We start from the raw sequence: 72,089 nt of genomic DNA on the forward strand, positions 1-72,089 counted from the left end.
GCTGATTCCTGGGACCAGATGTAATTTAGATCTCCTACTCCTCTGTCATGTTGCTCCTCCCCCCCTTTTTGACTTTTTGATTATGGTCCATAAGAAATATCTGGTCCATAAAAATATCTCAAAAATACTCTTCTACAGTGCACACTGTGTGTGTGTGTGTGTGTGTGAATGTAAAAGTTTCACAAATACTTATTAACACATGAGCTGCTCTCTCTGATCTTTATTCTCTTCTGTTTCATTAAAAAAAATTCTAATACACTAAATTGATTTCATGATCCATCAGTGGGTTGGGATCATAGTTTGAAAATTTGAATAGGATTGAAAATTGTTCACCCTAAGTATTGGCAACCAGCTATTCTGAAGCAGTTGGGTATTTGGAAAGCTTTATTATTGCACTTTAATAGCTGGCTTGAAATAAAAAAATCTTGCTTTCTTGAGTCCTCTCTGCTGTGTAATCACAAACATTCTTTCTTTTTTTTTTTTTTTTTTTGGAAGCTTAAGACTTCTTTTGTTTTTTTTTTTTAATTTTATTTTATTATATGTGTTAGTCACCATACAGTACATCATTAGTTTTTGATGTGGTGATCCATGATTCGTTGTTTTCGTATAACACCCAGTGCTCCATACAGTATGTGCTCTCCTTAATACCCATCACCAGGCTAGCCCATCCCCCCATCCCCCTCTCCTCTAAAACCCTAGGTTTGTTTGTCCATAGTCTCTCATGGTTCATCTCTCCCTCTGATTTACCCACTTCATTTTTTCCTTCCTTCTCCTAATGTCCTCCATGCTATTCCTTACGTTCCACAAATAAGTGAAACCATAGGATAATTGACTTTCTCTGCTTGACTTATTTCACTTAGCATAATCTCCTCCAGTCCCATCCATGTTGATGTAAACGTTGGGTATTCGTCCTTTCTGATGGCTGAGTAATATTCCATTGTATATATGGACCACATCTTCTTTATCCATTCATCTGTTGAAGGGCATCTTGGCTCTTTCCACACACAAACATTATTTCACTTTGTCTTTTGGACTTGAGTATTTAACTGAATAATTAGAAGGTGTTAAACCAAGAACCATTTGAGATACCAAGCCCACAAATGAAATTTTAATATTGATTGAGATACGTTGGTTATTTGTTCACCTTTATAATTAAAACATTTTAGTTAATACAAAGAAAGTTCCAAGTTAATTGTTTAAAGGAATGTCGTTAACCAGCACAAAGCAGCAACTGTTGGTAATGAAAACATTTTAAATAAGAAAAGTCTATGTTGTAGACAAGTGCAATTTTATTACTTATAGTAACCCTGATTATTACCACGTTTGAGAACACTAATAACTCAGTCACATCATTTACATTGAATTGTGTTACATGTTTTATCTTTGTGTAATGAAGAAACTTGACATTTTTTGGTTGAGGTAATATTTTACAGTTAGGTATGTAGGTAACTTTTAGTACAGTAAAAAATACTAAGTTGTCATAAACAGTATAGATAAAATTCAGATGAAAAGTACCATTTTCTGGCCTTATATGATGGCTTATATTTGAACACTTGGAAATGATGGAGAAGGGCATTTCACAGAAGAGAACAGACAAAAAGGCAGAAAAGTTTGATTATGTTCAAGAAATAAAAGTAGTTCACTTGGATGGGCTTTGTTCTAGAGTCAGTTTTTAAGCAGAGGAGAGAACTAACATCTCTTTTAGTATCTACCTGTTACAGGAGATAGGATGGATTTGAATGGGGTGAAATTAGGCAGAGAGATTAGTTAAAAATTCATTGAAATAACTTAGGGAAGAAGAAATGAGGTTGAATAGGATGGTGTCTGTAGAAATAAATTTTATCAAGATATTTTGTGTGTAAAATCAACACAGTTTGGCAACTGATTCTGTTAGTTCATTCATAAATATTTGGGTATTTGCTGTGCATTTCTTTTTTTTTTTTTTTTAAGATTTTATTTATTTATTTGACAGAGACAGAGACAGCGAGAGCAGGAACACAAGCAGGGGGAGTGGGAGAGGGAGAAGCAGGCTTCCTGCTGAGCCGGGAGCCCGATGTGGGACTCGATCCCAGGACCCTGGGATCATGACCTGAGCCGAAGGCAGTCGCTTAACCAACTGAGCCACCCAGGCGCCCTTGCTGTGCATTTCTATGAGCACAACTGTGAACAAAACAAATGCTGTTTGCCCTTACAGAGTTTTACTAGTCCAATGGAAAACTCAGGCATTTACAATTAGGATAATGCATATGCTGCCAGAGAGGAAAGCTAGTGTGCCCTGGGAATGACTACACTGGCCACTAAACTCAAAGCCTCATTGATGAGTAGATCTTGACTAGGAAAAGTGAGTAGGGAGAAGTATTTTGTAGGTAAAAAGAAACTATGTGTCACCTTGGAGGTGAGAGAGATTGTGGTACATTATGGAACTAAAAGAAATTCATTGTCATATCCTGGATTGGAGAGGAGGCCAGGGCCAAATCATCCATAGCCCTGGAAACCCTAATGAAAGATTTGGGCTTTGTCCAATGAGCCAGAGGGAACCATGGTATGATTTTAAGCAAGGGAGATTCAGGATCAAATTTCCATGTTAGAAGGATTATTTTTGTTAAGGATTAGTTTTAAGTTAGAAACTTAAGCAAAACACAAAGAAAGTGATCCAGAGAAGTTCAGCATATGCAAGGGTAGGAAGTGCAGCTGGACTTCACAAAGGTCTGGGACCAAAAATGGGTCCTGAATTAGTATCAGGCTCTCTAGGTCTGCCCTCTTCTTCACCTTCATCACAAGGTATCTTATCTCTAGCTTCTCCTTCATTGTTCTTTCTCTCCTGGCTTCTCTGTTTCTTTTAACTACAAAGCTAACCCACAGCCTCTTAGTTTTTCTCCCAATTCCACATCCCCTGGAGAAAATCTAATTGGCTCATTAAGTCAGTTGTCTCCCCTAAATCTAATCAGCTATGGCCAGGAGAGCATATAGCAAAAACCAGGGCTTCAGAGCCCACCCCTCTCATGTGCAGTGAGTTGTGGCCTGGGTAGATTTCTCAGAATTAATCAGCTTCAAAAGATCAGTCTGACATCAGAGTAAAGAATTGAGGGCAGGGGGACTAGAGGCCTTCTTTAGGACAGTACAGTAATTCAGGCAATAGATAATGTTGGCCAGAGTTAGAGTGGTGAGTTAGAGAATGAATTTGTGGTAGATTAAAAATTGGATCTCCAGAATTGTATGGTAAATTGTATATGGGAAGATGAAGAATCAAGGATAATATATCTGTGTTTCTGGCTTGAATAACTGAGTTCATGATGATAGTACCCAAAACTGGAAAGAACATAGGAGAAGAAGATTCAGTGGGGATTAGAAGAGATGGAATGAATTCATTTTTACACATGCAGAGTTTGAGGTAGCTTGGAGACATTTAAATGGAGATGCCTAATAGACCATTGAATGTATGCATCTAGGGCAGAGGGAAAAGCTCAATAGTAGATAAATGTTTGAAAGTTAGTTTTAAGTGTTAACTGAAGTCATGAGAGTGGATAAGATGGCCCTGGGAGAGATAACAAGAGAAGAGAGCCAGGACAGCCCTGGAGACAGTCCTGTTTGAGGGCTGGCAGGGAAAAGGAGCCTGCAAAGGAACACTGAGAAAGAACAGAAGGTGAGAAAAATCAAAACATGCAACGTTTTTAGGAATTCAAGGAAAGAGGAGAATGTGGTGAACAGTGCCAGATTCTGCTGATCAGCATAAAGAGTACAGTTCTGTTGATTTTCAGAGCAAGGCGTTTGTTGATCACCTTGGCAAATGAGTTTAATGGTGGTAAAAATGGGAGCAGAGGATTGAGGACTCTGTGGGGCGTAAAGAGGTTGGAATAGCATATGAGAAATTTGAGAGGAAGGAAAGAGAGGGGCCTATGGCTAGAGATTGCTGTTGACAGTGAAATAGGGTTTTTAAGTGTGTGTATGTATTTTTTTTTTTTTAATAGCAGAGGCTTAGTCATTTTTGAGTGCTGGGAGAAAGAGGAGCAAACAGGAGAGTTATTCAGAGCACTGTTACAGTATAATAGTGAAGAATGAAGCAAAAATAAATATATGGATATTGGTTTGGCAAGAGAAAGTTAAGGTATTTCCTGACTTTGATTTTTCTCTAGGAAGGGATTGCTATTATCTGTAAGTAAGGTAGGGTTGAAGATGGGCACCAGCCTATGCACAGTGGAAAATCTGCATCTAACTTTTGATCCCCCCCCAAACTTAACTACTTATAGCTTACTGTTCATTGTAACCCTTACTGATAATATAGTTAACACTTTATGTATATGTGTTATATACTGTATTCTTACAGTAAAGTAAGCTAGAGAAAAGAAAATGTTACTAAGAAAAATGTTATTTAGAAAATCATAAGAAAAATATATTTACAGTACTATATTGTATTATTTAAAAAAAATCACGTATGAATGGACCTGCACAGTTCATACCTGTGTCATTCCTTGGTCAACTGTATTGTAGAAATTAGAGAAGATAGCTGACTAGGGAAATCTAGGATTTTCTCTCTGGCTTAGACTGTGGGCCTTGAATTGAAAAGCAGTACCAGTATGCACCATTTTGTTTTTTGTTCAGCAGCTTCTGTATATGCTGAAGAGGAGGAGGAGCCTGTTTGGTCCCCACTGTGCTGTTTCAGGTTGGTGTATCAAGGAAAGAGCAGGGATGTTGGCTTAGTGGTGGTCTAACTAATAGACTGTGGAATGTAAAATGAGGAAGGAAAAAAGTAAAAGCATGAGAGGACTAATGGGAAAGTAGAGTTGTTAAAAGCCTGGGGCTCGTTTTGTGCAAAGAATAAATGAGAGTAACTATGAGAGATTGATCCTAAGGTGAAGGTGACACTAAAGGAAAATGAACCAGTAGTTTCTTTGGAGATTTCCAGCCTCTGTTACTAGAAGAATGGTACTGCTGACAAAGGAAATAGATATGGAAGCAAGAACAAGTTTTGGGAAAAAGGTTTGATTTTAACTATTTAGAGTTTGAATACCTATGGAACATACTCACATGACCAAAAGACAGTTGAATATACCAGAGAGGTCTGTGCTGGAAACAAAACTCAGAGATCATAAGTGAAGCCATGAATTTACCAAGGAGGGAAATATATGGAAAGGTAAGGTCTTCTTAGGTATGGTATGCATTTAAGGAGTGAGAAGTAGAGAAAAGTTGTTTGCAAAGTTTGAGCAGTTTGCGGAGTGGTTCAAGAGGAGTTGATTGAGCAGGCCCTGAGTTTGGGAACTTGTAAGTGGCTCTTCAGAGGGTTCAAGAGATAGTGGAGCATGAAGGGTGATTGTAAGGATTTGAGGAGTAACCGTGACTTTTTGTAACATGTTTACTGCCAATTTATGATGTGTATTATATGTGATTTTTGTCTCCCTAATATACTGACATTTACAAAATATAACTTTGGTTGGCTTCTTTATAAAAATTTATTAACCAGGTTCTGGTTTTCTGAAATGGAGTACACTGGTCATTTAATTTCTTAATGCCTCAGGACTATTATAATTATTGATGATTATTCAGGGTTGCAGTCCTGCTGGGGCCTTTTGAGCCCTCTTGGGATCATTTGGGTCTAGCATACTTTGTTTTTCTAGGCTTTCTTCCTGTGTGCCATTTATTGCATCAAATCATTTGACATTATTATTCAAGGATCTTTTTCCTTCATAGTATTTCATTGTTTTATAGTTTAAAATTATTAGGGGCCCCTTTAGGAACAAATAAATACACGTAAGTTGGTTAACACTTTTCTTTCATGAATCAAAAAATCCAAACCAGAAAAAAAGCCATTTTATCACTTCTGCCATTTAGCATGTGGGGCACCCATGTTATGTTTAAATTGCCTTCTCAGTGATTTCATGAGCTTTTTCCATATATAGGTTATTGAATTACAACAGCAAGTCATAAATCTTCTTGGGCCGTGTGAGGGGAGGAGGATTAGAGGAGAAATACTTAGTATCTGCTATAAATTTATGCAGGGAAAAAAATCTGTGTATTTAGTCTTTAGCCTTTGTGGCTGATAATGTGTTGGTAGTGAAAAAATAGATTTTTATGATACAAAATACAGGTCTTACTCAGTGAAGAGCAACCTGAAGATGAGTTAGAGGTTAAAATTGAAGGTATTTTGAGTGATTGATTATAGGTTTGTAACTGGACAATTAAACCTTTTTATTAATCTTGCAAAGATCTTCGGCTTAGATTTGTTATATCTGGTTATCACAATCAGATGGAAATGCTGTTTTTCTCTCCCATCTTGCTGAGCTTTCAGATTTTGAAACATGGTGTAATTTACTCTGAAATTCAGTGATTATTTTTTTCTCCTGGGAACGGCATATTTAATTACAGAAAGCTGTTTGTAATGGAATCACTTTCTTCTAACACCTACCTAGCCCTTTTTTCAAAATTCTGATCATAATTATACTGCTGGCAAGATAAACTAGTGGTAATTATATGTGGAATTAACTATTATGAATAAAATTCCCTGTAAAATGCATCTGGGACACTTCTCATTTGCTATTCCTAATTTGTGGTTTTAGGAAGTGTCTCTGGTGGTGGTTGAATGTGATCAACATTTTCTTCTCTTGTGAGCCTGAGAATCTTATTACTAGAAGACTTGGCAAAAGTTATAATTAGAAAAGTCAGGCATTTGAATATTTCTCAAGGAATGAGTTCTTTTGTATGATCAGTTTTTTCAATCGCAGAAGAGTTAACCCAGGGTTCCACAGAGTACAAAGATGCCCTTAAAGCTATAGGTATTCTTTCTTGCCTAAGAACTCAAAAAAGTATTATAGGAATTCACAAGTATACATTTTTCTTAGCTTTAAAATGAAAGTATCTTTTGAGTACCTTGAGAAGTAGTGTATTCTTACAAATTAGGTTACTTATTTTTTTAAAAAAAGATTTTACTTATTTATTTGCCAGAGAGAGAGTGAGCGCACAAGCAGGGGAGCGGCAGGCAGAGGGAGAAGCACGCTCCCTGCTGAGCAAGGAGCCCCATGCGGGACTTGATCCCAGGACCCTGGGATCATGACCTGAGCCGAAGGCAGATGCTTAACCAACTGAGCCACCCAGGCGTCCCTAGGCTACTTATTTTTATTAAATTGAATGTCACTGAGAAAATTCTCATTGCATTTTAACCACTAACATTAACAATCTAGCTACAGTTGAGCAGCCCAGAGCCAGCTTTCTAATATTTTGAGATTTTTGCCATTTTGAGTACAAAATAATTTTAGAATCTTGGATACCAGCTAAGAAAAACATGAATGGTAATAGAATACACATATTGGGCTGTTAGTGTTGTTTAAAAAGTAGTCAGAAGCATGCTACTTTATTGCTTAGGACACTGCTATAAAGTCCTGAGATCTTTAATAAATAACTTGAATGTCTGAAGTCTTGGAAACTAATTCTGAAGCTTAGTGACTTCATGTGGCTGCTGCTATTTTAGTTAAAGGCATCCGCCTCAAAATACAGAAATTGTGAAGGGACACTGGTGTGTTAGCATTATTTTGTGGTTGGAATGTAATAAGCCTACTCAGGTAAGCTCAATTAAGAGAAAAATCTATTTTATAAATAGATCTTACAAAAACCAGTTGCTGAAGTACAAACTAGGCCTTACTTCCTCCACTCCCTTTGTGGTGGGGGGTCGGATTCTCCTAGAAAAGAGGGCATACTAGGTATGATTGGTACATAGTAGAAAGAATCGGTAGTGACCCAGCATCAGATTATCTTTTGGCTGGAATACTTGGTTTCTGCACTCAATGGATAACTAAAGAAACAAATTAATTATCCTAATGCTTAAAGGAGCCATCTACTTTTTTACAGAGTATCTGTGGGAATAGATTCTAACCTCCTCTTTATAAGTGAGTAGCAGAAAAGGAGAATAAGGAAGAGTCTCAAATTTAGAGGAGCATTATTTCAGCCCTCATCTAGGTTCATTTAGCTTCTTATTTTCATAAAGTCCAAATCAGGTGAATTAATTCTTATATAAGATTCTGACCTCTTCCTGGAAGCTTCATTATTTTAATGATTATGGTAGTGACATTTCATCTTACATGAGTTTAACTTTTAAATATCCAGCTATGCATGTCTTACAGATGGATAAAATGAAAGAAATGACAGGAATCTGCCTGTGTCCTTGAGACAGGAATCTGCTGTTCGATTTTAATTAGTTCCTATGTTTCCCATAGGGTGAACATCTCATATTTAGTGTGGCCTTAAAAGTTATTGTACTAAATGTTACTGTATATGATGATTTAAATAATTTTTAGGGGTGATTTTGACTGTGCAAGTTTTATGGATTATTTAGATTGGACTTTTGTGCACTGGAGTTAGAGTCTAAAGTCAGTATATAAAGCCAAAGTCAGAACCACTCTTGAAAGTTTCCTCATTCATAAAAGACAATATAAAATCTTTTGTGTACACACACTCCTGAAAATTAATTTTTATGAACATTTAAATTGGAGAAACACTAAACTAGAGTGTAAAGTATAATCCAGGAAAAGGAAAGGTATACAAATGTCTGTATGTTCACACTATTCAGTTTTAGAGATGGTGGATAGGTGGTAGAGAATTCTGTTTCTTCTTGTCTGTTGGTTTTACTTCATTCTGTTTTAATAATAAGCTTTTTAAGTCTTAATATTTACTAATAGCTTATTTGTTGTGAGGATTATAGGAGCTTGTTGAGTTTCACTTTTCTGTAGGATAACTTCTGAAGTTAGTTGGTTAAATTCTAAGCTTAGCCATTAAATATATTTGTGATGCAACCTGCATTATTTTCTGTTGTCTGTAAGGCCTTTTGTGTGACTGCATTGAACTCATTCTTTTTTCCCTAAATACTTTTAATGTAACTTTTATTTAACTTGTCTGTCTCCACATTCAGGCTTGCCAGACCAGCCATTTTATAGGTGGGCCAGCCTATAAAAGCAGTAGACTTTTGTTCCTTGTGTAGACATCACAGAAATAAACCTTGAGTCATTAAAACCTAATTCAATCTTTTTTTTTCCCCTGCTAATGAAGGAAAACACCGATGAAGAGAAACAGAACATTTTATTATGTAATTTGTGACTTATTTAAAAAGATTCATATTCTTGGTTAACTTCTTTAAGCAGTTACTATTAAATCATAACTGTTACAGAGAGCTGATATGTTAGAAATCTGAAGATGAAGGAAACAGTCCTTACCCTCAAAAAGATCACAGGCTGGGGGCGCCTGGGTGGCTCAGTCAGTTAAGCGTCTGACTCTTGGTTGCAGCTCAGGTCATGATGTCGGGGTTGTTGGATTGAGCCCTGTCTTGAATCCCGTGTGGTCTCTGCACGCAGCGTGGAGTCTGCTTGGGATTCTCTCCCCCTCTCTCCCTCTCCTTGCACGTTCTCTCTCTTAAATAAATAAAATCTTTTTTTTTTTTTTTTTAAATCACAGTCTGGTAGTAAAATCTGTACATTTAAATATACAAAGTAGTTTAGATGAGAAATTAGATTCAAGTTGGTTTGAGTAGAAAAGGCTTCATGAGCATCATACTTAAGCTAGTCTTTGGTGATAGAATTGGGATAGAAAAAATGGTGAAAATATTTCACAAAAAGGAAAGGGAAATGAGCAGATTTCAGGTGCATGAGAGTTTTGGGGGATGACAATTTAGCCATGTTGACATTGAGTTTAGTGTTCTTGCTAGAGGAATAATAAGATGTTCTTGCTAGAGGAATAATAAGAGGTGAAATTTGAAGGCTAGAGCTGAACCTCAACGTTTCCACAACATTTGATCATATGTTAGCCTTTTTGAGCCTCAGTTTAGTCGTCTATTGAATGGGATAATAATGCCTATCTTTTCTCTTATTGCTGTGAGCTCTATAACCAGTCACATCTAAATTCTATAACTGTAGTTCCTTTGTTTTAAATCCAAGAAGAGGCCTTCCTGAGTAGGGACATGAGTCATCAGTGACCAATAGCATTTCCTCCTCACACTCTTGCTGTTCCAGTATCATCGTGGAGAGAACAGGAGAACAAATGCATCCTCCATCATGTCACCAGTATCCTTCATGCCCTTGTCTTGGAAATTGATCCTTCCATCTCAGTCTTGATGATATTTTCTGATGGCAGAGCTATACCAGTATCTCCATCTGTATAGCCATACATGTGTTCTGGATCACATTCCATTCTGCTTTTTCAGAGATATGGTGCTATCTGAAGCTTCATTTTTCTTTTTCATTCCCCTATTCTCACCCTTCCTCTCTATATTGGATCCTTTCTATTAGTAGGTAAATGTGTTCATGTTGTCTTTGTGTTATATATGCTATGCTATACTATGTTATGTATTATATGTAATCTAATTATTCTCCCTTGACCCTTACTTTTCTCTATCAATTTCCTCTCTTCTTTGCTAAATTTCTCTTAAGAAGTACTGATACTACTTAACTTGTTTCTAAAATCATATCCTGCTTATACCTCAGCTCATTCCAGTCTAGCTTCTATGAACCCCATTACTCTACTCCAGTGGTTTCTTTGATATTTCTGTGGCATTCACTGCTATTGACCACTGTTCTTTAAAACACTTCCTTTGGCTTCTCCAATGTGTTCTCTCATTTTCTGTGGCTGGCTATCTATTCTCTGACTTCTTTGTTGGCTTATCTTTTTCTGATTGCTCATTAAATGTGGGTGTTCACAAAGCTGAATCTTAGGTCTCTCTTCCTTCATACTGCACTCTTCTTGAGTAACATCATTCTCATTGGTTCAGTAACAACTCTTAAATTTGTATCTTTTACCCACACTCTCCTGTGAGGTCCAGTTCTATATCTGGCTACCAACTTGATACTTACATTTGGATGTCTTAGAGATATCTCAGACTCAACATATTTATAACTGTACCTCTCCCTTCATACCCTTTTTCATCACCAAGATTTTTTTAAATTTTGGACTTAATACAGTGTATGGGTGAAGGACTCAAATCTTCACTCTGCCCCTTATTAACTTTGTAACCATAAGCAATTAACCTTTCTAAGACTTAATTTCATCATTGAAAGATAGAAAAACAGTAATTCCTATCTTAATATAAGGAAACATCACACAATAAGTACATGGGATTTATGCTTCCAGCCAAGTAGTAGTAACAAGAACTGAATTTACCCATTAGCCATAAACAACTAGAAAACCTTCATAGGCCTGTTGTGAGGATTAGAGATTTATAAAGCACTTGAAATAAGACCTGGCATAAAGTAAAACTTACATAGGTGTTGGTATTTATTTTATTGTTAAATATGGATATGATGATAACATATTGTAGGAAGAAGCTAAAGTGGTGAGTAAAATTATAGTATTAAGTGCTTATATTAAAAAGAGTTTTCCAACCAATACTTTTAAGCTTCTATTTTAAGAAACTGGAAGAGAATAGCAATCCCAAAACAAGCAAAAAGAAGGAAATAAAGACAAGAGCAGGAACCAGTGAAACAGAAAAGTGCAAAACAATAGAGAAAGTCAGGAATAAACTCTAACTTTTTAAAATGATCAAAAATAGTGATAAAATTCTAGCCAGGCTGATCAGGAAAAAAAAGAAAAGACACAGATTATAGTATAGGGTTGAAAGAGGATACATGGTTACAGATCCTATGGACATTATATTGGACAACTTAGATGGAATTAGGAAATTCCTTGAAAAACACAAAACTACCAAACCTCATTTAAGATGAAATAGATAACCTGAATAGTCCTAGGTATATCTGTATATATAAAATTTTAATTTGCAATGAAGACCTTACCTCAAAAAAGACTCTTGTCCTAGAAGGCTTCACTGAGACATTTTATCAAACATTCAAGATGAAATAGTATCACTTCTACACAAAGTCTTTCAGAAAATAAAAGAAGAGGGAACACTTCCCAACTCATTTTATGAGGTCAGCATTATGCTACCGTGAAAGAAAACTGCAGACCAATATTCCCCATAAAAATAAATGGAAAAACCTTCAACAAAATTTTAGCCAAATGAATCAGTAGTATAAAAAGGATACTTTTGACCAAGTGGGATTCATTACAGGAATACAAGGTTGGTTCAACATTTGAAAATCAGTCTGTACTTCATATGAACCAACTAAGAAAATAAAATTATATGATTGTCTCAAAAGATTCAGAAAAATAATTTGACAAAATTAAATACTTATTAATACTAAAAACTCTCAGTGAAATAGGACTTAAAGGGAACTTTCTCATCTTGTTAAAGGCCAGCTAGTAAAATCCTGTCATTTACATCATACTTAGTGGAGAAAGACTGAATGCCTTCCCCTCAGATCAGGAACCAAAGGGATGATGTTTGGTTTTACCACTTCTATTCAGGATTGTATGGAAATTGTAGTTAGTACAGTGGGGCAAGAAAAGAAATTCAGAGGCATCCAAATTGGAAATGAAGATATGAAACTGATTGTATATGTGGAAAATCTTAAAGAATCCACAAAAAAGGCTCTAAGACAAATAAATGAGCTTAGTACAAAGTTATTATACAAAAAACTTAATTGTATTTCCATGTATTAGCAATGAACAATTGAAAATTTAAAAATAAATTAACATTAAAACATTTATAGTAGCACCTAGAATATTAATACCTAAGGAAAAGTTGAACAAAATTTTGCAAGGCCTGCATATTGGAAACTATAAAGGATTACATATTATGTTATTTCATTTACATAACATTATTTAAATGAAAAAAATTATAGTGGTGGAAACATCATAGTTGCCAGGGGTAGGGTTTGCAAGAGGATGTAATTATATAAAGGGATAGCCCGAAGGATTTTCTTTGGTGAGATGAAACACTTCTGTATTCTGATTGTGATTACACTAATAGATGTATGTGATAAATTTACACACAAAGTACATGTAAAAACTAGTAAAATCTGAAATAAAGTCTGTAGTTTGTTTAACAGTATTGTACCAGTGTCAAGTTTCCTTTTCGTTAATAGTATGTACCAGTGTCAACGTTCTCATTTTGATAATTGTGCTATGGTTATGTCAGATGCTCCCATTTGCATAAAGCTGGGTGAAGGATAGCCAGGATCTTTGTACTATTTTTGTAACTTCGGTGTGGTTCAAAAATTATTTCAAAGTTAAAACGTTTAAAAAAAAAAAAAAGACATTTAAAACAGAAATGGAAAGGCAAGCCACAGACTGGGAAAAAATACTTGCACAACGTCTGATAAATAATGTATATCCAGAATATATAAATTAGTACTAAAGCAGTCATATTTTTAAATGGGCAAAAGTGTTAGCTATTTCATCAAAAAAAGATGTAGCATATAAGCCTGTGAAAAAATGCTCAACATCATTAATTATTAGGAAACATAAATGTAAACTACAGTGAAACCCACTAGTATACATAAAGTTAAATGGCAATCACAAGAATGTGGAGCATTTAGAACTCTCTTACTTTGCTGTTGGGAATGAAAAATGGTATGGCCACTTTGGAAAACAGTTTGGCAGTTTCTTATAAAAGTTAAACCTAGGACTTAGAATCCCACTCCTAAATATAACCCAAGATGAATGGTGGAAGAAAGTGTGAATGTTTATACCAGCATTGTTTATAATAACCTCCAGACTGACAACAATCTAAATGTCCAAATGGTATATCCACACAATAGTAAAAAGGGATGCAACACAGATGAATAGTAAATGCATTAGGGCAGGGGCATCTGGCTGGCTCATTCGGTGGAGCATGAGACTCCTGATCTTGGGGTTGTGAGTTTGAGCTCCACATTGGGTGTAGAGATACCTTAAAAAAAATAAAAAAATAAAAATAAAATCTTAAAAAAAAAAAAATTAGGGCAAGTGAAAGAGCCAGATACACAAATTATATAATGCTGTGTGATTTCATTTATATGAAGATCTAGGAAAGACACAACTAAGCAGTTCATTGATTGCCAGGGGTGGGTGGGAAATAGAGGGCAGGGATTGACCCACAGGGAACATTTTTGTGGTGATGGAAATAATCTATATCATGGTTTGGGTTGTGGTTATAGGATTGTATACATTCATCAAACTCATGAAATTGGACAGTTAAAGTTGGTGCATTTGCCTTGCATGTGCTGTTTGTTCTGCCTAGAAAGCTCCCTTCTCTCTGTGCCTGATTAACTCATACTCAGTGTTCAGATCTTGCTCAAACATCACAGCATCAAGGGAATTTTTTCCTGAGCCCAGACTAGCATAGTCTTGCTTCTGTTAGCATCCTGCCCTTTCCCTTCACACTCTTATCACAGCCATATTGATACACAGGCAGATACTAAGCAACATAGTAAGGTCTCTTCATCTGTCTTAACTGCAAGCTCCATTAAGGGGCAGATAGATGCTGATTACTGTTGTGTTTATTGTATCCAGCATAGTTTGACTCAGGTATGCCAGTAAATATTTTGCAGCTGAGAGCATAAATGAGTAGAGTTTTTTATTTCTTGTTTGTGGGAGTGGCAGCTGTGGCTTTTGTGGAGGGTACCACTGACTGGGCCTACCTACTTAACCTTGGGTACTTTGCTGTGCCTGTTCCTGGGGAGTTGTGTTAACTATCATCACTCAGCTGCTGCCACAGCTTAGTCTTGACTTCTGTGTATGTACCATGGGCACTCCTGCTCCCAGGCCATTCTGTTCTGGGAATTGAGAGAAGCCTTTCCTTGCTATTGGAGGCTCTGTGCTCTGCCTCTGACCATATGTGCACATTACCAGAGACCATTACTATTGTCTCCAGGCCCTAGGCAGACCAGGTTTCCAGGATCAGTGTGTAGAGTATTTGATGAGGGACCTGACACCCAACACTTCCCTCTCTTCCTCTTTTCACTTCTCTTTCTTTCTCCCTATTTCCCTACTCTGATAGACAAGAGGGAATTGGGTTACTTTAGGAAATTGGTCTGGGTACTCAATACCTACCTGTATTTGATCATCCTGTGAGCATATCTGAATGTTTAAATCATTACCAAACTTTATTCTTTAACTTCTGGTCTGTCTGCTTAGGCAGAATTAATGACATTTGTCATTTCAGACATTTCTCTCTGGAGTATTACATAACTAGTTTAGTTATTGATTTTGGAAATATTTCTCTGGCCCCTCTTTAATGTATCCAAATCATTTATCTGACTTCTCAATTGCTTTCAATTTACTTACCTTCTTTTTTAAAGCTTACACTGTTTGGACTTTTTGTTTAGTTTCATCACATCTAAGAATCCTCATTAATTTTAATTTCATCTCTTATCTGGATTAGTACAATATCTGGATTAGTGCAATAGCTTACTAGTTTTCCTCTTCCAACTTTTGTTCCCCTCCTCTTGCAGTATAATCTCCCAAGTAGCAGGCAGGATGCTGGTCAAGGTACTCTTGCTCTCCACTTCCCAGTGCCTTCCATCCTACTCTAAGAATTCAACTGTGTTAGAATCCAGTTCATGAGCTTCTACATAGTCTGGCCCTAGGGCCCAACATAGTGCCTGGCACAGGTTAGGCACTTATTATTTGTTAAATTGATTTCTTTGCATTGTAAGTCTTTCAGGATTTTGTTTTTATTTTTGTTTTTGTTAGCATTGTCTTAAAACCGTACACACACAACACACTAATTCTTTAGACCTCACTGGTTTCTTGGTTTATTGTGGGATATGGAGAGTAGTTTGGCGCTGTCTTATGTGCATTTTAGGAATAGACCACTTTCATCTAGTAGGAATGGGTAATGGGTTTGTAAATAAATACAACTCAAATAGGTGGAAAAAGACTTCCTTGGTTTGTAATTGGGCATGTGGTAAAGAGCTGTGGTCAGAACTTAGGTCATGCTTTTGAGGCCCCACACAATTCAGAACAGTATTGTTTTATTTCACATCCTAATATACTAAATGCTTTTCTCTATATATTTTCTCTTATATTTTCTTATTTTTAACTTTATTTTATATCTTCTTATTTTATCTTATATTTAGTACCCTGCTTCTCATCCTTTCAACAATTATAACCTCAACATCTGCATTACACCTAGTTGTTGCTGTTGGGGATCAGGGGCTCTGTTATCGTGGCAGCACTATGCTGCTCTGTGTTTGTTAGGTAGGGATCATACTTGCTAACCAGCTCACTAGGCTCCCACTTGGTTGTTTCTTCCATGTCACACTAAATGAGATTGTGAATTATTTTTGAATGAAAGTTTATCAATTTCTCACAAAAATTAAGGTTTCCGTATTTTATAAGAAACACATAATCAACACGGATGGGACTGGAGGAGATTATGCTGAGTGAAATAAGTCAAGCAGAGAAAGTCAATTATCATATGGTTTCACTTATTTGTGGAACATAAGGAATAGCATGGAGGACATTAGGAGAAGGAAGGGAAATATGAAGGGGGGAATTGGAGGGAGAGATGAACCATGAGAGACTGTGGACCTGAGAAACAAACAGGGTTTTAGAGGGGAGGGGGGAGGGGGGATTGGTTAGCCCGGTGATGGGTATTAAGGAGGGCACGTACTGCATGGAGCACTGGGTGTTATACGAAAACAATGGATCGTGGATCACTACATCAAAAACTAATGATGTATTGTATGGTGACTAACATAATAAAATTAAAAAAAAAAAATATGAAAAGGGCTGGTTTTAAATTTTAAGCTATGAAAGTGACCTTAAAAACATGTTTCGTTTAATTATTTGTTTTTTTGTTTGTTTTTATAGTTTTCCAGTAAGTTAAGACATGTATGCATATTAATACTAGTGACTTGTAGTGGAGAAACTGTTAACCCTTGTAAAAGTTTTGTTTTGTTTTTAACGATCAATCATATCCTTAAGTATAGCAGATGCTAACCAAACTCTGTGGTATTTTTTTCTTTCTAATTGTGTTTTAATGAAGCAGCTCTTTTAACAGGGTATAGCAATCTGTATTACTATCAGTGAACAAAGTGAGGACGTGAATTTTAAGATTAAATAAATTCATTTTGTTAACATCACATTTTGTTCCATTTTGCAGCTTCTTGGTGAATATTTGGATGAAGCCATTAAATTAATTGTTTGCCATCATGAGCAGAAGCAAGCGTGACAGCAATTTTTATAGTGTAGAGATTGGAGATTCTACGTTTACAGTCTTGAAACGGTATCAGAATTTAAAACCTATAGGCTCAGGAGCTCAAGGAATAGTATGGTAAGTTTTTACTTCCAAAAATTAGGCAAAGAATCATTAACTGTCATCTTTTCGTATATATACCTTGGTAAATATTTAACTTGCCTCAAATAATTAAAACTATAAAGTTTAAATTAAAGCTATAACATGGCAGACTGTTTTGTTCGCAGGTTGATTGCCTTTATTATTCATTAAACACAACTTTATAAATCACTGCCATCTTTTTAGAAGATTTTTTTTTTTAATTTTATTTATTTGACATAGAGAGATGGAACACAAGCATGGGGAGTAGGAGAGGGAGAAGCAGGCTTCCTGCTGAGCAGGGAGCCCAATGTGGAGCTCTATCCCAGGATGCTGGGATCATGACCTGAGCTGAAGGCAGATGCTTAACTGTCTGAGCCACCCAGGCGCCCCCTTTTTTTTTTTTAAAGATTTTTTTTTAAATTTTATTTATTTGACATAGAGACAGAGAGGGAACGGCACTGCCATCTTTAAATATAAAGTATGATTAAATACTTTGTCACAAGCCACGTAAAGACAGATATTATCAGGAAAGAATAAGTGGCATGCTTGTTAATTCCATGTATACATCTATTCCCATAGCTAGTTGTTTGATAAGATTGACTTAATCATCACTTTCACACTATAATGAAACTGAAATTTCAGAAATCTTACTTTGCATTAAGGAAATCTCATTGAATGTGTTTCAGAACTCATATGTATCTTTAAAATTGATTTACTGGCTAATTTCTATGAAAGGCCTAGGCTTTCTAGATCAACGTAATTTTTTTTTTTTTTTTTAGATTTATTTGTTTTAGAGAGAGTGCACGCACAGGGGGAGGGGCAGAGGGATAGAAGCTCAAGCAGACTTCCCACTGAGCACAGAGCCCAATGCAGCCTGATTTCATGACCCTGAGATCGTGACCTGAGCTGAAACCAAGAGCTGGACATTCAACTGACTGAGCCACCCAGGTGCCCCAACATAATTCTTTATAAAATAAAGGGTAGAACACTTTTTAGGACAGTTCTGCTAATGATTTTAGATAACTGAGTTAGCATAATAAGCTAATGTTTGGGGGAATTCTAAGCCTCACTCTGGCATAATTATATATTACCTCTCCTTAAACCAGATTTATTTCAGAATATATTAAAAAAAATAATAAGTGTTCATGACCCTGCAGGTCTCCCAGGTTCTAGAAAAACTCTTGCACATGTACATAAAGAGACATGCATAGGGCTGTTCTTTGCAACACCATTTATAATAGCAAAAATTGGTAACAGCAGCAAGTCTATCCATGAGAATAAAAAATTGTGATATATTCATATAGTGAAATACTATACAACATTTAAAATGAACTGGAGGTATGTTTCAACAAAGACAGTCTCAGAAATGTAGAGTTTAAAAAGGAAGATGCAGAATATATATGCATTATTGTACCATTTATATATAGTTTAAAATATGCAAAATAGGACCATATATTTATGGATGCATCCATATGTAGGAAAGTATAAAAGCCATTAATAAACACCAAACTCAGAATAATGCTTAGCTCTGAAAATAGAGACAAGGGAGGGGACTTTACCTGTGATAATATATTACTTTTTAAAAAATTCAACCCTTGGGGCACCTGGGTGGCTCAGTCAGTTAAGCGTCCAACACTTGATCTCAGCCCAGGTCTTGATCTCAGGGTCCTGAGTTTGAGTCCCGTGTTGGGCTCTGTGCTGGGTGTGGAGCCTACTTTAAAAAAAAAAATTGCAGTTATGGTAAAATACTAAAATAACAGATTTCTCTAATGGGAACTGTAGCATTTATTCTCTTTCTGTACTCTTGAAGTAATTTATAATACCAAAAATTATAGAATTTGGGTAATTTTATAAAGCATTATTGACTGGCTGGTTGTCATTTTAACCAACCATATTTAATAAACCACAAATTAAATTTAAAGAAAATAATGTGCTACAGTCAATACAGGAAGGATTCTGAAAGCCAGCTCGTGGTTCAGATTCTAGCTTTATGATGTATTTGTGACTCATGGCAAGTTAACACTTCTAAGCCAGTGTTCTCACCTAATTTACATGGTGGTTGTAAGGAATAAAGTATTTATAAACTTCTTAATAATGTTTAAAAATGTTTTTTGTGGGGTGCCTGGGTGGCTCAGTTGGTTAAGCGTCTGCCTTCAGCTCAGATCGTGATCTCAGGGTCCTAGGATCTAGCCCTGTGTTGGGCTCCCTGCTCAGCGGGGAGTCTGCTTCTCCCTCTCCTTCTACCCCCCCCATGCTCATGCACACACATGCACTCTCTCTTTCTCTCAAATAAATTAATTTTTTTAAAAAATAAAAATAAAAATGTGTTTTCTGGGGGCATTTGGGTGGCACAGTTGGTTAAGCATCTGACTCTGTTTCAGATTAGGTCATTATCTCCCGGTTGTGAGATGGGGCTCTGCACTCAATGTGGAGTCGGCTTAAGTTTCTCTCTCCCTCTACCCCCCCCCCCCCCCTCCCTTCCCCCCCTCCCCCCCTCTTTCCCCCCCCCTCTAAAATAAGTAAATAAATCTTCAAAAAATAATTTTTTTTTTTTAAACTCACTCTATATTATCATCAGAATCAACTGAAGAACTTAAATTTTTTTTAAAGACATCATTTTGGGCCCAGTGATAGTAAGATTCATACCGGTCTGGATTGGGGTCTCTAATTTGTGCACATTTAAGTATCAGCATTAGATATCTAACTTCCTTGGATACAAAGTACTGTAACCTACTCAGATACTTTAGACTTTGAAATATTACTTTGATTTAACAGATAAATTAATAGGAATGGATTTAATGCTTAAAAATAAAGCATACTTGATCTGAAACAGTCAAAACTTCTATTTTTTTATGACCCCTAATGTTTGTTTGTTTTTAAATTGGGGAGAACATATCTATAAATATGGCATTTTCTAACTCAAGGTTATAATATTTATGTCTGTTTTGCTATGTGTATGTATATATACGTATATACAAAATGGTTATGGCATATAACATATAGATGTGTCCATTTATGCCAGAGTACCAATGTCTTAATACATTTCTTCACTACATTTGAGATAGTAAGATAGCTAGAGAACAAACGCAAGTTTTCAGTTAGATGAGAGAATAATTTCATTCAGCAATGTGCCAACTTTCCAAATATCCCATAAATAGAAGTCTTTACAGTATGTTAGGTAGTCCAGTATGAAAAGCGATAACCTCATGTCTTAGTCTTTTGGTCTCAGCTTTGCTTTTAACTCTCTGACTAACTTGGGCAAATTAACCTCCTGGCAGTGGTGAATTCAAATGATTTTTAAAGTCTCTTTCAATCATAATATTCTATAATTTTAAGATGCTTTTCCTTATTTGTGCTTTACTTTCTCTGATCTGTCATTTGCAAAACATGCTGTTTAGTCCGTGTCATATGGTAGAAAATATGAAGAGTAATGAGGATGATGTTATATGTCGCAGAATTATAGGCGTTTCTTTAACAGTTACGAAGCAGCTTCTAATGTCCTGAGATCTAGCATTTATATCTGTAAACTTGAGTTGTTAATTTTTCCTCCCAAATTTTAAGTACTTCCTATATTGTAAAATAACCTTTAATATACCTTTATTTATGTGTTCTTTTCTCTTTCTGCATTCATTTTGTTGTGTCCAAGGAAATGGAAGTGATCTACTTATGTAGAATTCTTCAGGAAGTATTTGGGTAGAATTTATGACCACATGTATTCTTTTTTTTTTTTTTTTGATTTCATTGATTTATTTCACAGAGAGAGAGGGAGACAGTGGGAGCAGGAACACAAGCAGGGGGAGTGGGAGAGGGAGAAGCAGGCTTCCCAATGAGCTGGGAGCCCGATGTGGGGCTCGGTCCCAGGACCCTGGGACCATGACCTGAGCCGAAGGCAGAAGCCCAACAGCCGAGCCACCCAGGCACCTGACCACATGTATTCTTTAATCGTGACCACATGTATTCTTTAATTGTGACTTTCCTTGGTGTAGGTGCAGGGTGAAGAATTCATTACTCTTAAAGTTATCTATTGGACCTGAATACTCATTAAATATTTGTGCATTGAGTGCCCATTGTATGCTAGGTGGATCTTGGAGGACACCCAACGAACAATCACTGTGTCTGTCTTCACAGTCCATTGAATATATTAACATTTTAAGAAACAGAACAATGCTATACACTGTTGGAATATGCTATAATAGGTATAGAAGAAACATATTGAATATCAAAGATTGGAAATTGATACAGTTGCATTTTATCTTTGGAGAAAATAAGGAGTCTGCATGAATGTTTCATAAATTCAGTTTTGCAGATTTTAAAGTTTTTTTGTTGTTTTTGAATTTCTTGTTACAGTGCAGCTTATGATGCCATTCTTGAAAGAAATGTTGCAATCAAGAAGCTAAGCCGGCCATTTCAGAATCAGACTCATGCTAAACGGGCTTACAGAGAGCTAGTTCTTATGAAATGTGTTAATCACAAAAATGTAAGTGAACATTTTAGAAAATGTCTTAAGTATAGGTGAAATCAAGATTTGTTCATGAATACATAACAAAAACTTTAAAAGTATATTAGGTGCTTTAAATTCTTCTGGATTGAAGCATTATTTAAAAGGAGTATATATCTACAGTATAAGTTTTTTCTCAACTTTATTAAATTATATCAAAAGAAAACAGCTTCTGAAATTTAGATTGTGTAATTTTCTGACATTTAATTTGCAAAAGGAGTTTTAAAAGAAGTAGGTGTTTTAAAAGAACTTTATTTAGGCTTGATCTCATCTTCTACTTTTTGTTTTCTCTCAGGCTGACATTTCAGAAGACTGTAGCCTTAGCACAGAGATGAAATTGTTGCCATTTTACTTTGACGCTGGAATTTTATTTACTAATATTAGATATAAAATTCAAATCATTTCTCCCTACCCTACTCCCACTTTTTAAAGTGATGCTGATACTCACTGGTCACTTTAGGTTGAAGATAGTCTGTGATTTTATAAAGCAGTTTAGCAGAAACTTCAAAAAGTATTTAAATGAAATTAGGAAAATATCCCTAATTCTTTTTCCTAATGATTATAATGACTTAAACATATAACTTTCACTCATTTTGAGAAGAAATAGTTACACTTTTTTAAACTTAAGCATACTTTTATGATTATTTTAATGGAGTAATTTCAGCCGAGAGGAAATAAACTAGGAGTGAATTGTGTAAGGGACAGTTTTATGAAGTACTAAACCAAAAGCATCTGACCAGAGATGTCTTGTGGTATTTGTACAAAGGAGTTTATAAAATAAAATAAGCTCAGTGCTTTCTGATTGCAGATAACACAGTTTACCACATTTTGAGAGCTAACTATGCAAGCCTTCTGTGTACTGGAGTTAGTAGATTAGTCACTGAGGGGAAAAATTCATGGAAGTTAAGGATGAGGCTCCTTATTTGGGGTAACATATAGTGTTATTTTGAAGACAAATACATAGTGAAATATCAAATATGATATAAAGCAGTGGAAGTTTGATTGTCAAATTGTGGTAGATGGAAAATAAGTGCTGAGCTTTCAGGAGAGAAGATTGCGTGAGCTTTCATGAAATGGGAAAGCTTTGGGGAAAGGTGGCCCTAGACTAATTCTTAAAAATGGGGTAAAAATTGGATTGTTGAAGGAAAAGGGCCTCCCAGAGAGAAAGAACAGCATATAAAAAGAGGTATAGATTAAAGTCAGGGACAGGGAACAAATTGTGTCAGCCATTCTTGTTCTGGATGGGAGCCAGCCATGTTGCTTGTCAGGGTTTTGTTGGTACCCTCCTACCCTCAGATTTAGCTGCTCATGCCCCCTTGTAGTCTTTTTCATGGCGATGATGGTGGTAATACTGCCTTTGTTTTGCGTTGGGGACATGGCCAATGACTCCTACTTCCTGTGCCTGGGTGACTGCAAAAAAAGATGGTTCCATCGACTAGATGGAGGGCATGAAAAGCCTGTTTCACATAGTTAACCCTCTAATGGGGATGGCAAGGTCTATGCAGGCAGTACACTTGGCACCTACAAGAGTGCTGACATAGAGTAGGTGCTCAAAACATATTTGTTCAGAGACTGAATGTAAAACTAAATACAGTTAACCCTTGAATAATGTGGGAGGGATGTCAATCCCCTGTGCAGTTGAAATCTGCATATAACTTTGACAACCCCAAACTTAACGACTGATAGCCTACTGTTGACTGGAAGCCTTACCGATAACATCAATAGTCGATTAAGACACATTTTGTATACTATATGTGTTGTATTCTTAAAGTAAGCTAGAGAAAAAAATGTTACTAAAATCATAAGGAAAATTCTTACACAGTACTGTACTGTATTTATCAAAAAAAGTCCATGTATACATGAACCCACACAGTTTGAACCCATGTTGTTCAAGGGGTCAACTGTATAGGGAAACCAGGAATGATAATGGAATTTTTATACTCCTAATGGATGGATGTTTTTGTAATGTCTTGCCTTTTCAGCAGTTTCATGTTCCACACAGATCATCTCTTCGTTGGTCTAAAAATCTCTATTTTTTCTCACCTCTTTTTTTTGTGTGTGTGTGGTAAAATACACATAACATAAAACTCACTATCTTAGCCATTTTAAGCGTACACTTCAGTGGTACTAGGTACATTCATATTGTTTTGTATTTCCCGCTATTTTCATAGATGCTTTTGAGTTTGTTTTTCAACTTGGTCACTTATCTCTGAACGTACTTTGGTATGTCACCTAGCACACAGTACTTCATGTCTGATTGAATTCTCTAAGAGAACTGATGAGGCATGTCATCTCCTCTTAACCATGGACATTATAATCCTGTTTAGAAATCAGGTCACCATTTGATTCACATTGTCTTAGCAAGTTATTCTTTGTCACAGGCCTGCTAATAGATTACATCTTTCCCATCTTTTACTTTCTTTTTTGTTGTTTAAAGATTTTATTTATAACCCCCAAGTCAAGAGTCGCATGCTGTACAGACTGAGCGAGCCAGGTGCCCCCCCCATCTTTTACTTACTATCTTTTGGTTTTGGAGGTTAAGTATAGTACTTCCTATTTCTCCCTAGAATTTCACATATGAAATCTGGTTACTCTTCCCAGACTGTTGGGGATTGCTTTTTCTTTGTTCTGACTTTTCACTTGCTAGTTTCATATTCCAGTTTTGCTCAGGATGTCTTCATAATAGCTGGATTAGTTCATTAGTGACCCTTGGCATACCACAAAATGACATGTGTAACTATAAAAATTACCCATCTCTCCTGAATTCTTCATCTTATTCACATGGATATATGATTGGAGACATTTTCAAAATTGCCTTTTTGAAATCTTCATGTAGTTATCTGGTCACGTTTTTGATCTACTGCTGCTATTCTTTGTTGTCGTCGTTTTATTCACAGAAGGAAGTACAGTTTCTCAGTGAATTTTTACCTGCTCCTAGTAAGTGTTACTTCTTTCAGAGTACTTATATATCACCCACTTAATCAGTCCTTGACTTTTGTTTGACCGTCCAGTCTATGAGTAGTATAATTTCCTTTATTTTCCTTTTTGAAAAGTAAGACAGCTGTCTGTCTTAATTTTTTATTTTATAACTGCTTCTTTGAGATACAGTTCACATGCCGTACAGTTTATTCATTTAATGCGTGTAATTCAGTGATTTTTAGTATATTCACAGATGTATTTGACTTTCCATAGTTCTAGAACATTTTCTTCACCTCAGAAAGATTCTCCATATTGTTTAGCTCTCATTTTCCTATCTCCCACAACCTTTGGCTCTAAGCAACCACTAATCTTTTGTCTTTATATGCTTTTCATCTTTAACACTTCTCTTCTACTCTAGAATTTCTCAGATATGAACAGTTTTATTTCTCCGAGTCTCTAGATGTGCAGTTCATCTATTTAGAAGTCAGGAATTAATTCATTTAGAGCAGCTAGATGCATTCTTATTATCACCCTCCCTGTCTTAAATTTGTTTGACCTCTTCTGATCTGGAAATTATTTCTCTGAGTTTATTCACTGAACAAATATTTTGAATGCCTTCTATAAGCAAAGCTTTATGCTTAGATGAATGACATAGATTCTGCCCTCATGAAGTTGGTCTAGAAAAACTTTCCCATCCCTAATTGTCAACAAACGTTTTAAAGATGTGTGTTAGGTATCTCCCTATGGTACTAGGGCTGAAAAAGTGAATATTTCTTTCTAACAAGGATCCTGGTGTGATTGGGATGAGGCTGTTGTGAAAATGAAACTATACGACACTGGGTTAAGTGCCATAATAACATGTAAGATATTGTGGGGACTAAGTAAAGAAAATATTCAGCAACCTGTCAAGGACTAGAGGTTGTCAGACGCTACGAAAGACATCAGTTTTGAAGGTAACTGAATTCAGTAGGTAAATATGACAAGTACAGGGAAGAGTATGTTTAAAGGCATTGAAATTTTTTAAAGATAACATTATGTTTAAACTTATTTAGGATGGCTGAAGTATCAAGTTTAACAGAGAGCTTAGCAGGCGATGAACTGGGTTGATGTTCTGTCATGGAAGGAAGGCTTTGAATGTATTGCAAGGGAGTTTTGGAATTTTTTTTTCTGGCATTAAGTTTTTGAAGAGGTCAGTAATATGTTCAGGTCTTTCTTTTACCATATTACAGGCAATAAAATGGAAATCATTGTTTAGGGAACCTTAATGTTAGAAGTAATTATAGCATGAACAGTCTAGATGAGATGTGAGAATCCTCTATCTATATAGTAGCACAGGGAATGGGAAGAAGAGGTTGAAGGTCAGCTGACAGTAGAATGGGATAGTATTTTTTATGGTGCAAATACTTATTTGCAGTATTTATTTTGGTGCAAATACTGAAAAAGTCAAAAATCACTGTGAGCCTTCTCTTGTAAAAGAGAAGGCACTCTGGAAAAGTAAAGGGTTTGGGTAGGAATGATAATGAGTTCAATTTTATATTTGTGAGATTTTCATGTGAAGTGGCAATATATAGGCAATATATATTTGAGACTTACAAACTAAGCAAGGACTTTTAATGTGTATTTGGAAATTATCCACATAGAAATGTTTAGACAAAAAAACCAAAACCAAAAAACCATATATTGCCCAGGGAAAGGGTACAGGTAGAGAAAAGGATTAAAGACAGAATGGTAGGAAAGAGGGCATGCCTGTGGATGAACCAGTGAATAGACTGAGAATGCAGAAAACTGGGCAAGTTCATTATTATGAAAAACTGAGGGCATTGCAGGGAGCGCTGAGATTATATACAGGTATTAAGTTAGGTAAGAGCTAGTAGAAGGTGTTTAAAATTTGCCTACAAATTACATAGAGGATTGTATAATATAAGTCCTTGATAATTGAGTATTCATAAATGGAATGGATATGTGGAGCTCTTCTGTTGATACAGTTTTCTTAAGGCTTTTTTTTTTTTTTTTTAGAGCATTTTTAGGTTCACAGCAAAAATGAGAGGAAGGTAGAGAGATCTCCCATATACCCCCTGCCCCCACACATGCATAGCCTCCCTCATTATCTGTATCCCCCACCAAACTGGTACATTCGTTATAATCACTTGATGCATCATTTTTACTCAAAGTCCATAGTTTACATTAGGGTTCACTCTTGGTGTTGTACATTCTTTGGGTTTGGACAAATGTGTAATGACATAATATCTACTATTATAGTATCATACAGAGTATTTTCACTTCCCTAAAGATCCTGCGTGCTTTGGTTCCCTCCCTACCCCCAATCCCTGGCCATAAAGTTTTAATATGTAAAGTAAGAGAAATTACTTGGGCTTAGAACATAAGATTTTAAAATTCTTATACTGACAGTGGATTTTTTTTAACCCATGTATTTGCAGTTCCTAAATGAAAGTATTATTAGTAGCAGTGGTGTCTAATTTTTCTGTCTCTTTGCTTTTGCCACAGATAATTGGCCTTTTGAATGTTTTCACACCACAGAAATCCCTAGAAGAATTTCAAGATGTGTAAGTTTGACAATTAAAATTTTATGTTCGTACATTATTCTTAGATTGTTGCTGTACACTTTAGCTGTCATCTTTTTTCACCCATGAAGTTACATAGTCATGGAGCTCATGGACGCAAATCTTTGCCAAGTGATTCAGATGGAACTAGATCATGAAAGAATGTCCTACCTTCTCTATCAGATGCTGTGTGGAATCAAGCACCTTCACTCTGCTGGAATTATTCATCGGGTTAGTAGAAAAAACTATCATCATATTCCTTTTTTAATTACTGAGGTGAAATTCAACTAACATAAAATTAACCATCTTTTAAAGGGTTCAATTCATTGACAATTTAGTACATTCACAACATTGTTCATCCACCACTGATAGAAAATTTTGAAGTATTTTCATTGCCCCAAAAATCCTCATACCCATTAAGCAGTCAGTTCCCATCTCTCTCTCTCCCTAGCCCCTGGCCTCATACCAGTCTGCTTTCTGTTGTCTATGGATTTATCTCTTCTGAATATTTCATATAAATGGAATCATATGTAACCTTTTGTGTTTAGTTTCTTTAACTTAGCATAATGTTGTCAATCTCGTTCATGTTGTAGCATGTTATCAATAGTTCATTCCTTTTTATGACTGAATAATAATATAGTATATGGATGTACCACATTTTGTTTATCCATTCATCCACTGATAGACATTTGTGTTATTTCTACCTTTTAGCTTTTGCGGATAGTGCTGCTATGAACATTCATGTGTACAAGTATTTGTCTGAGTTCCTATTTTCAATTCTTTTGGGTATCTTCCTAGGATTGGGTCCTATGATAATTGTATATTTAACTTTTAGAACAACTACCAAACTGTTCTCAACAGTGGCTATACCATTTTACATTTCCTGTAGCAATGTGTGAAGGTTCTGATTTCTCCAAATCTTTGCCAGTACTTATTGACTTGTATTCTAACCATCCTAGTGAGTACAGAGTGGTATCTCCTTGTGATTTGCATTTCCCTGATAACTAAAGATGTTGAATGTTTTCATATGCTTGTTGGTCATTTGTATATCTTCTTGGGAGAAGTGTCTGTTCAAGCCCTTGGCCCATTTTTTAAAATTGGCTTGTTTGTCTTTTCATTGTTGATTTATGGAAATTCTTTCTCTATTATATATATAAGTTCTTTATATATTTTATATATATATATGTTGAGTTATAGAAGTTCTTTATATATTATATATAAATATATATAAAAGATACTAGACCCCTATCAGATATGTGATTTGTAAATATTTTCTCTCATTTTGTATATTGTCTTTTCACTTTCTTGATATCCTTTGATGCACAAAAGTTTTAATTTTCATGAAATTCAAGTATCAGAATTATGTGGAATTGCTGTAAGGTCAAAGACATAGACCAATGGAATAGAACTAAGTCCAGAAATAAAATCACATATCTGTGGCTAACTGATTTTCAACAAGGGTGTGAAAGACCATTCAACTGGGAAAAAATAAGTCTCTTTAAGAAGTGGGGCTGGGGGTGCGCCTGGGTGGCTCAGTCGTTAAGCGTCTGCCTTCGGCTCAGGTCATGATCCCAGGATCCTGGGATCAAGCCCCGCATCGGGCTCCCTGCTCGGCGGGAAGCCTGCTTCTCCCTCTCCCTCTCCCCGCTGCTTGTGTTCCCTCTCTCACTGTGTCTCTCTCTGTCAAATAAATAAATAAAATCTTAAAAAAAAAAAAAAAAAGGAAGTGGGGCTAGGACAACTGGATTTCCACAAGCAAAAGAATGAATTTGGATCCTTACCTCACATCGTACACAAAAATTAACTCAAAATGGGTCAGTGACCTAAACATAAGAGCTAAAGCTATAAAACTCTTGAAAGGAAACGTAAGGGTAAACCTTAATGATTTGACAATGAATTCTTACAAATGGTACCAAAAAGCACAATCAACCAAAGAAAAAAAATAGATAAATTGATACTGTAGTCTTCTAGTAAGTTTTGGGAAAATGAGAAAGTGTGAGCCCTCCAACTTTATTCTTTTTAAATATTGTTTTGACTGTTCAAGGCCCCTTGTGACTCCATATGGATTTGAATGTCAGCTTTTCCATTTCTGCAGAAAGGTGATTGGAATTTTAATAAAGATTTCATTTATTGATTGTAGATTGCTTGGGTGTTTTGCCTTCTTAACTATACTTAGTATTCCGGTTCACAGACACCCGATGAATGTCTTTCTGTTTACTTACGTTGTATTAGTCTGCTTGGGTTGCCATAACAAAATAACACAGACTCAGCAGCTTAAACACAGCTATGAAATTGCCCTCTGAGCCTGCTTTTTCTGTATTCCCTACATTTTTATGTGTTGTATATTCATTTTCATTCATCTCAAAGTATTTTCTCATTTTCCTTGTGAATTGTTCTTTGCCCCCATTGGTTGTTTAAGAGTATGTTGTTTAATTTCCACAAATTTGTGAATTTTCCAAGTTTTCTTTTTTTCTTGATTTCTGTCTTCATTCCATTGTGGTCAGAGAAGATACATTGTATGATTTCTGTCTTTTAAAATTTATTGAGACTTACCCAACATGTGGTCTGTTCTGAAGAATATTCCATGTGCACTTAGAAAAATATGTATTCTCGTTTTTGGAGGGAGTATTTCTTAAAGGTTACCATTAGGATTGCAATTAATGTCTTCAACTTATAACAATTTATTTTGAATTATTACCACCTTACCTTCACAAAAACTCTACTCCTATATACAGTCTGTTCTTCCCCCATTATGTTGTAGTTGTCACATATTACATATTTATACACTGTGTGCCCAGTAAGATAGAAGTGCAATTATTGTTTAATGCATTTGTCTTTTAAATCATATTGGAAAAAAAATAGGAGTTAGAAACCCAAAACACAGTAATACTGACCTTTTTATTTACCTATGTAATTACCTTTACCAGTATTCTTTATTTCTTCTTACAGCTTCAATTTACTGTTTAATGTCCTTTTATTTCTACCTGAGGGACTACTTTAGCCTTCTTTATAGGGCAGGTGTAAGTAACAACAAATTCCCATAGCTTTTATTTATCTCAAAGTATCTTACTTATCTCCTTTACTTTTGAAGGATAGTTGGTTAGATACAGAATTTTTGTTTGGAAATTTTTTTTCTTTTAGCAGTTTAAATGTGTCTTTTCACTGCCTTTTGGCCTGTATGGTTTCTTTTAAGAAATCAGTTGTTAATACCATTGAGGATCTCTTATAAGTGATAAGTTGCTTCTCTTGATTCTTAAGATTCTCTTTTTGTCTTTGGCTTTCAGCAGTTTGATTATAATATGTTTCAGTGTAGATCTTCTTGCTTTTATCCTTGGAGTTCACTGAGCAGCTTGGGTGTATAGATTTAGTCTTTCATTAAATTTGGAATTTTTCAGTCATTATTTTTTCAAATATTTTTTCTGCTCCTTTTCCTTTTTCCTCTTATTTGGGACTTCCATTATGCATATGTTGTACACTTGATGGTATGTCATGTCTTGTTTTCTTCAACTTTAATGTTTTGTCACAGGCAGAATGGGTTATTCATTTTCCTCACAGTGTTTTTGAGAAATGCCCCCTAACTAGCCCAAGACTAGAGTCCCACAGTGAGAATGCAGGCTGCTTTCTTCAAGACCCTCCCACCCAGCCAGGCAGATGGGTGGAACAAGGGCTAGTAAAAACACCACACATCTTTCCTTTTGTTTTTAAGTTGCCTTTTTCTTGATTCTGTGTTTACTTGGTTGTTGTGAACATTTAACTGTTTTCCAGATTTTTGAAAAAGTTTATTCTGATCCATTTTGCTTTGCTTTTTGGTGTTTCTGTGGAGCAATCTACTCTTCCATTTTTGCTGACATCACTGCCTTTAATTATACTTTGGGAAAGTTGCATTTCACTGATTTATATGGAGTAGTATAAGCTTAGTTTTGCTCTGAAATGAAGCGGTATATAAAATATCCTATCATTATCAGTTATATAAAACTGAGTATCAGAGTTGTGTTTCTCATATATTCAGAAATAGTTTATATTTTTGTAATCTGTTTTTTAACTGCTTTATTGACATGTAATTCACATACCATACAGTTTATAAAGTGTGTAATTACATTATATTCAAAGGTTGTACAACCATCCGCACAATTTAATTTTAGAACATTTTCACCACCTTTAAAGAAATCCTGTACTTATTAGCCTTCAGTTCCTGTTATTGCCTGTTCCCTTCACTCCCATCCCTACACAACTACTAACCTACTTTCTATCTCCATATATTTGCCTATTCTGGCTATTTCATATAAGTGGAATTATATATATAATGTGGTCTTTTATGTCTGGCTTCTTTTCCCTAGCATAGTGTTCTCAAGGTTCATCCGTCTATTTATCGTGTTATCAGTACTTCATTTCTTTTTATTGCCAAATAATAGTTCATTTTATGGATGTATACCACATTTTGTTTACCATTCATCACTTGAGGGACATTTGGGTTGTTAACCATTTTTTGGCTATCATAAGCAATGCTGACATGTACGTGTGCGTGTGCAAGTTTTTGTGTGGACATGTGTTTTTGTATTTTAGTTTTAATTCTAGCTTATTCTTTGAAAAGAATAGCATCTAATTTGAGAGGAATTTCTTGAAAAGTATTTAATTCAGTGGAATTATATCTTTGAGCTACCTTGTGTCAAATAACCTAACTCAAAATGAATACAGAGATTCGTGCTCAAGTTATCTATTTTAAGACAGTTATGTATGTGAGTTATTTAGGCTTATTCTTAGTTATCATTCTAACTGAATTGCTTTGTATATTGCACATGCAACTGCTATCATGTCTAATGTCTAATGCCATCTTTAGGCAACATAAGAGAAATCTCTTCACATGGGAGAGTATATTATCTTCCTCATCCCATTATATATTGTGTGAGGCAAATGAGTTAAAACTTCTGGGTTTTGTTTTTGTTTGTTTCTTTTGCCCTGTGAACCAGGACCGTACTCTGCCACCATGGAAGTTAATTTGATTTTAGTAAAGTAAAATTTTCCAAATAGAAAATTTTCAGATTAATGGGGCTAGCAGGTGGGTAAAACAAATCACAGACTACATGATAGAAGAGGAAACAAATGAAATAGCAGGAAACATAAAAAGGAAGCATTAAATTACAGAAGACCAATATATAAAACAATGGGTAAAGGGGATTAACCCCTTAATGAACAAAGTTCAAATTTTGACGTACAAAACCACCACCACCAACCTTGTGTTTCTGTAATGCAAACAATTGTAGCTAGCTTCCAAAGGCTGAAAGCAAAGGTATTGGCAAAATAAAACATGAGAACAAGGGTGACTATATTTAATGAAATGCACTGAATATGGTGGGGCCAGGGACAAAGCATTTTTCAGTGACTTTGTGAGGAAATGGGTGTAATCCACCTATTTGGATAAGTAACTGTCAAGAACTTGATACATGCAGTGGAGTTGTAATACAAAGCTTAAACTGTGGAAAATAGAAGAATTATCCGAACACGATCGTATTGGGATATTTTAACATACTCCCTTAGTGTGGATGGATAAAGTGGTAAAAATACAGTATAACTATAGAAGACTTACATAATAAATTTGAGCTAATAAGAGACATACTAGGATCTGTTACTTGTGAAGAAGAATGTGCCTTTATTTTAGGTCAGGCTATCTGGGAAACAGTCTCTAGGATGGAGATATACACGTAAGAAGTTTGTTGGGGAGTGCCCTCAGCATCAACGTCTTTAAGGGAGTAAAGAAATACTGGACAGAGGGAAAAATTGAATTGGATGCAATCACTCCAGAGTCCTCAGCTGGTGACTCAATTGGACTTTGAGGAGCAGCATGACCTTGGAAAAGTGGTTCTCTATGGCTGAAGGCAATTCCAGGAGAGAGATTTGCTGAAAACTCAGCAACCAATACTGCTAGCAGCTGGAAGAGATCCTGAACCAGGGATCAGAACAGGCACCACAGGACTCACTATAGGACACCTCTGGTGCCACTTGTTCCTATTTCCTTCATACAGTAAGTTCTGGAAACTGTTCCTCCAGGATTTTATTTGATGTTTGTTCCTTGAGTCACTTACAAGAAGTTTAATGGGATAAACTACAGCACCCACTCCTGAAGCTGGTCTTGAGGCCACAACTGATACTCATCTCTCTGCTCTACTACTAAGTCTGAATACCCTCCACCCCAGCCTAATACCTCTGCTGGTCTAAGATCGTTTACTTGGTAAAATAACCTGAACTTTCATCCCTTAGGGTTTTAGTACAAGTCAGGGCTGGGAATGGGGTTCCACATAGTCACTCAGAGACCCAAGCTGAATGAGGCTCCACCAGCTGCATAGTTCTGGTCATTGTGTCAGGGGAAGAGAAAGCCAGGTGGTGTGTACTGTCTCTTCTATGCTTTGGCCTGGAAGTGACACACATCACTTCTGCTCTGAGCCCATTGGCAGAACATGAGGACCTGCCTAATTATAAGGGACAAGGAGATGTGGAGAGGCGGCAGACTTCAGCATGCGTGAGCATTAGTCTCTGTCACAGTCTTCCCTTCTGGTCATCAAACATTTCTTTGCTCCCTTCATTCCACACGTAGTACACTCACCCCCTGCTTAGGGGAGATAACTCAAAGTCCTAGTCTATCAAGGCATTTATTTCCAAGTGATACATGGTAATCCCTACTTCATATCCAGTAAACCGTCCCATTTGGGAAATTGAAAAGTTTAGTCATTGGTTATTTGTAATTTGTAATTTGAAATTCTGTTGGGCAGAGGTGCCTGAGTGGTACAGTCGGTTAAGCATCTGACTCTTGGTTTTGGCTCAGGTCTTGACCTCAGCATCATGGGGTCAGGCACTGTGTTGGGCTCGGTTAAGCATCTGACTCTTGGTTTTGGCTCACGTCATGATCTCAGCATCGTGGGATCAAGCCCTGTGTTGGGCTCCACGCTCTGCCTAAGGCTCTCTTACTCTCTCTGAAATAAATAAATACATCTTTAAAATTATTTTTAAAAAGAAGGACATTCTGTTGGGCAGACATTGTCAGTGTCACTTCCCTTGGGGATGGGGTGGGGGTGGTGGGGATATTCCTTGATTAATCCCTGAATCTCATTTCTGCAAGGATTGCTCTGTCCACTGTTCTCTGTGGCTCCGTTCTGTGAAGAGCCTTTCTTTTCTACTATCCTTTTGAATATATCTAAAGTGGTTATTGGAAAATGTGTTCTCCTTGGGGGCTGCTCAGCTTTCTTAGCTTACTGTCTGTAAAAGATTGGGGGCCTAAGTGTCATTTTAAGGCAGTCCTTCTCAATCTGGACACTGTTGATGTTTTGGATGAAGAATTCTTTCTTTTGAGGAGCTGTCCTGTGCATTGTAGAATGTTTAGCACATTCCTGGCCTCTACCCACTAGATGCCACCAGTACTCCCCAATTGTGACAACCAAAAATGTCTCCAAACACTGCCAACTATCCCCTGAGGGCAGAATTGCCCTGAATTGAAAACCATTGTTTTCAGGCTAGAAAAGTCACAGGCTAGTGGAGTTTTTTGATAGTACAGCTCTCTCAGAAACTTAGGAGGCTGCTGCTTTTTAATTACAGTTATTTTCAGAGCACATTTGTTAGTCACTGGCTCTATATTCTTCAACTTAATGTTTACCTTTAAGCTTTCAGGCTTCTGTTGGCAAGTCTAAGGCATTTTCATCAACTGAAAGAATGTACAGCTCTTTTTCCCTCAGAGGTTTTCAGGATTATTAAGTGGAAGTGATGCACGGAAAACAAATCCAAGGTATCGGTGGCTTAACATAACGTTCATTGCTTGCTCAGGGGTCTGCAGGTTGGTTGTGTGGCACTGCTCCAGATCATGGGGTCAGATTCAGGGTTTGCCCTCGTTCAGGCCGAAGGAGTGCCTCCCTGGGGCACATTGTTTTCTCATGGTGAAAGGTAGCGGAGCAAGAGCCAAGCTAAATAAAGCATATTGAAAACTTTTTCAGATTTGGTGAACATCATATTCCCTCACTTTCCATTGCCTAAACAAGTCATCTGTCAAGGCTCATTAATAAAATGGAGGAGTACAGATGGTCCCCTCCTTATGGTGGTTCAACCTAATTTTTCGACTTTACAGTGGTGTAAAAAGTGATACACATTTCACACTTTGCCAGGGTTAGCAGTGTGTAGGACGCTACTGTCTTACGCGGCTGAGCAGCAGCGGTGAGCCGCAGCTCCCAGCCAGCCAGGCAGTCACAGGGTGAACAACCACTACACTTACAAGTATTCTGTGCCCAAACACTCATCCTGATTTTCACTTTCGGGACACTACTCAATAAATTACGTGAGATACTCCAACAACTTTATTATAAAATAGAGTTTGCCTCAGATGATTTTACCCATCCATAGGCTAAGGTAAGTGTTCTGAGCATGTTTAAGGTAGGCTAGCCTAAACTATGATGTTCGGTAGGTTAGGTGTATTAAATGCATTTTCAGCTTACGATGTTTTCAACTTATGAGGGTTTATTGGGACATAACCCCATCATGAAGTCAAGGAACACCTATATCCTGGGTTGGGTGGGGGAGAGATTTACGGGGCAATCTGCCATTTTTTTTTTTAAGGGTTTAGTAGCATTTAACTTTCCTAGAACGGCAAGGTCCTGAAATTCTAGATTCTGGTTCCCGTTCATTTCTGCTTTTAAAGTGGCCAGTTCTTTCAAATGCAGCTAGTAGCCACCAACACACTACTAAAGTTTTGCTTTCCAATCTTTTCTAGAGCAGGGGTCAGCTAACTTTTTCTATAAAGGCTTGACAGTAAATATTTTAGACTTTGCAGATGATAGAGTCTCACAGCTATTCAACTCTGTCATTGTAACACAGAAGCAGCTGTATACAGTAGGTGATTAAGTGGGCAGGACTGTGTTCTAATAAAACTTTCTTCACAAAAACAGACAGGCCTTAATTTGTTAACCCTTGTTCTAGAGTTTCAGGTTCATTATGCAAGTGTTGTGCTTTCCAAGTGATTGCAAGGGGCGGTATCATGAAGTGTATTGCTGTTATATAACCTGGATCACCTATCCAACCTCTGGTATTAGTTTCCCTGCTGCCTGCTGATCAAACTGCTAAGCTGTGATCCTGTGTTTATAATAGTAACATCCCACTTCTGGCACTAAGTTCAATGTTAGACTAGTATAATATAGGAAAAACATTTCTAGGTGTCTCCTTTACTCTTACATTATTACTTCTAACACTAAATGTGTGGTAGTTTTTCCCACACCAAACAAGTCTCAGGTTCTCTGGACACCGGCTGGGGATCTTGTACTTTAACTTAATCCTGATATTACCTGCCTGGATAGCATCAGATCCAACAGGTTAAGGAATCAGTTCTACAAGTGCCTGCTGTTCAGATGCCATCTCAAACCCAGGTTGTTATCTGTGGCTTTGACCTACTGGTTATAATTCAGAGGTTTGCAAAACCCCCCTCCTCGGGCTCAATTAATTTGCTAGAGTGGCTCACAGAAATCAGGAGAACATTTTACTTACTAGATTACCAGTTTATTACAAAGGACATAACCAGAAACAGCCAAATGGAGAGATGTATTGGGCAAGGTAAATGGGAAGGGGCCAGAGCTTCCATGCCCTGTCTGGGTGCACCAGTCTCCCAGCACTTATGCATGTTCACTAACCTGCAAGTTCTCCTTACCAGTCCTTTTGGTTTTTTATGGAGACTTCACTACCTGGCATGATTGATGAAATCATTGGCCTTTGATGATGGAACTCAGTCTTTAGCCCTCCCCACTCCCTGGAGGTTTGGGGTAGGAAATGCTGAAAGTTCCAACCCTTTAATTACTTTGTTGTTTCTCCTGGCAATCAACCCCCATCCTTTGAAACTTTCCAGAAGTCACCTCATTAACATAAACTGTGGTAGGAGCAGGAGTACAGGGGTGCAGGAGGAGGGTGGTACAGAGGTAGAGGGAGAGAGAGAGAGAATCTTAGGCAGGCTCCATGCCCAGCATGGAGCCAGACATATGGGGCTCAGTTTCACAACTCTGAGACCTGAGCCAAAATCAAGAGGCCCATGCTCAACTGACTGAGCCACCCAGGTGCCCAGAAAGGGACTTCTTATGAATAACAAAAGGCACTCTTTTCACCTTTATTGCTCTTACCTTTTAGGTAATTCTAAGGGTTTTAGGAGCTGTGTGCCTGTAATTCGGACAAAGACCAAATACGCACTTCTTATTATAAATAACAGCGTTACCACTAGGCTATGCCAAGGTAACAAATAAACCCTAAATTCGTAGTAGCTTAACACAACTAAGGTTTATTTTCCACACTACATGTCCAGGGTAGATCATGGTAGGGTAAGGATTCTGCCTTACTTAGGTGCTCAACAACCTGGGCTGACGGAAGATCCACTACCTGGAATGGTACTAATCAACAAAGCAGAGGAAGAGACGACAGGATGTTGTGCATGGCCCTTCTGTTCTTCACTCCCGCTCCCGTCCTGTTGACTAGAACTAATCACAGTTAGTTCTTGCATGTAAGGAAGCTGAAAAATTTGGGGAGAGAAGTCGGAATATTAGGTTAGTTCTACTTCCTCTGCCACAAATTTATACAAGTTCACTTATTCTTCTCATATATAATTAACAATGTTACTAACATCTGTAGAAAGGTATAGATATACAAAGATGAATTTCAGGTAATATTCTTTGAAGCATTTTTTTAACTGTTTTTTCTTGATAAAAAATATTTCTAAAAAAATTGTGTTGTGCTCTTAATCTTTCCAAAATAAAGTGTTTAAGGTTGAAATCTTATCTCTAGGCTAGAATGCAGTAGTATAAAGAGCCATTAATCTTTACCCATCACAGTAGATACTGAAGTAGTATCAAAGCTTGCAATATGTAATTCTTGAACAGGCTGTTACTTTGCTGAGAATATGTATTTTGTAAATAATGTTCAGTTTATATTTACAGAATAGCAATAATGAAAATTTTCATCTTCTATTTCACTAAGCCTGTTGATACCTATTTTTAATTTGAAAAATCCCTTAGATTACATATCTTCTAAACCCATTCATGATCACCTGTCAAAATATGCTAAAGACAACATATGTGATTTTCTGGATGTAAACGTTGCAAAAGTGTAAACTGTCTTTCAGGCCAGCTTTTTTTCTTTTGTATTAATCACTGGCATTGAATGTTATATACTACTTGTCAGTACCAGTAATGGAATGGTTTTGTGGTGTGGATATACTGTGCTTGCTTTCTTTGGTTTCTTGGTTCATAATAAGATATATCGGAGCTAACAGGCAGTGTGTTGGACTTGAAGTCATGAATGCCTTTTAATGATCATAACACAGAATTCCTTGAGGTTGGGTTATGTGGAAGATTCCTCACAAGGACATTATTTAGTAGCATCAACAGCAAGTAATTTTATGGATTAGTGGCACCAAGACAGTGATGTCCGACTTCCATGGGCAGATGACAATTTTATGAACAAATTTGTGTAATTTCAAGTGGGAATCCAGTTATGGAAAGACTAATAATGACCATTTCAGTCCTTTAGAATTGAAAGTCTGCTGGTTTGAAAGGTCAAATGACATTTGCTTGGATTGACATGGAATGACCCGTTGTTGACTTGTAATATCTATATAAAGCTTACTGTGACTTTAAAATGAGATTTTGGGGGGGCGCCTGGATGGCTCAGTCGGTTAAGCATCTGCCTTCAGCTCAGGTCGTGATCTCAGGGTCCTAGAATCAAGCCCTGCATCGAGTTCCACACTCAGCGGGGAGTCTGCTTGAGATTCTCCCTCTCCCTCTGCCCCTCCCCCTGCTAGCGTGTTCTCTCCCTGTCAAATAAAATCTTTTTTTTTTTATTAAAGATTTTTATTTATTTATTCATGAGAGACAGAGAGAGAGAGAGGCAGAGGGAGAAGCAGGCTCCCAAGGAGCAGAGAGCCCGATGCGGAACTCGATCCCAGGACCCTGGGATCATGACCTGAGCCGAAGGCAGACGCTCAACCATCTGAGCCACCCAGGCGCCCTCAAATAAAATCTTTTTAAAAAAGATTTTATTTGAGAGAGACAACAAGTGGGAGGGGAGGAGCAGAGGGAGAGGGAGAATCTCAAGCAGACTCCCCGCTGAGTGTGGAACCCGATGCAGGGCTCGAACCCATGACTCTGAGATCACGACCTGAGCCAAAATCAAGAGTTGGACACTCAACCAACTGAGCCACCTGGGCAGCCCTAAAATGAGATTTTAAAAACATCTGGTAATTTAGTATACAAGTGAGCATAAATGCTAACTTATGATTCTCTTTCTTTACTATAATAACTTTGAAATGCCTTACAAACTGCTTTTATTGCACTTGATTGAAAATTTCTAGCTAATCATAATTTCTAGAAAATAAAACATTACAAATTTCTCTAATCTGTATGTAGGTATTCATAAGTGAAGAATGCCATCAAGCTAATTTCTCAACATTGCCTGTTACGATGAATCTGAGCAGTGTGATGTTGATTATAATGAGAGAAACTACAACAGTTATCATGAATTGTTTTATAAGTAATCTAATAATGGGACACCTGGGTGGCTCAGTGGGTTAAGCATCTGACTTGATTTCAGCTCCGGTCATGATCTCAGGGGTGGAGGGGTGGAGCCCCATTTCAGGTTCCCTGCTCAGCAGGGAGTCTGCTTGGGATTCTCTCTCTCCCTCTGCCCCACCCCCTGCTCACTCACACACTTCCTCTCTCTCTCTCAAATAAATAAATAAAATCTTTTTTTTAAAAAAGTGATCTAATAACTTGTAAACTGTAAAATGTTTATATATATCATAGCAGTCATTTTTTTGTTTTTAATATTTTGAAGGACTTAAAGCCCAGTAATATAGTGGTAAAATCAGACTGCACTTTGAAGATTCTTGACTTTGGACTGGCCAGGACTGCAGGAACTAGTTTTATGATGACACCTTACGTAGTGACTCGCTACTACAGAGCACCTGAGGTCATCCTAGGGATGGGCTACAAAGAAAACGGTCAGCAAACACTATTTACTTGAAATACTGTTATTTGCTTTTGTTTATCAGATTTCTTATGTAAAATTTTTAAGCTGAAGTGCATAGAAGTTAAATGTATCACTGAAATGTTTATCACAAGTTTGAAAGTAACTATAAATTTTGTCATAAATGTTTGGAAAAACTTGGGGCCCCTGTTTATTTAAATATAAGTACATAACTATCAACACTACAGCTGGATAAAGGATTTGTTGCAGTGGCTCCTAAAGCAGAACATAATGCCATTTGCTTGCCTATAACTTGAAAATGAGTATTTCTAACAGGGGCTCAAGGAAGTATATGGTGGACTGACAGTTTATCTTTAGTAATAATCCTACTTTGCATTAGTGATATTTGAACCTATTTCTAAACGTATGAAACTAAAGTTATAGCACTTAATGTAAACTTTAAGAGCTACAGTGAGGCCATTCTGCAAAGCTGATGGATAATTAAGGTGATCTTTTGGAAGAAACAGTGTTTCATCAGAGCCTTGTGTCCCACCTTAAAGAAATGGCATTATTGTATGTGGGTATATTCAATTAAATATTTCAGCATTAGAATCAAGGTTGAAGAAAATGATCAGGCATGTAGTTCACGTATGTTTTAAAATGTTATATATATATATATATATATATATATATATACATACATATAACTTAAGTTTTGTTGAATCGCAGATATTTAGGACATAAATAAATCTACACAGGATTATTATGGACTTAAACTGTAACTTTTAAAATGTGGTCATTTCATCGAAAATACTCCCTAGAATAGGACCGAGATTTTTTTTTTTTGGTAAGGAATCTGGAACAGCAGTTCACTTTGAATCAAGAAACTCTATTAATCTTCAAGATTCGTTTTTATAAAAGACAACATTGAACTGAGGATTTTAGCTTAATTTCCTTTACTTTTCTGAATTAATTAAAAACAAATACTTTAAATATTTATGATTATTTTCTTTAACATGCTGTTTTTTCTTATTCTCTAAAATTGTTTTATACCTTAGAATTCAGTGAGTTGGATTTATTATTAGACTCTTTTGAGAAATGAGACTTCCAGTGACCATCATGAAGATTACTTTTGCATTTGCTATAAAGCTATCAATTGTCACAGATACTGTGTCACTCAGTGTCCTGTAAATGTGATCTTAGTGATAGCTTCCTACCAGAAATTAGCACCAAGAGAAACTATCATAAAGAATTGACATGCTTTCCTGTCTTAGATAGGAATTGTATATAGATCACTTTATTGCCCATTTTTGCCTCAGGAAACAGTCGAATGTAATGCTTAATCATGATAACAATAAGGTTAAACATTAGAACTTCCTTCTTTCAGTAACATCCCACTCCCACTTGTTTTAACAACTTTGTTTTGTCTTTTATTGCAAGCTACCGTAAAGCTTTTTACGAACTGCAATATAATGGAATATATTTAAACTGCCTAATAGACTAAGCAGTTAGACCATTTAAAGCTAGTTTTGTGTTTGAATCAGGCACACCATATTTTGAGAAAGTCTTCACTAACCCAGGCAATATCTTCTCATGCTTGCAGCTTCTGAAATTTGTTTAAAAATATGTTTTTCTTAAGGTCACCTGCATAAATTACGTCCTGGATATTTAAAGTTTGCTATTCTTTAAAATCTATAGGGAAATTTATTGTGGTAGATTTATTCCAAAAATGAAAACCTTGGAAGAAAAATGTTCTCTGAACTGATTTATGAGTATTACCTTTTCCTCTAAAATTTTATTCTTGAAAGTTGAATCATAGAGAGTCATATGAATTTTAATATGAAATTTTAGAGAAACTTTAGTTCTACAGGATTTCCAAAATTTATTCCCACCTTTGTTACAAAGATTCTGTAATGAGCTGGCAGTCTCTTTATGAGTACATTAGAAAGTACAGACTTCTAATTTCATAAGTCCACCAGCATGGGCACTTCTCCCTAACACTTAATTCTTCCCCTTTCTTCTTTTGCTCTTAAAAAGGACCTTGAAACTTCAAAAACATATGCAAGTTTCTAAGGCTTTCTTTTTAAATTGCTTATTCTTCCCCTCTTGTATTAAACTGCAACCACCTACTCTCCTTTTTTTTTTAAATTGAAGTATATAGTAGGCATACAATATTATGTTTCAAGTGTACATCATAGTAATTCAGTCTTTATATATACATTATGAAGTGATCACCACAATGGATCTAGCTACCTCCTCTCCTTTTTTTTTTAACCAAATTTTCAAACCAAAGATATAAAATTGCAGGGTGTATTAGTGAACCAGGTGGAGATTTCCAAATTGCCATTTTTTTTGTCTAGCAGATTCTTTCCAGCATTGAGAGCTCCCATTAAAAGTTGATGAGGGTCAGTAAGTCAACAAGGAGACTCCATGTAGATAAATCTGTGGGAACTTTCATATTATATCCAACTAAAACTAACTTCTTAAACGAAAGCAGTTTGGTTTTATGGGTTTAAAAAACCTTAGGTGGAAAACATATAAAATATACTTCTTTTATGAAGTTTTCTTCATTGATTATTTGTTCATTTTCTATGCACTTGTTCCTTTTGGGATAATAGGGTAAATGTATCGTGACATTGCCAAGAAAATAGTAACTCAATTCAGAATAAACATAGGACTTCTCAAATAAATTTATCCAGTTTGAAATCCAGTTTGAAAATTTCTGAAGAGCTTTTGATTAACTTTTTAATTGTAATGACTCATAGAAACACATTCTTTCTGTTAAATATTTTAATATACTAGATTATTTCTGCTCATGCTTTTTTCTTTTATTTGACTTAAAGAGAGAGTATAATGCACAGTTGAACCTCAAAATAGTGTCAAGATTTTATTATTTAAATTTTGCTGCCTCGTGTTCATTTTCAGCCTTATTTGAAAAGATGTGTTCGGTTCTGTTTCATATTTTATGAACAGTTTTTAGAGACAAAATGTATAGGTTTTTCAATTACGTGATTTCTGTGCATAGCTCTCACTTTAAAATTAGATATGTAGTTAAAAGGCTACACTTCACATTTGCTTTTGTGAATCAAAGCCTTTTGAAAAATATTTTGTGTTTTAAATTATTCCATTAGCTAAAATTAAAATCACTTTTTTCTTTTTGTGATGTTTTGCAGTTTTTATATAATGCAGTCATATTATGCTTCTTTGATTTTAACGACCTTTTGCTTTGCTTTTCCTTCTTTTGTGCTGCAAACATATAGTGGATTTATGGTCTGTGGGGTGCATTATGGGAGAAATGGTTTGCCACAAAATCCTCTTTCCAGGAAGGGACTGTATCCTTGTGCTGCTGCAGCAGTTAAATTAGTTAGGTGATGAACTTCCTTATATTCTCTAATGAAAATAAATATGGTACATTCATATATATGGGTTTCTTTAAACAAATGTAAAGTTTGTGGCTGTTATAGTTCAAAAATTGTTGAGACAAGAAGCTGAAATACTTGTAGGCTGCATCTGGCAGTAGGACATACAGTCTCTGCTGGTAGTTAGAGCACATTCACTGTCATTCATTTTTATTTTATACTGCTTTCTATAATTTTAAAGTATACATGGTATATGTGATTTTTTTTAATGTTTAAATATTTTTTTTTTATTTTAACCAGAATCTTTATGTTAATGTCATTGCATTTTGTTTTCAGTTGACATTTGGTCAGTTGGGTGCATCATGGGAGAAATGATCAAAGGTGGTGTTTTGTTCCCAGGTACAGATCGTATCCTTATCTTTGGCCTAAAATGTAGTTTCTAAAGGTCAAAATGTATGGTAGCACTTCAGCTTGGTCAGGTGTAATGTATTTTTGTCTCTCCCTAATAATGAAGTATTGTTAAATTACTCTTTCAAAATACCACCTGCTATTTGACATAGACTTTCCTTTCCCTCATTTATTGTTTTATATGTTAATTCTGACAACTGCTCAAGTTAATTATCCACAATTACTTGCTGGCTTTGAGTTGATTTATTTAACCTAAATCAAAAATCATGGCTTGCATTAAAATTTCTAATAATTACACACTTGAGTAAGTCTAGAAGTACTTAGGACTTAATATGAATTTTAGAATTGTCTGTTGCTTCTGTTCATCCTTTTGTTTTGTTCCCCCAGCCACCTCCTCTTTTGTTAATGTTCTGTGTGTTTTGTGTCTTTTGGTTGTTGTCTCATTGCTCAACATAACATACTGATTTTTTCATCTGAGAATTTTAGCAGTAGTAGTTTTATATTGTGAGTAGATTTGGATTCATTCTTTTTGTTCATCTGACTAGTTTCAGTATTTATATTAACAGTGATCTGTTATGTGTTTATCAGTTAGTAACACTTAGAATTGTTATAGGAGGAGGAATGGGAAAAACCATACTCACTGGGTTATAGTAAGAAAGTTTGAGTTAGTCTGCAGGGAGGACTTGGAGTCTGAAAACTAGGATGAAAAAGACCAGGGAATCTTAACCTCACAGCTTACCAAAATGCAGACTCATTTTCTTAGGTTTCAGAGCTTTAAAAACATTTTAATTAACATAAGCTAAACAAAGAATGGCAAAAGAAAATGCCACTTTTGTTAAAGCCATCATTTTTATTGCTACTGGTTCTTTTCTGTTAGTGCAGAAAACAAAAAAATATAGGACAGATAATAAGAAATATTTCTTATCCTCCAGGAAATGCATTCACATTTTCTGATAAGCTGGAACAAAAGACAGATTTTGTATTCTAGAATTATGTACAGTTTAAATTTAGAGTCCCTGTAGGTAGTAATTGTCATTATTCCTTGAGTCACTTATCATTTGTATTTAGAATTTGTGGGTTTAAGCTTCTGTTTTAATGGTAAAATCAGTATGAGTAGACACACACACACACACACACAATAAGGTTAACAAAGCTTATTTATTGATACTTTCTATCTACAGTCATTGCCTTTTACAAGGTGGCTCTAAGACAGAAGATTTATAACTGCCACATTCTTTTCTTAGAATTTTTTAAATTGCTGTTTTCTTGTTATTTTAATATAGATATGGCTAATGTGTTGAACATTAGATACAGAGTATTTTTCTTAGCTACTTGATATTAGATATTGATCAATGGAATAAAGTTATTGAACAGCTTGGAACACCATGCCCTGAATTCATGAAGAAACTACAGCCAACAGTAAGGACTTACGTTGAAAACAGACCTAAATATGCTGGATATAGCTTTGAGAAACTCTTCCCCGATGTACTTTTCCCAGCTGACTCGGAACACAACAAACTTAAAGGTACTTTTTATAAATATGTATATTTAGTCCCATTTGGGGTGTGTGTGTGTGTGTGTGTGTGTGTGTGTGTGTTTATGTTCTTAAGGGATATAACCCAGTGTTCTCTTGGGGTGGGGGAAAAAAGGGAAAGGTTTTAGTTAAATTTTTGTTATTTTATTTTTATTTTTTTGTAGTTCTGTTTTTTTAATCATATGTATGACCTGATTTTATAGGAAAATCTATTCTTTTTAAAACATTTACTTTTTGATAAATGACAGTTTCAAGTTTCTAAAATTTATGATACTTTAAAAACTTTTATGAAATACATGTACATTAACATCATTTTTTTTTTTTACAGCCAGTCAGGCAAGGGATTTGTTATCCAAAATGCTGGTAATTGATGCATCTAAAAGGATCTCTGTAGATGAAGCTCTCCAGCACCCGTATATCAATGTTTGGTATGATCCTTCTGAAGCAGAAGCTGTAAGTTCTTTTCTTAATGTTTGAAGAATATATTGAATTGAAGTTAGGTTTGGAGGAGACTTTTTAATTTTAAATAAAAATATACATAAATGATTATGGTGTTTTTCTGTTTTTGCATGAATAGTATCTTAAGTTAATGAGCATATCCAAGCACCCTCCACACAAAATAAAGTTACATCCCACTATTTCTTGCCTTTTTGCCTTGGTACATGATGCGCTAGAATGTTGAGCACTTTGGGAAAACATTCTGACTAGTTACAAAACAAACTGTTGTGTCCAAAGCATAGCACAATTCTGTGATGTAAATGTGACAATTTCAAAAACTAGAAGAAAAGAAAAAGAGAGTTAAACATTTTTTTTCCTGTTGTGAAAATGTCATCCAAAACTAGTCTCTACATAAGAAGGCTGTTGGTGATTGGTCAGTGTTGGTCTAATGATGTATTTTTGAAAGTCTCTGCCTGGCTAATAATTCAAATAATTATGAAGAATTTATATACTCCCAATAAACTGACTCAATTATTGTTGCCTTGTGTTTTTCAGCCACCACCAAAGATACCTGACAAGCAGTTAGATGAAAGGGAACATACAATAGAAGAATGGAAAGGTAACATTCACCAGATTCTTAGAGATGAAACTGGAAGAGCTTATGGATCTTTATGTTGATTTATTCATGTGAAGGAAATTAAAAATATTTTCTATTATTCATAACTGATATTTGGTAAAAAGACTATTAACATTTTTACAGAAGTAGAAAGTAAGTCTCCTTCTCTCCGTGACTTAATCTGAATCTCTCAGGTTTCCCACCCCGACACATTGATGCTTTCTGGAATTTTTATGTTCTTCCATAGTGTACAGATATACAAACTTGTGTTTGGTGTCTCCCTCATTTCCTCTCCCATTCTGTGTTAATCACAAATGGTGGTATACTGTGCACACTTGATTTGTTGATATAATCATTTATCTTTGAGATTATTCTGTCTTGTTCCACGTATCTGGCTTATTTGGTTTAATAGGTGATTAGTTCTGTTGATGGCTGTGTCGCAATTTCTGTATCCAACTCCCTCTTGAAGAGCTTTAAGTTGTGTCCAGGTTGTTGTTACAAACAACTCTGCATTCTGCTTGTGCACATGTGATAACATGTCTGTAAGAAAAATCCTACAAGGAGATTTGCTGGGCCAAAGGATATTTTACAAGTATTTCCAAATTACTCTCCAAAGAAATTTTAGCAGTTTATACTTCTGTCAGCATTGTGTAGGAATGTCTGTTTTACCCCCACCCTCACCAACAGAGTGAGTTAATTTTTAATCTTTGTGAATCTAATATAGTAGTTCTACTTTGTGAATGTGGGTAAACGTTAATAATGCACTGACTGTCATAGAAATGTTAAAATATTTCTTTCTTTAAAAGAGTCACTGGATCATTGGGGCCAGACAATTTTTAGATCCTATTTACTTCCATTTGATTTGTTGTCATTTAGTAGTTTGACCACTTTTAGCTACGTGACTTTGGGCAAGTCACTTGGTCCCTTCTTTACCTGATCTTAAAATGGAGACAAAAGACATGTTATTAAGAGCTTAAGTACCTAAATAGTTGGAAAGGCTAAAGGTAGTGGGGAGGTATAAACCTGAACAAGTGATCCATCTATGAATCTATTTGGGAAGAATGAATTTGATTCTTTTTTCTTAGGAATAACCAAGATTAGTTTTCTCTGAGTTAACTTTTGGGAAACATATAGTTAGACTCTATAGAGCCCACCAGAATGATAGAATTGAGTAAAACCTAGTACATCTGTATATGTAATAAGTAATGTACAAGGATGTAATTGTGGACCAAAGTTTGTATTAAAATATCTTACCTGATATTTTTATATATCATTACATTTACAATAGACATTTATGTGTTTCTTGTCATCTTAATAGGCCACCAATTGTAAAACACACATAATTATACCACTAAGAGAAAACACTGCCAGTTGCACTGCATCATTGATTATAAGATGCAACTCCATTTCATAGATATTAAACTGGAAAAAGTGCATCTTAAAATTAGTGAAACATAATACAGTTGACCCTTCCATCAATGCAGGGGTTGGGATACTGACTCACACACAGTCAAAAATTCACATAGAGCTTTGGACTACCCCAAAACAACTGCTTATAACCTGCTGCTTTCTGGAACCTTTACTAATAACATAGTTGATGAACACATATTTTATATATTATATGTATTATATACTGTATTCTTAAAGTAAGCTAGAGAAAAAAATGTTACTAAGAAAATCATAAGACAAAATACATTTACAGTACTGTACATATATTTGTTGAAAAAATCCACGTATAAGTGGACCCATCCATTTCAAACCTGTGTTGTTCAAGAGTCAGCTGTATTTTTGTTTGTGTATAAAGATGTATCTGTGATTTTGGATTACTCTAAACATGTTTACCTTTATTCTGTATCTTTTTCTCCTAGTCCAAGTGCAGCTCATTTACCCACAAACTGCCTTTTTTTAAGATCTACTTAAGAGTTTTAGCATTATAATAGGAAGAAAAATCCATTGCCAGAACCATTAGCTTACAGGTTGCTTTCCCTAATTAGTACTCCTAATTAGCTTTGGTTCCTATGCCCTAATACCTCTTCACAAATGGGTGTTGTTTTCTCTTTTTAAAAAAAAAATCCTATTTGAAATACTTATCATTCCTTTTTGTTGCTTTCAAGAAAAGCATCTTCCATTCTTTCCTCTATCCAGACTTCCTATTTTTCCTCCTTCTAAGACCAAAAGATTACCATAGCAAGCAAACTTAGCTGTCTTTAGCTCCTTTTCATTCTGACATATCCACTTACTTTACCTTATAATCAGAGATTCCTTATCAGCTTAATTTAAGGAATTAGATACCTTGAAATTCTTTGAACATTTTCTGCTTGTACATTTTTCTTAGAAGAGGGTTCATTGCTCTTATGCACTTCTCACAGGATTCCATGACCCAAAGAAGATGAATAATGGTGATGTAACATCTACTAGAAGGTTCTTCTGAAGTAGACATTCCGACCCACAGAACACAGGGCAGGAGGCACATATGGCCTCAGGACAGCATCTGCTCTCTCTTCAGTTGGAGCAGTGCTCACAACAGTCCACCTACTGTACAGTAAAAAAAAAAGATTTCCATGGAGAAATATTGACTGTGATAGCATGTCATGCTTCAAATCATAAGGATTTGAAGGGTAGCTACCTGCTTTTTTAAAAAATAAAAATGTATTTATATTCCATTCTGATTAAAGAAGCTTTCATACATGCTTGCATTTAAATCTTTTAACAGATATCTGGATAAGCACCTGATGTACTATACCACAGCTCAGGAAATAGATGTGAATAAGACAAATGTGATTCAAGCCCTCACTGAGATAGAATTGAGCATTTGTAGTATGATGTGTAGGATGATACGGTATAATACAAAATGCTGGTGGAGTAAAAAACATAAGGCTTCTAACCCAAGCACTATCCTTAATCCAACTTTAGAAACATTAGTTATAGCAGAGATTTTTTTCTTTTAGTATAGTTCATAGTTCAAGATCAGGGAATTGTTACTAACACCTTTGAATCTCAGACTGACACTTAAGGGACTCTTTGCCATTGAAAGGACACTGTTAGAAATAGTTAACGTGTATAAAAATGTTTTACTTAAAACGTAGATATCTGTGAGATTGGCTCTCAGACTTTTGAAAAGTTTGTTTTTGTTCACTTCTTTTTCAGAGTTGATATACAAAGAAGTTATGGACTTGGAGGAGAGAACCAAGAATGGAGTTATAAGGGGGCAGCCCTCTCCTTTAGGTTGGTTACAATATAAGCTTGGTTAAGGTTACAGTTTACTTCTTCTGTGGTAATCTTCAGTTGCATGAATCCTGCAGTTTTCCCCATATTTACCACGGTTCTTGTTCAAAGTTTAAGAAGTATAGGGAATACAACTTGGGTAGTTAAATTTGAAAGCACTGGTACACTCTTGTACCAATACGTCATACTAATATATCAGTAACTGACTTCATAAAATGTACATCTTTTTCTATAAAACTGACATTCCACTGAAGAAGAGAAATTTAAAACCTTTTTCTGTTGGCATTGTTCTCTTTAAAGAAGAATTTTTTCACAGGTCAGTATACTTACCAAGATTTTAACAGTCTTTACTTTGGATGAACTAAGGCTTCATTGAAAAATTTGGTACATGTGATAGAATTGCCATCTTTCTCATTTTAGTATTTTTAAATTTGCTAAACTAAGGCAGTAACATTAAAACTGCCATTAGAAATCATTCCATATCTAGGAAGAAAACTGGTTTGCAGGAGTTAAGCATTTTCTTTTATCATAAGCTAGCTTATATTTAATTTTAGCCCTTAATAAAGCATAAAGCATTGGGGGAAAAGTTAAATGGCAGGTAACTTGTATATATTAAGTACGTACTACATGACAGGCACTCGTGGTTTTATGTACTTTATTTCATTTAAGCCTTGCCTAAGACCTCATGGAAGGGATTATTCACATTTTACAGATGAGGAAACTAAAGTTCAGAAAAAGTAAATGAACATAAAATTACAAAAATGTAGAAAAGCTACTACTTGAAGAAGCCATGTTTACCAGTAACTTCAGATGCCATGGTTTTTCCAGCATCCCGTATGGCCTTTGGCTGGCAGCAGAGACTTTTGGCTACAGACGTTAGGGCAGCTTTAGGAAAGAGATGAAATTTGAATTGAACCTTGAAGGCCAAGTAGTGTTCGACAGATAGGTCTTGAATTTGAGTAAAACAATGTCATTTTAATCATCCCTCTAAAACTCTTCTACATCTTAAGAAAAAAAAAAAAAGGATATCCTATGGGTAAGATTTTTAACTATAGTTTCAAATGCGCATTTTGTTGTACTCTAAACATTTGTTTAAATAATTTCTGTGGCTTTCTGTAACAGTTTTGGTTATATTTGTTAGTTTTTATATTTTTTTATTTTTTTAAATCCTTGATCAGGAGTGAGTTTTCCAAATTCTAATATAGATTCTATTGAAAATATGAATTGATTTTAACAGCTTTTACCTACAGTTTAGTTGTAACAAAAGCTATATTTTGTAAATGCTTTAATAGCGGACTTAATTGGCTTTGTATTGATGTATAGTAGTAGCATAAGTAAATTACTCATGTTGGAAATTCGAATGGGATTTGAAAAGTCTGTTATTTGGGAGACTTATACTTCAGAATGCTATCCTAATGAATGGTACATCTTAAGTGTTGAATGTTTGAGTAAATTTAATTTCATGAGATAGAGCAGTTGTATCTGTTCTTAATTTAAAGAAATTGAATCTTAAAGAACACTTGACTGTGGTTATAAAATAAGTGGAAAGGACAGGACTGTAGGTTTCTAGGTTTCTAGACATTTTCTGGATTCTCAGTTATAGCCTGCAGAGAAAAGTGTTAGTGAATCAGCCTGTTATAAAAGTATTCAGTTCTTGATTATATGCAAAAACAGAAGGAAGTCTTTGACAAATTAGAATATCAGATAATCACGATACCCTTTCAACTTGATTTTTAAAAATGAGGGGTGCCTGGGTGTCTCAGTCATTAAGCCTCTGCCTTTGGCTCAGTTCAGGATCCCAGGGTCCTGCCCACATCGGGCTCCCTGCTCAGCAGGAAGCATGCTTCTCCCTCTCCCACTCTCCCTACTTGTGTTCCTCTCTCGCCGTCTCTCTCTCTGTCAAATAAATAAATCTTTAAAAGATAATAAAAAATAAAAATTAAATATATTATTTTTCCCACTTTCCTATCTTTATTTTGGTTTGGCTAATATTACAGTGAGTTTGCATGCCTTTGAGGGTATAGAGACTCACTTAAGAGGGAAATGACCCAGCTACCCAAAATTAACCATTTTTCCTATTACTGCCATTCAGATATTTGAGAATTTCCTAGATTGCTTTAAAGCTCGGGAAAAAAACAAGTACTTTTCATAGGTATTTGATTTTCAGATTAAAAATTTAACTCTTTAATGTTTAATGCATTTAAAAGTTAGTTTTTGGGGCACCTAGCTGGCTCAGTCCAGTAGAGCATGCAACTTTTCATCTCAGGGTTGTAAATTTAAGCCCCACGTTGGGGATAGAGATTACCCTAAAAATAATTTAAAAAATAAAGTACATAAAAGTTAATTTTTATCAGATTAAGAAGTTTGGACAAAATGAAATTTGGATTAAAAAATAGAGGCATGAAAATGTATATTTGGTGGAACCCTTTTACGATTTGAATATTTCAGTACCAGTCTTCGAAGCTAGCCGTGGTATTGTGTACTCTTCAGTCAGAACAGGCACATTCTCTAGTGTCCTAGGGATGGAATTTGAAGTAGAGGGTCAGGCCTGAAGTGTACTGACTCTGCTTTTTTTATTCATTTTACCTTGTGTCAACTGCTCTGTCCCTAATGGTTCCATTCTTTTCTGTCTCCCAGCCCCCTCCCCAGCATCCTAAAGATTTGCCTATTCCCATGCCCCTGGCTATTTCCTTGTTGCATTTGAAGACAAGCTCTCAGAGGACCTTTTGTATTCCAAAGTGTTTATTGTTCATCATTAGACAGAATAGTAGGATAATTTCAAACACTGAGATGCTAGGTTCTGGAGCAGTGGTTTTCAACCGGCTTTGATTGTTTGTTTTTTTATTGTTAGTCACCATACAGTACATCATTAGTTTTTGATGTAGTGGTCCATGATTCATTGTTTGCATATAACACCCAGTGCTCCATGCAATACATGCCCTTCTTAATACCCATCACCAGGCTAACCCACCCCCCCACCCCTTCCCCTCTAAAACCCTCAATTTGTTTCTCAGAGTCCATCAACTGGCTTTGTTTTTAGCATCCTTGAGTGCCTAAAATTCAGCACTAAAAATTCTTACTGCTCAATTTGGAAACCATTGCTTTTATTCCATAAATGTGTTAAGAACTATTGTATAACTTGAATTATTTAATAAACGCAAATTTGGAATGACCCTTATTTAGTGATCACATAGTTCAGAAATACCATAAAAAAGTACTTACCTAGAACATGAATCACCTTTAACATATTTCCCACCCCCCATGAGATTCCCTCCCATTTCCTAACCTAACTCCCTTGAAAGGATTTCTCTATTGGTTATATATTCCTGTTTTTTTTTTTTTAATCCAGGAAATGCTTCTTAGCTATACTTTCACTAAAGGAAACAGTCTTCCCCTACTTTTTTTAAAAAAATATTTTATTTATTTACTTGAGGGAGAGAAAGAGTGAGAGCACATAGGGAGAGGGAGAAGCAGCCTCCCCGCTGAGCTGGGAGCCTGACGAGGGACTCGATCCCAGGACCCCGGGATCATGACCTGAGCCGAAGGCAGACGCTTAACCAACTGAGCCACCCAGGCACCCCAGTCTTCCCCTACTTGATCTGTTAGTAAATCATAATTTGCTTTTATCAAGTATTTATTAGAGTAAAAATAACAAGACTAGGGCATTTTAGTGACCCTGGCAAGTCATGTAACCTCAGGCAAACTGGGACAGTTGAACTCTAAGGCCCTTTCTTTTAAAATGATTTTAGCCTTTGTCTTGGCTTTTGCTTTAAAACAAGATGACCAGGGGGCACCTGGGTGGCTCAGTAGGATACATGTCTTGACTTTGACTTCAGCTCAGGTTTTGACCTCAGGGTACTGGGATGGAGCCCCAAGTTGGGCTCCCCGCTCAGCGGGGAGTCTGCTTGTCCCTCTCCCTCTGGCCCTCCTCCCACTCATGTGCTCTCTTCCTCTCTCTCTCAAATAAATGAATAAAATCTTAAAAAAAAAAAAAAAAAAAAAAGATGTACCAGAATACTGTTTGGAGTTTACAGTGAGAAGATAAGTCATTTTTAGTAGGGCGGGCAGTAGTTTTTAACTTTGTGGGTCATATATCTCTTTGAGATCCTCTCTCCAACAAACTGCAGTACAGACAGTCTTCCATGTATTATCAGTATTATTCACGCACAACCTAATGAGCCTTTTCAAAGCCAAGAGGAAGAAGATTACTGACCACTAGAGGTAGCCAGTACAGTGTAGGTAGCTCGGTGTGCAACTCTGTCTGCAACTGATTTGCTGTTTTGTTTCTCATAGCACAGGTGCAGCAGTGATCAATGGCTCTCAGCATCCATCGTCATCATCGTCTGTCAATGATGTGTCTTCAATGTCAACAGATCCGACTTTGGCCTCAGACACAGACAGCAGTCTAGAAGCATCAGCCGGACCTCTGGGCTGCTGTAGATGACTACTTGGGCCTCGGTGTGGGGGGGTAGGGTGGGGGGGGTGGGGAGTCATTGAGTCATTGATAGAACTACTTTGAAAACAATTCAGTGGTCTTATTTTTGAGTGATTTTCAAAAATGTAGAATTCATTTTGTAGTAAAGTAGTTTATTTTTTTTAATTTCAAGTGATGTAATTTAAAACTTAAGTTGTGTTTTAAAACAGCAACAAAACTGTATTGTATTTTCGCTGTAATTAACTGTATAATGTAAACCTAATTATTTTATCATGGTTTAAAATTTTTGCATATTTGCTTTATCTTATGCTGCTGATTTTTTTTTTTTTACTGAATTTGTAAGATTTTGTTTATCAAAGCAACTATTATGTGGTGACTTGCCTATATCATGAATTATTTAAGATTTTTATAGTTTTTTTTATTAGAACTTTATTTCAAATGTTTTGTTCATGATGTTATCCTTCAGGGTTATGTGCTTATCAATGAAATAACCCCAGAGGAGTGAGGGAAAATAACCTGTAGCCAGTTGTATTCAGGAATAACTACTGTAAATGATGAACGTGTTAAAAAACCTCCAATATTTGCTACTTGCCAATCCTAATTTAATTACAACAATTGGTAGGTATCTTACATTGTTTTTTGGCAAAAGCCCCATCATCTAAATGGCAGAATAACTCAGAGCATGTCTTTGAAGATGCTGGGCGTCTACTACCGCCCTCCTATTCCCCCACCCCACACAACAAAAGTTAAGTAAAAAGATTATGGTATTTTCTGCAAATTTGTGGCATGCTCAAAGCTTATGATCACATAAAGTCAAGAGGATACTTCATGAATAATACATTTCAATGCAAATAAACAGATGGTTCACTTCTACTAGCTATGAGCCTGTTTTTCTATACACTGAGTTAATCTACTCAGGCTGTAGGTCCCAGCAGTGGTCTAGAGTCTGGTCTTTCCCTTTCCTGCAGCCTCAGGCCCTTGGACCTTTCTGGTTTCCTATCACAGTATCAGTCAGTTGAGCACCAGTTCTCAAGGTGTTTCTGGCCATTTGATTCTACCTGTAGCATAATCATATTTATACTAGCTGTTGGGAGGTTCCAAAGCCTACTTCAGTTTCTGTAGGTGATGTATCAAATGAGCAATATACCGTTCATCTGAAAATAGTAGCACACAGCCATATATAGGATATCATTTTCTAAGGACTGTTTCTTCACATTGAGCAGAGCAGGCATAAGTGGTGGTGATTTAGTCTGAGTCTTTGTTTTTTTATACCTGATTTTCAATAAAACATGCAATGTGGATGTTGAGTAGTGTGAGAATGGTGCTGCTCCTGACAAGTGTATGTTAACTGTTTACATTTTATACCTGCAGGATTCTTTCTCCACAACTGAATTATTCTTAAGTAAATGTCATTGAAGTCTCATTATCTCTGAAATACATTCTCTGTATTGCCCCCAGGCATCTTTTGTTATTTTTGGAACAAGAGGGATTTCATGTAATGAACTAGGAAATGCATACTTAAGTAAGTGACAAGGTTCTAGGCAGAAAGCCCATGGGAATTCATGACCAACAGGACCAAGAACTGGTGCATCTCAATATGCAGTGTCTGATAGTTCGCTTGGCATGTTATTCGTATATTTAGTGCAAAATTCCTTTTGAGTTAGGTATTTTAGGTTATTGTTAATGTGCAATATTTAGGATTAAAATACATTAGCCTTTTTCTATGCTTTGAAATAGCAAGTTTGTTTTTGACGGTTTCAAGTCGTGATTTCTAGCCTCTTGAAGTTGTCAGCCTTTTTATCAATCCCTTTTCTACTCATACAACATGGTGCATTAATTTTATTAAGCAAATTAGAGTTTTGAGATTATAACACCTCTTGAATTACAGAAACAGAATTGGATTTACGATTTTAGCAGAAATTTGAGCATGAGTGTGTTCTTAGTTTATATTTGGCAGTTAATCAGCTTTATTTTCCCTGGGATAGATTGTTTCGCTGTTGCACTTTAACAGCTGACATGCTTTCAGAAGTTTCCCATATTTTCTGTTTGATTCTAGTAAGCCATCTCTGTTGATTAGAGATCTTGCTTAAGCAAGGAAAACCAGGTGTTCTTACTGTATCATTTGTTAAATGCCAGCTCCCCCTTGCCAACCAGCGTGCTTCAGTTGATGCAGAGAAAAGCAACTCTTATTAGTTAGCATAGACTAAAATACTGAACAAATTCTATCCTGAAAACAAAGGCTGTTAATTGTTGCGTGCCCTGGGTTTTTAAAATGCAGTATCTAAATACAGCTTTCCCTCGTCTCTTAAATCTGTTAAGCTAAAGATGTACTGGTTCTTTTGATTTTACAAGCTTTTTGAACCTTTAAAACATCTTAAACATTGTGTGTTGTTTTTTTTAAGAGAAATTACAAATAAGATTTCTGTCAAGCAGTACTTACGTAAAGCCACCTTGCTTCTCTTATAACTTTGGTTTTTCAACATTATATATTTAATATACGCATTGTCTTACTGTCAGAAAATTATTTTGATTTATTATTCAACTTTCTATCATTTTATTATTCAGCTTTATAGGAAAGAGACACTAATTCTTTCTACATCGTTCTTCCTGGTTACTACTCTGTTACTCTCTAATGTATACTGACCATTTGTAAAATAATTGTGTTGTTGGGATTGCTTATTTATAATATACATAAATAGAGCATCTCAACTCTTTCATACTGTTTGCTGAACAGTTCTCGTTTCGTCACACGCCATTGGCTGCTGATTGTTCCTGGTATGCACTCTTCCAGGTTGGTTCAAGGCACAGTGCTTCACACCAGACTTCCTAAGAGAAATGCCAGCCTCTTAAATGAGGAGGCTACCCGCACAGCCCCCTTCATAGTACAGAGAAGCTTGATGGTATGCAAAGCAGCAAACTTTACTGTAAGCCCTTTCATTATTCTCTTCCATGTTAATCCTGCTGTTTTGTCTAAGAAGATAAAGAGGACATCAGTGTCTGATAGTGAGATCAGAAGCGGGCAAGTGAAACTGTTTTGGGGTTACAGATAAGACTTGGTTTACACTGTCGGCCAGTATGTGCTATACATATGAAGACATAACTACTCAGTGTTGCCTAGGCACAAGCCTGCACATTTTGAGGTAAAGACATAGTCTATTTTCAAAAATACTGTTGTAGTTTGTGAGTGTTATTCATTAGTCACACATTAGCTGTAGAGTGAATGCATGAAGCCCCATAACCCCAGTAAACTCTTCTCAGTAGAAAAAGCAAACACCACTGTTCTGTCATTAGCAGCCCTCTTAAATGTTGCCTCCGTATCCTTTACATGTTAGTGTACATTGTGTTTCTGTGATCTCTCTTAGGTTTTTCCTGAATCAGAGGAAACTAATTTTTCCTTAATAGCAAGAAAGATGAAGAGGTAAAGGGCATTGAAGCAGAAATGTATAGTTTGGGGTACGATTAGAAAACTCACAAGGAAAACAAATGTCCTAATTAATTTCAAACTAACTGCTCTTAGTTAAGTGCTCTTAAGGAGAGTCTCGTAAGAGTAACAATTTCTGGCCATTTCTAGTTTAGATTCTCTTCGTTCCTGAAACTTCTGAGAAATATTACCTGTGGATTAGTTTTGCACAATGTTCTATTCTCACAATAATTTACAAATTAAACTAGGTTTTTATTGAACTACCTCACACTAATTTTCTATGCTTTCCCAAGTAAGCTATTGCCCTTATTGTAAGCTCTTTACTGAGTGTGAATTATAAATGTGTGTTAAATACTTTATAGCCAATGTTGACACAATACCAGTAAGTGTGTAAAATATATACCTTGCATCAGTAAGAGAGACTCACATGGAAAATCTTTCACTGTATATCTTGGAAAATTGTGTTAGATGTGTTCGTTGGACATTATTACTGTCTGTTTTTATAAGTAGAAACCTGCTCGTGGTATCAGTCCATTCTTTACATTTTACAAAAGGAATAAATCTTAGTAAATTTTACGAAGAAATAAATTACTTTTGTAGGCCCGATATTTGGTATATTTTTGAGAAGCTCTTAATCTTTTAGCTGAATGATGAAGTTAAACTGAACTAGCTGTCTACCTGGACTGTGACATCTATTTTCTCATTACAGTTTATCCTGTTCAACGGGTTTTAAAACCTGGAAACCTGCATATGATAATTGACATTTGTTTCTCTCCCTCTATGATACCATTCCTTCTTCATTCCTGTTCCTTCCCTGTGTTCCATTCCCTCTCCTCTCCTCTCCTCTAGACAAAACAAAATGGGGCACTTTGTAGGGAATGCTGAGATAATTATTGTGGTTTTTAATCATTCATGCCCTAGTCATTAAACATGCACCACTGGAATGTAAACATTGTTACCTAGTATGTTAATTGGTTATAATATTTTAAATAAAAAAGAAAAAAGTGGTATGAAAAATATGAAATTAAGAGTTTTTTCATTGAAAACAAAATGTAAATTTGTGGTAAAAAGTTTTTCTGGGTAATCTTAAGATTCCTGTGGATTGGGATTAAAGGGGTAGTAGTATTAGGGCAGGTTTCTTAGATTTGGATTTATACAGAATGTGAAGAGCCTAAAATATCACCCTGGGTTTCTGGTTTGTCTAGTCTTGTTTTTCTTGTGTTTAAAATCTCTGGAGAAACTTTATCTAAAAGGAATTTTCTTCAGTGCCTTTAACCTAGTCCTTGGTAACCATGTGGGAGAGCAGCCATCATGGCCACTTGGTAAAAATAAGTTCAAAGAAGATCTATTTAAGAACAAACTGGGGATTTCAGCTTTGAGTGTATTTTCACCTTCGCCATATTTATATTCTCTTTGCCTGTGCTGGCCAGGATGTCTCTGTATGACGACACTCCTCTATCTTGCTCAACTCTTGCTCCAGAAAACCATCTTATCCATGCTGTCCCCACCCTCACCTGCACTCAAACTTCCCTGCTTTGAGGAAAGGACGGGACGGGGTAGGTAGGTCTTTACGTGATCACTGCTGCTCCATCAGCCGATGTGGTTGCCAACCTGGTGCATGCACTCACTCTGTTTTATCACAGTCATTGGAGAGGCCTCCCAAGGAGAGACTGGGTGACAAAAGCAGACATCAAAGTGTTGAGTCAGTATTCATCCAGTTGTAATACCGCAGTGATGCTAAATAAGATGGGAGTAGTTCGTCCTTGTTAGTCTAGGTACTCTATTTATTTTAGTATTGTTCCTTCAAAGGTCCATTGACTTCATGTAAATAAAAATTGATTTGTACTGATTTTGTGGTTTAAAATTTTTTTTAGCTTTACAGTTAACGTACCAAATGTCTTTGGACTTTGTTTGAAACTAAAATACTTCAAATACGCTTTGTTAATGTTAGAATTCTAACATTTAATTTTGTCAATTGATGAATGCATATATGCCTAAGATCCTATGTTGGAAGGTGGGGGTAAGGAAAGATACAAAAATGGATGACAGTCTGGTCAGCCTGATTGAAATAATGTTGTGTAGAGGAACAGGAACCATGCTGAAGGAACACAGGGAGGGATTGATCAGAGGAAATGAGGGTTTTGCAGGGGAGGCATTTTTTGAGCCTTGGTGTAAGGAAGGGTATTCCCAGGTTAAGGGGAAAGCAAGGAGGTTTAAAAGTGTGTGCATGGGCAAGGAAGGTGGAATGGCCTGGCATGAATGTGGGTATATGAAGAGAATATAATGAGAGAGAAGTCTGAGAAGTTGGGGATCAGAATTGAAACATTTGGAGAAATTGTCTTCATTTTAAAGGCAGTAGGAACTTGTAGTTTGTGAGAAAGAGTAATGTGACCTTTGTTTTAGGAGGCACACGGATTGTGGGAGCAAGCTGGTTAGACTGGAGGTCTGGTGACTGGAAAGCCAAAGATACTCTGCTGAGGAAGCTTTTTGCACAGTGAGAATGGAAGAGAGAGGACTCAGGTTGCCATTAGCTAGGTAAAATGGCCAAGATTAGCATTTGGGGCTGAGCCCTAAGGATTTGGCAGCATACAAGATGTGCAGGGAAAGTAACATCCAATGATGTATTTTCCAGTTTGTACATCATAGTTTGAAGAGACTATGATGAAACACACGTCAGGTATGGCATCAGCTTGCCACTTAATGTTTCAGGGTGGAAAGAAAGGAATAATTTCTCCCTTATTGCCTTGTATACACCTCTCCAGTCTCTTCCATTGTGAGGTCTGTGTCATTTGCTTGTATGGCTCCATTTCCGTTAGTGTCATTTTGTGGACAGAAGGAAAAAGGGGATTCCTGTTGGGTATAACATATGTAAGACTTAGGGTTACCTGGATAGGTGGGGACATAGTTATGATTGAGTGGTAAAGCAGCAGTAAAGAGAACTTCTGAAAAGTCAGGGAATAGAATCATGACATGTCTTGAGAAAAATAGACTGAAGGATCAGAACGAAAAGGAAGAACTAAAAGCACATGTGTCTTGACAAGACAAGGTCCCAGAGAGGATGGGACCTACTGAATCCTATGAATCCAGGTTAGCCTGAGCTCAAGATGGTGAGTTTAGGCAATCTTGGACAAGTCTCAATTTTGCTGAGCCTGGTGCTGCTTCCTTCATCTGTCACATGAGGATGGGAGATGGTCTCACAGGGCTACTATAATGATGACTTCATGTACTTTTATAAAAAATAATCAGTGTATGCAAATGCAATTGCTGGCTTTAACCTTGGAAAGGAACAGAAATGGTTTAATGTAGAGAAATGTCGAAGAGCAAAGGAGGAATTTTATATGGTCTCCCACCTGAGAACTTTTGTACACTCTGAACTTCCAAGTCATTTTTTTCCATCCCAAGTAGTTCCAGTCTTTGTGTGGTTGGTAAGAGTAATTGAGAGAAATGCCTCATTTGAGAGAAATGCCTCAAAATCAATACTGATTTTTTTTTATATAATTAGAACAGTTAAACATTTTGTTTTGGTTCTGTTTTCATGTAACATTCCTGCCGTTCACCCCATTCCAGCTGAACCTCCTCTGTGACATATACTTTACATCTCTGTGTACATGGTTTGGTTGCTTACTCCTGCATTTGCCTATTTTAAATCCTCATTGCTTAAGACTTAGCTCAGATAATTCTCTGATGAACCTTCCCTGCCATGACTTTTTCTTTCATATACCCAGTGCATGCTTGCTAACTCATTTATTCATTTGTTCACTCCCTTTTTTTCCCACAGGATATAAGACAGCAACATATTGTGGGCCTTTTAACGTTCTGTGAGGGCACCCTGTGTGCTTCTCTTCTAGAGCTTCATTCTGGAAGCCCTTGGATGGAAGAACCTGTCTTGACTCCTAAATAATGCCTGGGAGGTAGGCATTCAATAAATGTTGGGCTGGGTAAGCCAATGACTAGGACCTATCATCTGTGCTATTTCTGTCCTCTGAAATGCAATATTCATGGCCCTCAAAATGTGTCATAAGGAAACTATATACAGCACTCTGAAATGACTGTAGTAATGTGAGCATGGGCTCTAATGCCAGATACCTAAAGTAGGATCCTGGCTTCACACTAGTTCCCTCACCTACAGCAAGTTGCCTAAACTCTCTGAGGCTCTTGTTTTCTCAGAAGAGGTTAGAGGGAGAAGAGGATGACTCTTACAAAATTAGAAGACGATGATATGCCCCCCCCATCCATTACCAGCTGCCTTAGAAACCTAAATAAATACACAACTCTCCACCAAGAGCAATGACAGATGGGGTGCAGGGCACATCAAGAATGAGGCATGCCAAGCCTCAAGTGGTTACTATGGAAGAAGGGAACCGGGAAGACACCAGTAGATCACTAAGGGGAGACAGAGATGTGGAAGTGGAGGACGGGCAGATGGTGCAGCCAAAGTAATGACTTCAATGACTCAATACCTAGCATCAGTTCTAGGTGGCTCTGTGTTGAATTAGTAACAAGATTCGTGGAGTGCTTACTCTATGCCAGGCACTAAGTGCTTCTTAAGAGCTCACAGACTTTTTACAACTTTATGTGGTAAGAACTGTTCTTTCCCCTCTTGTGATCAAACCGAGGCACAGAGAAGCACAGTAACTTGCTCAAGGCTACTTGACCAACCTGTGGTGAGGCCAGGATCTGAATCTGGGCAGTCTGGCTATATAGTCTTCAGTTTGTAACCACAATGCTCTACAGGGGATACAAAGTGAAGACTGAGAAGTTCTATGTGAATAAAGGCTTTTGTGTTCAAGTAAGTTACGGGGCTCCTACTTACAGGTGAGCATGTTCATCATTTTTCAGGACTTCTTAAAAACTTTAGTATGCATTTTCACACACCTGTCTGCAACCATGTCCGTGTCCTCTGTCTTCCCAGTTCTTATCTCAGAAGCCAACCCTTCCACTTCCTTGCATTTTTTTTTTTTTTTCGGACTTCTCTCCTCATTACCACCCTCATTTCTTCATCATCTTTCCCTTTCTACTGAGTCATTCTTAGCAGCAAACATGCTCTAGTAATTCCCATCTTTAAAAGGCCCTCTCTCGGGGCGCCTGGGTGGCTCAGTCGTTAAGCGTCTGCCTTCAGCTCAGGTCATGATCTCAGGGTCCTGGGATCGAGCCCCGCATTGGGCTCCCCGCTCTGCGGGAAGCCTGCTTCTCCCTCTCACACTCCCCTTGTTTGTGTTCCCTCTCTCGCTGCCTCTCTCTCTGTCAAATAAATAAATAAAATCTTTAAAAAAAATAAATAAAAGGCCCCCTCTCACCCCCTTTCACTCTGCTACCCTATTTTTCTGCTCCTATTCACATCAGGACCTCTGTAAAGATTGATCTGGGCACGGTGTCTTCCCTTCACCCCTCATTCAGTTTTCCTGTCTAGTTGCTGGCCTGTCACTCTACTACACTGGGGCCTGGACCACACTTCCCGGACTAGCTTCCCTGCAGCCACTCCCCGTCACCCCCACCAAATTTATCCACTCTCCACCAGTGGCCAAAAGAGCCTTATTGGAATACAAGCCAATTCACGTTCATTGATTTAAAGCCTTCAAATGTTTCTACATCCCTTAAAATAATTCCACCTTGGGTGACAAGGCCCTACCTACAGTGTCTGGCCTTGCCTGGCCCCTGCCCTGTCTGTCCCCCGTGCCCACAGGGGTGCCAGCACTCACGCGGACTTCTACAGCTCTTTTTCTTCTGCCTGCAGCTGTCTGGTTGCATGGCTGCCCTCTCTGTCCTTCAGTCTCTGTTCAAATTCACCTCAGAGAGGACTTCCGGACCAAATTGTCTAAAACAGGCCCTGGGATCAACTTTTTCAGAGCACTTATTAAAATCTGAATGTATCTTGTTTATGTGTATTTGACCAACCTGTGGTGAGGCCAGGATCTGAATCTGGGCAGTCTGGCTATATAGTCAGACTATATATATGTGTACTTCTGTTAAAAAAAAAAACACAATTCAACTAAGTAAATTTAGATATTAATGGCTTTTTTCGATGATTCATAAATATTGGGCAGTATACAACCTAACAGAAATGAGCTCTGAGGAGTTGTAAAAAATGAAAACTTTATAGGCAGAAGGGAGCAGGAAATTATACTAGACAAAAAAGCAGGTTGGTTATTGTAAGGTTGCTTTCTTGCAGGGGATGGTTGGGGTCTATCCGACAGATGACCTAACTAGTCTGGGAGAGCCCAAACTGTAAGTCTTGGTTTCGTGGAATGTGGCTGAGTATAAGTGACTCCATTTGGGACCTGTTGTCTTCTTTTTAATACTTCTTTATGTTCTGTCTTACCCCACTACAATGTAAGTTCTATGAAAGCCGTGACCTAGGTCTTGTTCCTTCTATCCCTACAAAATTGAAAGGCCTTGTGGATTTCTATAGTGGATATAATATGCAGCAGGGAAATCCTCTCCTGAAGCATACGGGTTAAGAGCATATCCCACCCTCCGTGACCAGATCCTTGCCACCTCTAGCCCTCCATCCTCCCCCGCCCCTCTCCTTTCTCTGTCTCTCTCTCTCACACACACACCCCTTTTGCTCTGGTTACACACATCAGCATACAGAACAGTTGAGGTGTCACATCTGTGGGGAGCTTTCCCTGACCTCTGCCATCGTCTGATTTAGAGGTCTCTTATAGCACTTACTTTGCATCCCGTGCACAGACCTCATTAAAACATGATAGGGGTAACATTTTAAAACTATCAAGCCAGCATCTCTTCAGTTTGGATGAGTAAGTAAGAATACAGGCTCTTAATTAAGACTCCCTGGGATGGAAGCCTGACTCCTTCACTGACTTGTGTATGGTTGTGGTCCAGGTCCTTAACTTCTCTGTGCTTCCAAAGTACTCAGCTCTAAAGTGCAGAAAGTAACATCGCCTAATCACATGTGAGACACCTAGACCTGCTGGTGCAGCAACCACTCTCTGAGGTTATCCTCATTTTAGATAGGACGGAACAGAGACCCACAAAGCTTAACTTCCCCAAGATCTTCCAGCTGCACAGACCCGGTCCAAGTTCTTTGCTCTATGCTGAAAAGCTTTCTGTGGCTCTAGCTCTCCTTTCTCACCAACCACCACACAGTTTTGGCACCTCAGAGGTCCACCTGTCACAGGGCTTGGTGGAGCATGGAAGTAGTAGCAATGGGCTTGGTAGGAAGGGCAGCGATTTCTGGCAAAGGTGGGGGCTCTTGGTGGAGACAAGAATGTAAGAGACAGCAGCATTATCCTATCTACTTAGCTGTGGGCTCATATAAATGAGAAACTGTCCCTTTGTGATAGAACCACATAGGATATTAGGAGAACTCTCCAGGGGGCTGGGGCCCTGCATTAAAAGGAGGGGGAGTCCACGAAACATGTTGTTACAACAGTAACAGTAACAACTGACTCCATTTACTGCCCACAGGCCTGGGAACATTTATACGTGGACTCCATTCCGAAGCCCTTTTACAGTGTGGAGTATACAGCAGTCATGCCTGGTCCATTATTCAACAGCCAGGTAAAACAAGGAATTCTCTCTCTCTCTCTCTCTCTCTCACACACACACACACACCCTAAAAACTGTACTCTTAAAAAAATTGGACATTTGTTATTAAGCCAATTCCTTTTTTGTTTTTTAGTATGAGACTTATAACTTCCAGTTTTTGCTTTAAAGCCAAACACAAATTTTAAAACACTTTTGAAGTAATCTAAGAACAGAATCCTAGATTTTTGCCAATTTTATGCTATTGCATGGTTGATTTATCCACAATTTAGCAATTTTTTAACAACTTGCCTTTGCTCTTTCTGAAGCATTCCAAAAATGCTAAGGTCTTCAAAACATTATTTACCTATATTTTCACATTCATAATTCACTGGTTTACTTAATTTGAAATGTCATTACACTAATAGGTACAACTTGAATCCACAGTTCGGGAATAGGTTGTTGAAATGTAACTCAGCTGGGGAGAACCTAAGTGGATAGGGACAGGGTACGAGGCCAAAGCCCATCGGCCCTGGTGCTGAACGTGCTTCACAGGCAGAAGTCCGTATGTTTTACGGATAGAATGGAATTTGCTGGTTAAATGGAAACTGGAGGATAGAACTTCTACTGAATATTGCCTACTGATTTTCGGAGAAAAATTGCCCTTGCAGATCCTGGTTTTGCCAGCAGGTGGCAGATGTGGTCCACGAGCTGGTTTTGGCCAGGCCTTGGCTGGAAGCTGAGCCTTTGCCAGTATGAATGGCTAAGAGCAGACAAACTTCCTTTTCATCCTATGAACCCCCTTTTGTCTTTCCTGCTCCTTTGATAGCCTGGTGGTATCTTCTCTCCACGTCAAAGTTGGTAGAATTCCAGGACTATGGTAGGGAGCCCAGGACCATAAAAATACACTGGTGTTCCCACCGATTTTCTCCTAGCCTCAGTTTCTCCTCTGAGCATGGGACCAGTTCCTACCTTGTTGAGGAATCAGTCACCTCTTTTCTCTTTCTCCTTGAATTTTACCTTCTGGGGAAACTGGTAACCCAGATCATCTGCTATAGATTGCCTGAGAGTAGATCTGGGTGTTGCTCTCCACTGACCCCCCTCCTCAAAGTTTCCCAAGAGAACTCTTGCCTGCTGATGCTGCTGGGTGCCCTTGGCAGGCATCTGGCTTCCTGGTTGGTAAGACCATGGGTGGCTCAGCAGAAGGCCTGTGGTCAGCCTGCCTCACCACTATGGGAGTTACCAGAATGTCAACTTGGGCCTGTGGGCTTGTACGCCATGGTATGAAGCCAGCTCTTCTCAGGAGCACCAAGACCCTGGCATTTAAAGCATCAGTGTTGTAGTTTATACCTGACTCTAGGTGGATGGGTGGTTGGGCCTGAGGGACTTTTCCAGAGATAGTGATCAGAAATTGGGGCACTTTGGTGCTCAGGATAGCAAGAGGTGATATGTAAGGACACTGTGAGCAGGAGTAAGTGAAGTGATGCCAGTCCTCTCCGCTCAGAGGCCACTCCTTTGTTGCTCCCTAAGTCCCATCCCTAGGAGCTCTGGCCCAGGCCTGCACATGTGTGGTGGTGGCCAGGTAAACACTTTGTTGAAAGCTCTGCCCTGATGGAGCCTTGAAGTCTGAGGATGAGCTGGAGAAGGAAGGTAAAATGGGCATGGAAGGAAGAGGGACTAGCACTAGCTCGAAGGGGAGTCTGCAGGGAAACAGGGCACCCAGCCTGAGGGGCGCCTGGAGGACAGAGAATGGGCACTTCCCATCCCCGTGGCTCTCTTTTCCTTCAAACACCCACTGTGCCCCCACGCACACCCGGGTGCAGAAGTGAGGTATAGAGTGCCCATGCTGAGCTCTGACTCAGGGGCTCTGGCCCTGGAGCAGATGGGGGGCCAAGCAAAGGCAAGCAGGTTATGGTGGAAGGCTTGAGAGGAATTCCAGGCCAGACACCAGCTGCAGAGGCCCAGGTGGCTCAGAGGGGGAAGGAAGGCCTGACTGAGGAAAATCGTCTTGCCTTGGGCACAGGGAACATGGAGCAAAACATAGATTTGCATAAATCCAGCTTCAGTGACTGTGACAACACTGTGTGTTCCTCAGGGAGCTTCATAACCCACTTCTGAAGCCCAGGCCATTCCACCCATGGCACACCTTGGGGACTTGCAACCCTGCGAGCAACTTGGTAACCCCCATTCTGCATGACCATAAAGAAGGAGTCAGGCATCGAGACATCATGCTATGGTAGCAAATTTAATAACGAATGCAAAAAAGTAGCCCACTGGGCTACTCAGATCCCAGGTGCCATCTGTTTTGGTGGTCACGAGACACCTGCCAGGCCCTGCATGGTCGGAGCAGCATCCAGATCCCATGTGGGGCTTGGGCTCCCAACAGTCCCCCTGGGGGCGTCAGGACTCCTCCCTTCAGCTGGCTCCAGAGCTCCTGGCACCACTGAAGCCCACGTCTAAGCTGCAGGGCCTTGTGGCTCCTCGTGAGGCTGGCAGCCATCTCTGCTCAGAGGCGGGTGAGCACCCTGTGGACGGGAGCTCTTTCCACTCCTTCACTTTGGGGCTTTGTCACCTCTTGCCCCTACAGTCAGGCTTCCCAGGGTTGAAAAAAACTCCTCCATTTCCTTCTGCAGCAGCTGGTTCCTCTTCTCCGCGTCTTCTCGCGCCCGCTCTGAGTTCCTCAGCTTTATTTCCAGCATTGTGTACTTTTTCTTTTCCTGGTCCAGTTCTTCTTCTAGCCGTGACATTTGTTTCCTCAGGTTGGCACTACCTTCTTCGAGTCTTTAAAATCAAGAAGAAAGACACTGTTTTAGCCTTTGGCTGGCTGGGTTTCAGCAAACATGTGCCTGCATGCATTCCTTCCAAAGGAGCTGGTCAGGCGGCCGGCGGAGGGGAAGGACACATGCAGGCTTGGACCTGGCTTCTGGGACAGGCCTCACAGGCCTCATCAGCTCCTCAAAAGACCCGGGCACTCACCCCCAGGGGACCTCTCCTCAGCCTGTGATCCAGAAATGCCAGCATGAGCATTTGGCCCTTTGGCGCTCAAGGCCGGTGGGGGGCCTCCCTGAGTCCTCACTAAAATACAAAGTCCACTTACCCTCCAGCCCAGCCAACTGTCCACTGAGGAATGGGCTGCTGGCTGGCAGAAAGCAGGCCTGGTCCCCAAATGGAGAGGGAAGTAGGAAACTGTCCCCTCGCCTTTGCTCATCTGCGAGGCCCCTTATATTGCAGCCTCCCTCTGGCTGCCCCACCTCCCATGCACTGCGACTCAGGGGAAACCCCGTTCAGGTTGTCACCTCCACTACTCCTTGTCCTTCACGCCCCAGCTCAAATGTCCCACCCTCAGTGATACTTCTTTGGATCCTCCCCACAGACACGCTTCTCTGGATGTTGCCACCACACTCTACAAAGGCTGGCACGTCTGTGTTTTCGACCAGATGACTACCTCCTGTAAGGTCTTTGGGGCATGCTGAGCCCAGCCCCTGGGAACCAACACACTGGAGTTTGAGCCCCAGCCGGCTGTTTATGAAGCAACACAAACTGCTCTGAGTCCTGGTGTCCTTTCTGAAAAAATGCAGGGGCCAGCCCTTCCCCCAAGAGCTACAGCTACAATGGACAAAGAAGACCACGCACAGTGAGCGCACAGCGCAACACCTGTAATGTGGTGTTTTGCAGTAAGTATCCATTCCCCATCCCGTCCAGGATGAGGCCCAGGCCTCCACCCTCAGTCACCTAACACAAAGCGTGAAGGCGGCAGGAAAGCTGCCTGTGCCCCAGCCCGCCATCTGTGGAGCACGGGACATGCTGTGAGACAGAAGAACCCCAAGGTGAGTGGCAGCAGGGACCCCACAGACCCCTCATTGCATCTCCTCTGGATCCAGCCCCCTCTTCGCTCGTTCTTCCTCTCTGCCCTGGTGCACTCAAGCTCCGGCCTGGGCTTCCTGTATTCCTCTCTATGTGGTTCTTTGTGTGACCTCATCCCATCTCCAGACCCAAAGTATCATCTCCATGCTGACAACCCCTCAGCTTCACTTGACTCCACTCAAACTTCATAAGCATTGCACCTTAACAGGCCCACAGGTGGCTCCTGACTCTTCCTCTCCAAACCACTTCTGCAGTCCTGGTGTCCCACTCAGTAAACACCTTCTTTCAGTTACTCCACCAAAACAAAAAGGTCGTCCCTTAAGTCAGTTTTCTTTCATCCCCACATCTGACCAGTTGGCAAAATCCTCCAAATATGTTCAGAATCTGGCTCTTCTATCTGGACTGCTGCCCCGTAGGTCCATGCTACCCACGTATCTAGCCAGAGCCCCACACTCCACCCCCCTTTCTCACACTCCCTTCACCCCCACGCTTTCTTCCACCTGCCTCTCCCACCACAGCCCCTGGGCTTCTGCACCTGGCCTTCCCTCTGTCCCAGCATGGCCTTCCAGCCCTCTCCCCGCCATGCTCCCCACTTCCCTTCACCCTGCTTTGTACTCCTCCTTTATCTAACCTTCTAACATACCATAGATTTTTAAAATCTATCTTGTTTATGGTCTCTCTCTGCCTCCAGCCCTCAAACACCACCAAATAAGAATGAAGGCAGAGGTTTTGATCAGTTTTGGTCTTGGCTGTGTCCCCAGCATCTCGTACAGTGTCTGCACATCATAGACACTCAGTGAATTCTCTTTTGGGAATACAGGAATTGGCACAGGGGAGGGGTTCTGAGTCCTGGGAGGCAGGGCAGAAAGCTGGTTTCCCCTAACCCCCCAGACCAGACGCAGTGTTGACTGACTCCTGTGTGCAGATGTATTCCCCAAAGACCCGCTGGATGGGGCTCCATTCTTTCATGTGCTCAGACAGACTCTTCTCTCCCTAGACCACCCTTCCAACCAGGATGACAGCACGGACCACTCTGCTAGCGAGGGTCCTACAAGGGCTGCTGCTGTCCCTTTGCCTCTGCGAGCTTTAGCTTACCTCCAAGCCACCAAGCAGGAGGCAGTGTGAGCAGTGAAAACTCCCTGAGCACTCTGGATGCACCAGGCCCTGTGCCGAGCACTCCCATCAACTGTGGCACTTAATCCTCACGACAAATAGGTGAGGTCACCCGAGGCCAGAGACTCGACCCTAGGCAGTGTTATCTAGAGCCCTCCACGGAACAACTTTGCATTTTCCCCTGAGAAGCCAAGCTTCTGAGAAGATGAAAGAGCTAGAAGCTCAAGTTGGCTCCACAAAGAGCTAAAGAAGTGAGAAGCTGATTCTGACCTCTTCTGAGGCTGTATGATGACAGCCTCCGCCTGGTAATACTTCCCATGTATCCTGTAGTTTTTGTCTGTGAGCTCATCTTCAGCTGTAATCATCTTTCTCCATATCTGCAGGGTGTTCCACCGTTTCCGTTGCCTGGTAAATTCCAACCCAGTGCTCACACTTGTGGGGGTTTCCCCCCAGCTGTATACCTCACAGTTTTACTCATGTTGTGTCCTTTCTCCTCCTTGCTCAGCCCAATCCTGTTGGTCCTTCAACTCCTGGCTCAGACATTGCCTGCCGTGACCCTCCCCGACCTCCTGCAGAACAAAAGGGCCAAATGCTGCCCCTCCAGCTCCCTGTAGAAATCCCAGGCCCAGAGTGAGAAGCAGGAACCCCTTCACCTCCACTGTCTCTGATGGGGAAAGGAGGATGTCAGAGCCCACAAACAACTTCTGCTAGTGGGTGGGGCATGATTTATAGGTCAGACAGCTGGGGCCAGGGGCTAAGAAGCCTGAGATGCTGGCAGAAGCACTGTGCACTGGCCAGTGCAGGCTCTGCTGGTGACCTTGGTTGGAGAACCTGGTGCCTCAGAGCTGGAATACACCTTCCTCCCAGGGAGGCTGGAAGGATCAAACTAGGACCATCTGTGAGCAAACTTGCAAGGCTCAGAATATGGCACAAGGCATCCTCCTGTGACCAGGGAAGGTAGGAGGGCAGGGCTCAGCACAGCCAGCTCCCTCCTCATAGGAAATTGGATTACAATCCTAGAAGGAGTCCTCGTTCCATATCAGGCCTAACCATGGTCAGCCAGCCAGGCTGGCCTGGGGCCTGCATTGCACATGGACACTTCCTTGGGTCCATGCACATCTCCGGGGGCCCGTCTCCTCCCTGAGGGCCACACAGGGACTCCTATGCTGAGCCCCTCCATTAAAGGTGCTCTGAGCAGCTCAGGCTGAGATTCTGACTCACTCACTCATTCAGCAGGCATTTATGGAGCTCTGCACACCAGGCCCTGTAGCTCCTGAGCTTTTCCAGACATAGGACCCCACCCCTCCATTCCCAGCCCTGTTCTGGGGGCATTCTCCCAGAAAAATGGCTTCCTGGGGCTGGCTGCTCTAAGCCTTGCCTCAGAGAGGCTTGCTTTCAGAGCCAGAGGCAGACTACCCAGAGCTGGTGCCCCGTGAGCTGCTGGCCACAAGGGCTCTGCCCGGCCCTGGGGGTGCCAGCCTCGCACTCACCCCATGGCTGCAGCCCTTTACCTTTTTATACTGGTCTCGTACTCAGTCCTCTGCCGGCACAGCTCCGCCCTGAGCTCTGTGACCAGGCCCTGGAGAGCCTCGGAGCAGCGAGCATAGTCCTGGGTGGGGCTGCCTGGGTCGCTGGGCTCGCTGCTGCTGATGCAGGTGCCCACCTCGTCCAGGCCACGGCCCAGGTCCGGGGATCTGCGGTCCTCGCTGCTACTGGGGAAGGGGGAAGGCTCGAGGGCCCCCTCGGTATGCAGGGAGCTGCGGGCGGATGAGTCGCTGGCCCGGCAGGCCGTGCAGCTGCTGATCGAGCCCCTGGCCGACGCCTCGCAAGAGGAGGCCCCCGACCACGCTGTGCTGGCCACACTGGGGGTGCTGGCAAAGAGGCCGCTGGGTGGGGGCACATTGTCATAAGTGGAGAGTCTCTGCGAAGAGCCTGAGTCCTTGAGCCGTTCTCCCGAGGAAGCCCGGCGGTGGCCGCGCAGGGAGGACAGCCCGTTCATGAGCCAGTTCCCTCCGGAGGAGATGATGGGCACCTCCAGGGATGAGCTGCCCACCTTTGGGCTCCCCGAACGGGACCCTGACTGCCAGAAAGAAGACTTCCAGCTGGGCAGAGTCTG

The 72,089-nt window shown here is 38.4% G+C and overlaps 2 protein-coding genes across 6 annotated transcripts in view; one reads left to right on the forward strand and one right to left on the reverse strand.

The window, feature by feature from the left end:
* Window positions 1–16,952: 16,952 nt before the first annotated feature.
* Window positions 16,953–58,540, forward strand: MAPK8 (mitogen-activated protein kinase 8). Of its 5 annotated transcripts, none has more exons than XM_021700252.2 (11): window positions 16,953–17,125; window positions 21,476–21,605; window positions 27,051–27,109; window positions 27,199–27,337; window positions 39,944–40,109; window positions 43,771–43,842; window positions 45,185–45,367; window positions 45,705–45,829; window positions 46,370–46,433; window positions 49,578–49,655; window positions 53,954–58,540. In XM_021700252.2, the coding sequence occupies exons 1-11, from the start codon at window positions 17,004–17,006 to the stop codon at window positions 54,097–54,099; spliced, it is 1,284 nt and encodes a 427-aa protein (XP_021555927.1). In that variant the 5' UTR covers window positions 16,953–17,003; the 3' UTR covers window positions 54,100–58,540. The 5 variants fall into 5 exon arrangements, with proteins under 5 accessions (XP_021555927.1, XP_044772463.1, XP_044772464.1 ...); XM_044916528.1 differs by lacking the exon at window positions 43,771–43,842 and adding an exon at window positions 43,336–43,407 and having other exon boundaries at window positions 16,982–17,125; window positions 53,954–54,114; XM_044916529.1 differs by lacking the exon at window positions 43,771–43,842 and adding an exon at window positions 43,336–43,407 and having other exon boundaries at window positions 16,982–17,125; window positions 53,963–54,114.
* A 9,008-nt stretch (window positions 58,541–67,548) lies between these two features.
* The window catches only part of ARHGAP22 (Rho GTPase activating protein 22), a 169,080-nt gene continuing 164,539 nt past the window's right edge, over window positions 67,549–72,089 (reverse strand). Inside the window, exons 9-10 of the mRNA XM_044916531.1 lie at window positions 71,485–72,089; window positions 67,549–67,777 (exon numbers count right to left, since the gene is read on the reverse strand). The exon at window positions 71,485–72,089 is cut by the window's right edge and continues 287 nt beyond it. Of these exons, the coding sequence (XP_044772466.1) occupies window positions 67,549–67,777; window positions 71,485–72,089 (834 nt within the window). The remainder of the gene's footprint in view (window positions 67,778–71,484) is intronic.

Source organism: Neomonachus schauinslandi, chromosome 6 (assembly GCF_002201575.2).
Source record: "Neomonachus schauinslandi chromosome 6, ASM220157v2, whole genome shotgun sequence".
Classification (NCBI taxonomy): Eukaryota; Metazoa; Chordata; class Mammalia; order Carnivora; family Phocidae; genus Neomonachus; species Neomonachus schauinslandi.

What these genes read in the sequence shown, in the direction of transcription:
- MAPK8 (XM_021700252.2), top strand. Translation starts at nt 17,004, where the DNA reads ATGAGCAGAAGCAAGCGTGACAGCAATTTTTATAGTGTAGAGATTGGA. An exon ending in CTAGAAGAATTTCAAGATGT is followed by an intron (nt 27,110 to 27,198) that starts GTAAGTTTGACA and finishes TCACCCATGAAG; the next exon opens with TTACATAGTCATGGAGCTCA. An exon ending in ATCCTTCTGAAGCAGAAGCT is followed by an intron (nt 45,830 to 46,369) that starts GTAAGTTCTTTT and finishes TGTGTTTTTCAG; the next exon opens with CCACCACCAAAGATACCTGA.